The 71,606-nt window shown below is 46.2% G+C and overlaps 1 protein-coding gene, 1 long non-coding RNA gene, 1 other non-coding gene and 1 pseudogene across 3 annotated transcripts; 3 read left to right on the top strand and 1 right to left on the bottom strand.

Annotated features, from left to right (window-relative positions):
- The first annotated feature begins 1,755 nt into the window (after nt 1-1,755).
- Zfp783 (zinc finger protein 783) lies at nt 1,756-13,130 on the top strand. The gene is made up of 6 exons (NR_027963.1): nt 1,756-1,958; nt 4,010-4,332; nt 4,464-4,543; nt 7,475-7,600; nt 8,462-8,572; nt 9,559-13,130. It is a non-coding gene; the product is annotated as a zinc finger protein 783 (long non-coding RNA).
- Zfp956 (zinc finger protein 956) lies at nt 11,971-23,881 on the top strand. The gene is made up of 5 exons (NM_178898.4): nt 11,971-12,163; nt 14,398-14,751; nt 16,057-16,183; nt 21,106-21,213; nt 21,903-23,881. Exons 1-5 carry the CDS (start codon nt 12,140-12,142, stop codon nt 23,006-23,008), a joined length of 1,719 nt encoding a protein of 572 aa, NP_849229.2. The 5' UTR covers nt 11,971-12,139; the 3' UTR covers nt 23,009-23,881.
- On the bottom strand, nt 35,572-36,477 carry Gm6443 (predicted gene 6443; annotated as a pseudogene).
- Nucleotides 37,578-37,649, top strand: n-TCgca57. The gene has a single exon. It is a non-coding gene; the product is annotated as a tRNA-Cys (tRNA).
- Nucleotides 37,650-71,606: the final 33,957 nt, after the last annotated feature.

Here is a 71,606-nt window from a genome sequence, read left to right on the forward strand (position 1 = left end):
TGGACTATTATTTTGAAGGTCGCAATTTATTAGTGTTTCATAACCTTAAATGTCTTTTTTTTTTAATTGTTTTACGTATATGAATGCAATGCCACTGTCTTCAGACACAACAGAAGAGGGCATTGGATCCCATTAGAGATGGCTATGAGCCACCATCTGGAGGAGCAGTCAGTGCTCTCAACCGCTAAGCCATCTCTTGCCCACCTTAAATGTCTTAAACTGACCTTTAATGAGATCCACTGAGGTTCCTATTTTATGAGCACATACTTGCAGTTTTGTCTTTTAGGTGGTATTACTTAAGAATTTTCAAAATAAGGAGCTAGTTATGGTGACACAAGCCTGCAATCTTAGCATTAGGGAGACTGAGGCAGAGGGATCATGAGGCCAGTCTGTGCTATATAACAAGAACCTGTTTAATAATAAATCAAAACGAATAATGCTAAATGTTGATTTGGACCTTGATATAAAGAGTTAAATGTGATTTAACTATTTTATTTATTTATTTATTTATTTATTTATTTTGAGACAGGGTTTCTCTGTGTATCCCTGGCTGTCCTGGAGCTCACTCTGTAGACCAGGCTGGTCTCGAACTCAGTTAGCTTTTTATTTTGATTTAACTCAAAGTAGCACTGCCTGGTCTTGCCCTAAATGCCAAGGATTCAGTGATGCACCTTAGAGGTAGGTAGTTTGTGTCCTTACTATGTCAGCTGGCCCACACTTTGTTTAGAGATAATCCCCAACACACACACACACACACACACACACACACACACACACACACACACCAAAACAAACCCAAAGATTCAAAGCACAGTTGCCATCTGGAAGTTTATTGGCTTGTTGAATAACGACCATAGAATGGCTGTGAAATGCAGGAAATGAAGAGACCGGTTTTATTTTTATAAATAAATAAATAAAGGTTAATTATGGCTTTTCCGAGTAAAGCTTTCTAGTTTCAGAAGGAAACTGGTCTTAAATGGAATAATGTATTCAGGATAATTCAGGACATGAATTGGTTAGAAACCCTTAGAAATGAACCCAGTAGCTGTGGAGTTGTGGTCCTGTGTCCATTGTCTGTTTTGAAGCCTCCTGGCAGGGAGAGCAGGGCGCTCAATCCCAGCCAAGGCTAAGTAAGAAGATGTACAACTAAGTCCAGACTGGGTGTGGCGGGAAGAAGGAGGAGCTCTGTAGGGGGTAAGCAGAGGCTCTGAGCCTCAAAGGTGAGTGCACATGGAGAGAATACTCCGAAAGTACATCCCTCGGGTTCTACCAAGCGCTCTACCACTAAGGTACACCCCAGTCCTGGACTTGTTTTTTTGTTTGTTTGTTTTGTTTTTTGAGACACGGTTTCTTGTAGACCAGGCTGGCCTCGAACTCAGAAATCCGCCTGCCTCCCGAGTGCTGGGATTAAAGGCGTGCGCCACCACGCCTGGCTTGTATTTTTGTTTTAAACGCACCATTCCCCTTAGCGCTTCCTACTTGTTCTGAAAAACCCAAAATGGAATTTACCCTAGAAAAGGGAATCTGAACACCCTTGGGATGAGGGTGTCCCGCCCCAGCACGGAGTTCAGGGATTTCCTTAGCGTTTTCCTCACGGGCGTCTTTCTCGAATTTACCCGCCCGAAGGCTTGCCTGAGCCAGCTGCCTGCTCGCCCGGGGCCCTGGGGGTAGGGTTGACGCCGCAGGCCAGCGGCCACCGAGTGCGGGCCTTCTGGCTGCAGGGGGCGCCGTGCGCGCCGGGCCGCGGCTCCGGTAGATTAGGGCCAGCAGGGCACGTGGCTTGGGACCGTGTGGAGAGTGCGGGCGCTGGACAGCAGCTCCGGCCCCTCACCGACGCGCAGCCCGCGCCTGGGCCGACCTGTTGACTGAAAATCAGCCGGCGCTTGGCCAGATGCGTCGATGGAGGCCCGCAGCCCAGCGACGACGTGGTAGTCATGGCTGAAGCGGCGCCTGCCCCGGTAAGCGCCCCGGTCCATGGCCGCTGTGTGCGAGGGTCTCGGCCTACCCGGCTCGGAGCACCCCCTGCCCTGGCCCCGGCCCTGGCCTGGAGGCCACGCAGGCCACGGAAGCCATCAGCCTACACATGGCCGCAGGCGGCCTGGTGGGCTGGGCCCTAAGATCGGTGCGCGCGACATGGCCTCCGTAGCCCGGCCAGGCCGGGCGCTACCTTTTCTCCGGAAGGCCTGGAAGGACCCTGCAGATCACAAAGTCCCTGTGTTCTTCTGAGACCTGCGCCCGAGCAGTCAGACAGGAGCCAGGGTCGCCTTCCTGCCACATCTGCAAGGTTGAGGCTGCGAAGGGGGCCTCAGGTCAACACCTTAGGATGAGCCTACCACTAAAATACCTAGCGACTCTACTTTCTCGTAGGAAACAATACTTAACCCAATTTGCAACAGGTTTCTAAATTTTGTGACTGGGTTGGTTTGCCAAGATATAATGGCCCTCGGATCTAGACCAGCCTGTTTACAGAGTGAGTTCCAAAAAGAAGCTGGGGGAGGGGTTAGCTTGGTAATGTTCAGTGTGCCAATTTAGAGGACATGCTAGAAGATTTTCACCAGTAAAAAAAATCTCTCAGTAAGTGGTATCTATTATTACCAATACATCTCAGACAACTCTCTGAAACCTTAGTCTCTTGGAAGCTTTTAGAAAAGAACCTCTCTTTCTCTATTTTGCTGTGTGTCCTTCTAGGTTCCCTGACTACAAGGAATAGAAAGTCAACTGGGAATTGTGGAGGTTGTGGGAGTAGGACTAGAAACCCTTCAGTTCCTTCCCACCTACTCCTGCCCCTTAGTTGTCTTGCAGTACCTAACATCCCAGAAAGCTTACCAACAGGATAGATTTCAACACTATGATAATAACTACAGCTGATACCACGGATGCTCAAGTCCCTTACATAAAATTGTGTAGTGTTTGCATATAACCTATTCATATGCTTTAAAATACATTACATCGATGTCTAGATTTCCAATACAGTGGAAGGCTAATAGTTGCATCGAGGAGGAAATGACGACAAGAAAAATGTGTACATGTTCAGAATAGACAGAGTTTTTTCTTTCCAAATTTTTTTAGGGGGACATTGGGGTAGGGTTGGGGACAGAGTTTCTGTGTAGTCCTGGCTGTCCTGGAACTCACTCTGTATGTAGACCAGGCTGGCCTTAAACTCAACAGAGATCTGCCTGCCTCTGCCTCTAGAGTGCTGTGATTAAAGACATGTGCCCTCCCCCACCACCACTGGGCTCCAGATATTTTAATCCCATGTCGGGTGTATTTTTGATTGTAGACCTGCAGGTACATGGGACAAAATGCCTTTTAAAAAAGAACAGCCAGGCATGGTGGTGCACGCCTTTAATCCCAGCACTTGGAAGGCAGAGGCAGGCGGATTTCTGAGTTCAAGGCCAGTCTGGTCTACAGAGTGAGTTCCAGGACAGCCAGGGCTACACAGAGAAACCCTGTCTCGAAAAACCTAAATAAATAAATAAATAAATAAATAAATAAATAAATAAATAGAACAACAACAAAACCCACAAACAGGTGTTATACTCTGCAGCCCTGGCTGGTCTGAAACAGGGCTACACAGAGAAACCCTGTCTCGAAAAACCTAAATAAATAAATAAATAAATAAATAGAACAACAACAAAACCCACAAACAGGTGTTATACTCTGCAGCCCTGGCTGGTCTGAAACTTGCCATTTAAATGATCAGGCTGGCCTCGAGCTCACAGAGATCTACCTGCCTTTAGCTCCCGAATGCTGAGATTAAAGACATGTGCCACTCTGTCTGTCTGCCTGCTCTCAGCTCTTCATTCTAAGCTAGCCTGGAACTCACTTTTTAGTTCAAACTGCCCTTGAATCTGAGGCAGTCTCCCTGCCTCAATTTGTGAATACTACCATGCCTGGTTTACGATGTGGATACTTTGATTATATGATTCTCTTGTCTCTTGAGCAGCTTTCTGAGAGGTACAGTCAGATGTGTCATAAGAGGCCACCTACCCCTTCTTTTTCACTCCAGCCAAATGCAGAGAAGAGCTCATACCTCTATTCCATAGAAATCACACTGTGGACCGTGGTGCCTGCTGTTCAGGCCTTGGAGAAGAAAAGTGGATTCTTGCCTGGCCCGCTTGCTGACTCTGGAGGGATGCTCAGGGACAGCAGAGAAGAAGCTGGCTGACTGTGAGAAGACAGCTGTGGAGTTCAGCAGCCAGCTGGAGGGCAAGTTGGCCGTGCTGGGGACCCTGCCTCAGGAGTCTAGGCTGCTGCATGAAGAACCTCATGGGCAACTGGAACTTCTGGGTCCAGCGGCTTCCCCCTGGCAACAAGGGGGAGGTCCCCAAGGTAGCCTTTGGATACCCTGACTAGGAAGCTTAAGGGCCTGTGCCTGTAAGCATGTAGGTGAACAAGTGGGACATTGTGGTTTCAGGTGCCCCTGACCTTTGATGACATGGCTGTATATTTCTCTGAATTAGAGTGGGCCAAGCTGGAGGACTGGCAGAAGAGGCTCGACAAGCATGTGATGGGGGCAGCTATGAGATGCTCGTTTCCCTGGGTGAGGCTGTGTAAGACCCCCTTTCGGGGATCCCCACTCTAGTATCAGGAGTGAGAGAGCACCCAAAGAAACACGAGGACCCATCTTGCTGTAATCACATGAGGCAGTTTAATGACGGAGCTCCGGACCGACATGCATCTCACATAGGAGATAATGGATGTCGGCCACGAGGCTCGAAAGCTAGGGTTTTTTATGGGGTGAGGGGCTTAGGGGTGTGGGATTCAGCATAGCGACACACTATTGGCTTATTCAAACATTAACAGAAAGATTACATGTCAGCAAAAGGGCATCAGGACTTTGTTCCTGTGGGCTGGGGGCTTATCTTTGTTCACATAGCAACCAGTTGATGTATGACTTTACCCAGCGTCAAGGGGCAGTAGACAGAGGGGAGGTTCTGGCCAGGTGGTGTTGACCCAGAAGATAGCCCTGCTTGTCCTTGCATTTTTTTCATTTTTACAGTCAAGCTGTTCTTAGGAATGTCTTAACAACAGCCCTGTCTGTTCTGCTTTGTTCTCAGCCCCAGGCTGCGGGCTCATAGACAACTCTTTTACATGAATCACAGGTTACAAAATCTCATTTTCCTTCAGCTGCAGAGGAATACCTGGGCTTTCATCCTACAATGGCTTCCTGCTGTCTTTGCTTTTGCTTTAGGCAGCCAGACTCAGATTTTTCTCCATGCCCTCCCCATTGTGTATGCAGATTATGCCATCTCCAAACCGGTCATTCTCACCCAGATAGAGAGGGGAGAAGAGCCTTGTCCTGCAGGCCCCTGGGGCCAGGAGAAGGGGGGTGAGGAGAAGACAATATGTCAAAGGAAACCAAACACCAGTAAGTATTGGTACATCCTGAGACTGCTGGGGCAAAGTGAACAACAAACTGCTTTCCTGGGTAGACTGGACCATTTTGGAGCTGGAAAAAGCCCCTTACCCAGAGCTGGCTACACTTTGTCTGCGGCTTCTCTGAGCAGGAGTAAAGAGAAGGCTTCTCCTTAGAACTGTAAGGATTCTCCTCTGTATAGGAGGCACCAGCACAAAAGGGATGGCTGTGAGGTCAGAGGTGGCAAATGGAGATCAAGGATATAATAGGCATCTTCTGAGTGAGTGGATGGTCAGTTATGGCAAAGCATCTACTTTGTGCCACCTGCAGTGGTACCCATGCCATCTGCCATCACTGTTGTTCAGCTGACAGCAGCAGGAGACTGCAGATGCTCTTCTGCTTCTCTCTGGGATGGATCCTTGGGGGACAAGGCTAGGACTGCTCTGCAGCCAGTGTTTAACAATGACTCCTCTGGGGGTTGGTGAGGAGGCTCGGTGGTTAAGAGCACTGACTGTTGTAGCAGGGATCATGTTCAGTTCCCAGCACACACATGGCAACTTAGAGCTGGCCTTAACTCCAGTTTAGGTAATCTGGTGCCCTCTTCTGGCCTCTGTGGGCAGGAGTCATGGATACATGAAAGCAAAACACTCATATTCTCCCTTTCCCACACACATACAAAATTATTTACTTATTTTATTTTTGGTTATTTAATTCAGAGTCTCACTATTAGGGAGCTCTGACTATCCTGGAATTCACTATGTAGGCCAGGCTGGCCTTGAACTCATGGAGATCTGCCTGTTTCTTTCTCCCAAGTGCTAGAATTAAAGACCTGTGCCACCATGTTGGCAATAAAATAACTATATCTTTAAAAATATTTAGGGCTGGTAAGATCGCTCAGTGGTTAAGAGCACTGACTACTCTTTCGAAGGTCCTGAGTTCAAATCCCAGCAACCACATGGTGGCTCACAACCATCTGTAACGAGATCTGACGCCCTCCTCTGGAATGTCTGAAGACAGCTACAGTGAACTTATATATAACAAAGTAAATAAATCTTTATATAAAAAAATATTTAAACATAACCCAAAGTAGAACAGGACAGTAATCATTGTCACTGATCTTCAGGGGTGAGCTTTTGGCAAGCCTAGGTTATAAGGTGAGACCTTGTATCAAAGAGAGAAGAAAGGAAAAAAAAATCAGTAATAGAAATGTACTACCCGTCTCTTTCTAGACATAACCACAATATCATCACCCACCCACAGAAAATTATCTAACACCTGGTCCTTATTTCTGTTTTCAGTAGGAACATGGATCTTAACTTTAATAACCCAAAGTCCACATACTGCACTTGGTTTATGTCTTTTAAATCTATATAAAAAAAAAAAAACTCCATCCAAGTCCACCCACATTTTCAACAGTTTTACTGAGGTGTAATTTATGTACCATAGAATCCACCTATTAAAGTATGACCCTAACTCCTCAAGATCTGAGATGGGAGGATTGTGATCTAAAAAAACCCCAGACAAATAGGAAAGAATCAAGAGTTCATGTTTAAGCAGGGTCTATAGAACAGGCTGTAATCCAAGCTATTCTGGGCACAGGAGACTCATGGGTCAGAGCCTGCTTAGTCTACAGAATGAGTTCAAGGCCAGCCTGGGCAACTTAGTGAGAACTTGTATCAAAATTTAAAAGTGAGCCGGCCATGGTGGCACACGCCTTTAATCCCAGCACTCAGGAGGCAGAGGCAGGCGGATTTCTGAAGCCAGCCTGGACTACAAAGTGAGTTCCAGGACAGCCAAGGCTACATAGAGAAACCATGTCTCGAAAAGACAAAAAACCAAAAAACCAAAAAAAAAATAATAATAATAATAAAGTGAAATTAGAGCTGGTGAGATGGCTTAGCAGGGAACAAGGACATGTGAGAGACACAAACACACAAAAATAGGCTTTAGACAAGAATTGAGCTGCAGGCAGTGGGCATGGCCACTGTATCTGTATATTCTGTCTTTGGTCTATAGCCTAGAATCCCAGAGACTCTTACTGTGGTCCTGGAGTCACTGGCCTCCTGTCTGCGAGACCTTGGTATTGTGCTCAATGGCATTGCTTTGTGTTTCTAGGTATTTCTCTGAGTCCAGAGCAGGCCCCAAGTCCAGCTAGCCCTGCCCAGGAGGAACTGAATCAAAGGCAGACACCTGAGCAGCAGCAAGAGGAAGCAACCATGATTCCACCTGAGCCAGGCACTGGTAAGTGAGAACAGCTGGACAGCAGCAACAAGCCAGATGTTGAACTGTGCGGAGTAGGCTCTTGGGAGCTGAACCTTGAACAGGTAGGTTTAGTCTTTTCAGTGCTCAGATGTCTGAATAGCACTGTGGGGGCCTGGACACACCCATCTGCCTGGAGTAAGGGGAAGAGTGTGAATGAGCTTTCTACCGTGGCCATGTCTCTGTCTCACCTCCCAGTGTGGCACTAGGTTGGCACACTATAGTTTCTCAGGATTCTTTCTGAAAACTTGAGAACTCTGACTTTTCTCTTTCATCCAGGATCTGTGTCTGCTTCTGTTTACAGGTGATTCCTGCTGGTCCTTTTCTGAGACTGACTCAGAGAATATGAGTGTCATACACAGAACTGGGCTTACTATATTCTCTTATTCTTCTCTTACTGATGACCTCACTCCTAACCCTTGTTGCCTTCCTTCCGGGGGTTTCTCTGCATTTCCCCCACAGCACATGACTTCTCCTCTGGTGTTCCATCCAACCAGTATAAACTCAAGCTGTATGCATGAAATTTGTGAGATGAGACCTGGGGCGGGAGGAGAATGCCTCCACCCATTGAAAAACTGGGACTCTGTTCTGGGACCTTCCCTAACCTTCTGTTATTTTGAGACTGATGAAGGTGACAGATGTAGAGGGGCGGCCTGGGCCTACATGGGATTGGCAATGTGGCCTTTATAGCTCTATTCTCATCTCAGAAGCCCTCCAGATGGAGCCTGAGGATCTGTTCTTCCTGCCAGACCCTTGAGTATGTCTAGGGCTTGCTGAGGAAATGGCCATACTCCGTGATACTTGTGTCAAGAATGGCGCTCATCAGATTTTTCCCTCTCACAGGGATTCCAGCAAGCACCAGCCCTTTATCACTTAAACAGGAGGAAGAATCTGCAGAGGGAGGAGAGTTGCCACCCTCCCCTTCCACAGATAGCCTGCTTTCTGTGGAGCCAGGTGAGTGAAAAGAGAAAACACTAGTGACTGTGCCAGAGCCTCATCGAAGCTCAGAGGGCCTTTGGTAGTAACAGTCAGCCCGTGGTCAACTGGCCTGAATGGAAAATTACTGCTTGAAGACATGCTGCAGATAGAAGACTCTATCTGCTAGTGATAGAAAGGCTGTTCATATATGATCTGCTCCAGTCCTACGGTAACCCTGTGAGGTGGCCTACCGAGATTCACAGCCTCAGGCATCTTGCAGTTTGCATGTTGACCTAGACTTTCAGTGTAGGTCCTTCACCTGGATTCTGGTTTGTTTGGTTTTTTTTGTTTTTGTTTTGTTTTGTTTTTCAGTTTTTCGAGTTTTTCGAGACAGACTTTCTCTGTGTAGCCCTGGCTGTCCTGGAACTCACTCTGTAAACCAGGCTGGCCTCAAACTCAGAAATCCACCTGCCTCTGCCTCCCAAGTGCTGGGAGTAAAGGCATGCGCCACTGCTGCCTGGCTAATTCTATATTTTTTTTTGATAGGGCTCAATGCCAAGACCTTCTATTTTCTGTCTCTGGGGACCACTATCCTCACCTCAGCCTGTGCTTTTCATGGCTCTGTCCCTGCAGTTATTACACTATCACAGTTACACTCTTGCATCAGGTGAGACCTTCACTGAGACCCCACAGGAATCATAGGCTGATTGGGCAGCACACACCTTGGTGGATTTGTTTGGGATGAGTGACATACAGGCAAGTCACTCCCCTCCCTCATCTAGGCCACAGCCTCCCCTCACCCCTTTTTTTGAGGTGGGGTATATGTAGCTGGCTGGCTTTAAACTCACTATGTAACTAAGGCTTGTCTTAAATTTGTGGCAGTTCTCCCATCTCACTTCCTGAGTGCTAGGATCATAGCTACATGTGACACACAAAGCCTCTTAATTTTGGTCTGGAAGCAGTTGGCACTCATGGGCTCCTGATCCTTTTTAGATTGTGACTATTCTCATTATAACATTTAGGATCTTGCCATCTGTCTCAGAATGAACTCATGGACCTAGATGAGGGAGGGGAGTGACTTGCCTGTATGTCACCCATCCCAAACAAATCCACCAAGGTGTGTGCTGCAGGACTCTATGCAGGGTCCCTGGCCCCTGGCTTTTGCAGCTTGCTTCCTTCTCTGGTGTTCTTAGCTCAGCTTCCAGGAATGAGGCATAAGACAGCAAGCAAAGTTGAACAATACATGAGACACTCCTGCCCCGTGGTGTCTATGACTAGGACCCCTGGCCTGATCTAATGGCACTCACAAAGACTGGGGAAGGGAGGGGAGGCCTGAACCTGGAGTAAGGCCTGGATCGAATGGCAGGGGAAGCCATGAGGTCCCCTTGGAACCAGCAATGATTCCTATGACCATCAAGACAGAAGCCCCATCTGAGGATCAACCTGAGCAGAACCTTCTGCAGTCCTGCAGCCAGTCCGTATTTAGAGTCCACAGAAGGACCAGGATTAAGACCAGGGGCCACAGATGGCATCACACGGATTGGGGAACCTCAGGCAGCAGAGGATATGGGAGAGCCACCCTGTATCCTTCCTCAGCCACAGAAGCAGGCATTCCTGTGCCCTGACTGTGGGCAGAGCTTCTGCTTGAAGATTAATCTGACAATCCATTAGCAGACCCATGTAGAAAAGAAACACAAGGAGGCTTGGAGTGGCTTGCCTATTAGGTCAGGGAAAAGCCACTCCACACTGGAACCAGAGAAAGTGGTGGTGCCAGGCCCTGTCATCCACTGGCCACCTGAGGAGCCCACAAGCCACCGGTCTCCAACAAGCCATGCCTTCATGAGACAAAGGCCAGCAACTACAGTTTACCACTGTAGTGAATGTCTTCACTCCTTTCAGCAACAGAAGAGCCTGGTATTACACCAGCATCAGCACACAGGCAAGAGGCAGAGCTGGCCTGCCTGTCCCTACTGTGGCAAGGCCTCCCGCCGGCCCTCAGACCTCTTTTGTCACCAGTGTATCCATACTGGTGAGCGTTCCTATCAGTGCCCCCAGTGTGGCAAGGAGCCACCACCTGGCTGTCCACATGCAGACTCATTCCTGAGGCTAAACAATCCTGCATTTCCTCTTGCTTTCTGTCCTCCAGGGAAGTCCAGCCCTGCAAGGGCCCAGCTCTGAACAGGACAGGACCTGCACTGTCTCAGGGCCTTTCCCTTGTGCCTGCCAAGTGGTGGAAGTTCCTTCACTTTCCAGCTGAGTTGGTACTTTAGGGGCCCTTCAAAAGCACAAGCTCCAGACCAGGAATTTGAGGTGATAGTGTCATGCCTCAAAGTCATGAGAGCGGGTGCTTCATGTGCCTCTTTGTCACAGCACCTTGGGGACAGCCTTGTGGAGCTTCTGGAGCTGGGTGATGGATTCCAATTCTGATAGTTTGCTCTCTTGTTTGGCACTCAGACACCAGAGCACATGAAGGCTCCCAGGTGCCTTCATCCCTGGCTGTGCTATTGCTAAAGTCCTGCAGACTCTGTAGCCACTCAGAAGTCCTGCACAGACGAGGCAGAGGGTGACACTGCCGTCATTCCCAGGGTAGGGGTATGACTGGCAAGACTGTGGCATGCAGCCATGGTTCTGGACGTTACTTGCCTGCACACCCAACCGTTGTTTAGGCCCTGCAAGCAAGACAGCAGTTGTCAGTAAGCGCTCAGACTGAACGTGGACAGTATAGCTGCCCCAAACTTAATCCTCCGCTGCAAGCACTCATGTTGCTGTTCTGGGGGTTCCTAGGCCTCTCTTCTAATGCTTTAGATGTTCTCTGGAAAACAAGTATTCATATTTGAAGCACAAATCCAAGTGCTGGGGTGGGGGAAGAGGCGCTGTATAATCCTGGCTCGCCTTGGGCTTGCAGTGAATTTTTTTCCCCTACCTCTATCTACCTACTAGGATTTCCTTGCTTGTGCCATTATGCACAACTGGGCTTACTGCATTTAACCTGAAATTCAATAGGACAGGTTAAAGAGTATTTTGAGTTAAGAATGAACAAAGGCTGCATGGTTGCCTGAGCTCAAAGACGTTGGATCCCAGATTCTGATGACTTATTTTGTAAAACAAAGATATGGTTGGGTTGGTTACAAGGCCCTAAGAACCATGGAGGTGGAAATATTAACTTAATCGGTGCTCTATAAATACACTGGAAAATGTAGCTGCGTGTTTGTGGCCTAGTTTGTTCTGGGGAGTCTCAACATGTGACCCTAGTGGTTGGCGTGGCTCTACAGCTCAAAGGTGAACGGAGCTCAACACCTAGTGCTCACACCTGCGGGGCTGAGACGAAACGCTAGCGAACGCTATGCAGCTTGTGCTCCCAGCTAGCCAATAGAGTCTGGCTTCTCTACCGTCAGGGGCGGAACCTCCAGGGCTAGCCAATGGGGAGCCGCCTTGTGGAGGGTGTGGCCTGCGTTTCTGCCGCGGGAGCAGCGAGGACGTCTAGGTCTCAAACTGCCAACTGCGTCCAAGACGACCATCCTGATTCTGTATCGTGAGGCCAGGAAGGGCCGCCTGTAGGGGACACAGCGGCTACAACAAGACGAAGCAGAATCGCGCGCAGCCATGACTGAGGCGGCCGCTGCACCGGTAAGGGTGGCCCTTACCGATCATGTGGGGGATGTGAAGCGGTTCCTGAATTCGCCGGGAGGACATCTTACCACCTCCTAAAATTGGGTAGAGCTCAGCCAGGTAGTCAGGGAGGAGGACTAGGAGGTCTGTTGCCACATGATTAAGTCCTTGTCTCCTTTGCCACGGGTTTGATCATTTGTAATATACGGCCGTTGAGCTTCACCAGGAAATATCTGGGCCCGGTGCACCGGCTGCGGTCGTTTTTACTCCACGACTCCTTTTTTCCAGGACCTCTTTGCTCCATCTCGCAAGTATTAGCCATCTCCGATCAAATCCCGAGCTAAGGCCCCCTCCAGTTAGCCCTCTTGGTCCTGGGACCTAGAATCTAGCTCCTGCCTAGGAGGGAGGGTTCCACGGCCTTTCGGGCCTGAATTCGATTCTATTAAGAGTAGATACATACTTCCTCGCTTGTTGTTTTTTGATGAACACCGGGAAGACTTTCCTACTGCAACTAGTTAGGGAATCAGTGTTATAGAAAACGTTGGGTAGGCGTGTTTTAGGTTCAGGTGAGTGAACTACTGAGATGAGATTTACAGTCCCTGAAGGTAGGAGGCATCTCCTGCTAGCAATAGCTTTGCAGTGACTTCAAAGACATTTCTTGGTGTTAGATTTGTGGCAAAGGATCCCAGAGAGACGAAGATATTTGACCTTTATGTGTGAAGACTGCCTCCTCCCAACCACATTTTGTTGTATGGGTCAGTGGTCACAGACCTCAGGATGGAGTGAGGAAGAGAGAAGTTTCTAGTGACAAGTATCTTACTGTGTGGGACACTTTGCTGTGTCTTTTTTATGGAAGATATCTTGGGGGAAGTTTAATGTCACAAAATTGTATTCGTTACAGTCTTTGGTTTAGAACATATAACACATTCTGACCAATAGTCAGGAACCTTCATGTTTATTGGTAATACAATATATAATAAATGTCATACACCCTGAGTGCTTTTTCTGTTTGACCACCTTAGAGATAGAGGGAAGTTCCAGGATTTATCTGTAGTCCCCACAGCTCCGCATTTTATTTACAGTTATGCATGGTGACATTACCCCCCTTCTTTTGACTAAGATGCTGGCTTTCAGCTTTCTCTGCCACTGCCTACTGGCATCTAAGATCTAGCTTCCAGTAAAGTGACTGTTCAGGGCACTGTAGTGACTGTTCGGGGCTGTTTGTTGAGGTGTCTCAGTCACAGAGACCTAGTGTCCAACTTGAAACAAGCTGAGGTTACCTGAGAGGAATGAATCTCAATTGAGAAAATGCTTCCATAAGATCTAGCTGTATGGCAAGCTCGTAGGGCATTCTCTTAATTAGTATTTGGTGTGAGAGAACCCAGTTCATTGTGGGTGACCCACACCTTGGCTGGTGGTCCTGGGGTAAGAAAGCAAACTGAGAAAGCCATGAGGATCAAGCCAGTAAGCAGCACTCCTCCATGGCCTCTGTATCAGCAACTGCCTCCAGGTTCCTGGCCTGTTAGGTTCCTGCTCTGACTTCCTTTAGTGATACATAGTGATCTGTGTCGTGTAAGTGTGAATATAAACCCTTTCCTCCCCAAGTTGTTTTTGGTCATAGTGATTCATCAAAGCAATAGAAACTCTAAGGCACCTAGTAGCGGGTTAGGAATTCTTGCAGTGCTAGTTGAGTCTCTGGGCCCTTAAGAGACCACCAAAGAAGGAAAAGCTGGTCTCATTTTAGGGGAAGCTGCTCTAAGAGGTAGTGAAGGTGCAGGTGGTGGCCTTTAATCCCAGCACTCAGAGGCTGGTGGGTCTCTGAGATTGATGCCACCCCAGTCTACAGTACAGTTAGTGTTCCAAGACTATACAGAGACCCTGGTGGGGGGTGAGGAGTGAGAGTTGAGTTTGCCACTGGATAGGCAGGTCTATGGCCTTGCTGTTGGGCTATGTCCCCAGAGGAAGAAAATGTGGTCAAATAACTGATGAAACTAATATAATCCAGCACACTTTGGATACTTTTTTTTTTCCATTGTAATGGATCTAGGTTCAAGATTATTTCCATGAGGGTTCGGGGGGGGGGGGTCTTTGTGCCTGTGTATTTGGTCTTTGTGTCTGTGTATTGGGTCTTGACTGGGATCTGATAAGTGAGGAACCTGAATGCATTCCAGAAGATACCGGTCTTCCTGTATTTGAGAACAGTTCTGGAAGTACTACTGGAAGCCAACATATCTCCTTGTCTCTGGTTCCAGGACTGGCATATGGGGACTGACCTCCAACAACAGACCCAGATCCAGTCTGCAGAGATCTCCCTTCTAGCTATCCTATCTGCTGTTCAGGCAGTGGAAAAGAAAACAGAGTCCCAGGCTGTCCACCTTCAAAACTTGGAAGTAAGAACAGGGTCAGCTGAGAAGAAGTTGGCTGACTTCGAGAAGACGGCCATGGAGCTCAGCAGCCAGCTGGAGGGCAAGTGGGCTGTTCTGGGGACCCTGCTGCAGGAGTACGGGCTGCTGCAACGGCGGCTGGAGAACCTGGAGAATCAGATGCAAAACCGGAACCCCTGGGTCCTGAGGCTCCCCCCCAGCAGCAGGGATGAAGCCCCCAAGGTATTCATAGAGTGAGGAAAGGCCTCCAATCTGAATTCTAGTGCTTAATACAGTCACTATGGACTTTAAGGAGCTTTTAAAATTGTCAGAAGTACAGTGTGACATTGGGAAGGTAACAGTAGAATGGGTTGTTGGGAAGGGTATGTTTGGGCAGCAACAGTTGTCTTCTTCCAAAATGAGCTTTTTTTTTCCTTATTGAAAAAGATTATTTTGCTAGCACACACCTTTAATCCCAGCACTTGGGAGGCCGAAGCAGTCATATATCTGAGTTTGAGGCTAGCCTGGTCTATAGAGTGAATTCCAGGACAGCCAGGGCTACACAGAGAAATTCTGCCTTGAAAAACCAAAAAAATGTTTTCACCAAGTGTGGGTGGTGCATGCCTTCAGAGGTAGGCAGATCTCTGTGAGTTGGTGGTCAGCCTAGTTTATATAGAGAGCTCTAGGACAGCCAGGACTAGAGAGAGAGACCCTGTCTCAAAAAAAGAAAAGAAAAGAAAAAGAAAAGAGAAAAAGAAGGGCTGGATAGATGGCTCAGTGGTTAAGAGCACTGACTGCTCTTTTGGAGGATGTAGGTTTAATTCCCAGCATCTAATGGCAGCTCACAACTGTCTGTAACTCCCAAGGTCTGAAACCCTCACATAGACGTACATGCAGGCAAAACAAGACAAAGTCTACAAAAATACCACTGAGTCTGTTTGATGATGGCCAATTACACCTGAAGCATGTTATTGATTGCAGATAGCTTTTTAGTTAGAGATAGGAGCCCATGACTACTTCACTTTCTCAGTACTGGGACTCCCATTTCCCTTTCTTCCTCCTTTCCCATAGATCCCTGAGCCTTCTGTGACGAAGACATTCCATTTAAGAATGAGTGCCCCAAAGTCTCTCACTCTCTCTACATTTTCCATTGTGGGTCTCTGTTAGTTCCCACATACTACAGGGAGAAGCCTCTCTGATGGCTGAGCGGGCACTGATCGGAGGCTCAGCCTGGTGTGGCCCTGGGGGTCCCCCGTGGAGAGTGCTTCTGAGGATGAGCAGCTGGCCTACAGGAATGGAGGTGGGCTAGAAGGGAAGGCCCAGGAAGACTGCTGAGAGTGAGAGCTGGTTTAAGTAGAGGAAGTCAACAGAAAGCATCTCCATTCAGGTCCCAAGGGAAGATACAAGTGTGCAGTGGAGCTAGAAGGACCCTGTGCACTTGTCTGTTTTTCTATAACAAATGTGGGCAGAAGCTAGCATTTAGTCAGAGGTGCCCTCAGTTTTGAAGGCTGGTTTCTGAAGGGGTGGTGGGGACTTGTATTCCTCCAGGTTTCTGTGACTACTGAAGAGGTGGCTGGGTGTTTCCCTGAGCAACAGGAAGGTAGCCCAGAAGACTGGCAGAAGGAACTCTGCAAGCGCGTAGCAAAGGAAAGGCGTGAGGTGCTAGGCTCTCTAGGTAAGAGACATCCCCAGGGGCTTCCAAATGTGCGTTCATTCTTTTCCTCCATGTATTTCCTCAGTGACTCTTGGATCTAAGAACCAGAGCAAATTGATCCTCTGCCTTCAAGCTGGTAGAAGGTATGATTCCCATCTTTAGAGTTAAGTGTAGACATGCTTCTGATTTGTGTGTATGAGTTGTTTTGCCTGCATGTATTTCTGTACATCCATCATATGCTTGTCTGGTTCCTGCAGAGGCCAGAAGAGAACATCAGATCCCCTGGATCCAGTTACAGGTAGTTGGTTGTGAGCTGCCATGAATGTACTCAAAATAGAACCTGGATCCTACCAGTCAGTGTTCTTAACCACTGAGCCATCTGTCTAGCCCCATGGACATGATTTATAAAGGTGACTCAGGTCTGAGAAGTGAGGGCTGCAGTAAGCACTGGATCCTCTAGCCAAGTGTGCAGGAGTGTGTTTGTGTGGAACTTGATTAAATCTAGAATTTCATAGCTATATCCCCAGCTCTTGCATCATCCTGGAGCTTGCAGAGAGGTTAAATGGATTATCCAGAGCTTCCAGTAAAGACCCTCAGGTTAGAATCTGCTCCCCACTGTCCAGTTCTTCCCAGTCCATTTCTATAGAGTAGAGGCTTCCTCTACTTACATGTGTTCCTCTAGGTGTGTAGTGGGGCAGATAGTTTTTCACCTTATTACACTTTTGATGCCCATGGCCCAGCTCTTTACCCTGTTTCCACCATGCTGTGCTCTCTTCAGGGAAGTAACTAAGTCTTAGTGTGATGTTTCTCTTCCCCTGTGCCTGGCACACTCTAGGATGATAAACAATGAATGGGTCGATGTGAGAGCTCAGTTTTCATTCTCTGTTAGCTAATAGCATCGAGTTGGAATGCAGATTGTAAAGCCATTTGCGTTGATAAGGGAAATTCTAAGGCAAGCCCCTCCCTCTGAGTTACAGCTCTAGTCTTTTGTTTCTCTGACAGGATCTTGCTATAACTCAGGCTAGCTGGGAAGTTACAGGGTTGCTCAGGCTGGCCTTGAATTTGTGCCTGTACCTCAGCCTTTGGATTATGGGATTATAAGATTATATTATATTGCATTTTGAAACTTTGTAAAGGTAAAGAAACCCTTAGTTCAAATGACAGAAACAGTAGAAGGGATCACTCTTACTGAAAGAGGATAGATTCCTGTTTGCTCAGAACACAAAGGTGCCACCCCCCCCACACACACACACACACTGTGTGTGGGTAGAATTAGTATTCTATTACCATTGATTCACAAAATTAGTATGACAGCAATTATCCTTAATCAACTAATTCCCAAATAACCACACAGAGTAAGATTTTTAAAAATTGCCTTGAGCCAAATACTGAGCAATCATTACTTGTTCTAACCCTCCACGCTAGTCTGGCTTCCTTCCAGAATATATTCCCATCTTCCTTGCATTTTGTCATCCTTCATCCAGCTCTCTTCTGATTTTTTTTTTTTCTCGCCCTGTCCTCCTGGCTCCCTCCTTCACTTCTGTCCCTTTCTCCATCACTTTTTTAGAATTGGAAGTCCTTCCTTATTCCCTCTAAAGCTCTTGGCTTTTATTGGCAAGGCAGAATGAATGAGGAGCAATGTTTATACAAACTTGAAACAGATGCTTCTAAGAATAAACATAACACAGCCATATCCATATTAAAACAAGATATGAGGGCACTAACCTTTACACATTGAATGAAAAAAGGCATACCTGCTTGTCTATATGTGCCTGTTGAGGTACTGCACATGTAATGTTAGATCCCTTCGTAATGGAATTAGTCGGTGTTGAGCATCCCAGTGTGGGTGCTGGGAACTGAACCTAGGTCCTCTGTAAGAGCTCTCCCTCAAGCCCCTTTCCTTGGTTTTAGATTTTACTATATTTAAGAAGAAAAGTGGGGGCTGGAGAGATGGCTCAGTGGTTAAGAGCACTGACTGTTCTTCCAGAGGTCCTGAGTTTAATTCCCAGAGTCCACATGGTGGCTCACAACCATCTGTAATGGGATCCAATGCCCTCTTCTGGTGTGTCTGAAAACATCTACAGTGTACTCATATACATAAAATAAATAAAATCCTTAAAAAAAAGAAGAAAGCTGGGCATGGAGGTGCATGCCTTTAATCCCAGGGAGGCAGAGGCAGGTGGATTTCTGAGTTTGAGGCCAGCCTGGTCTACAAAGTGAGCTCCAGGACAGCCAGCAGCCAGGGCTATACAGAGAAACCCTGTCTTGAAAAAAACAAAACAAAACAAAAAAAGCTGTCATTTGAAGGAGTCTCTGGTAGGTAAACTAAGGAAGAACTCACTGAGTGGTTGGCAAGCTGCACTAAGATTAAAAGTTTTTGGGGGTCCCTGCAGGCAGAGGGACCTCAGAGAGAGACCATACAGAAGTCAGTAAGTGGTGCGTGGAAGATATAGAGGATCATGAGGGCACACTTGGTAGGTGGTGGTACTTGTTGGCTCACTGAGGGCTCCTCTACAAGAGCCAGATGGCAACCCCTTCCCGTTGTACAGAAAGGCCTAGGACACCATGGTAGTTGGTGTCAGGAAGCAGATGCAGAGTAGGCTGGCATGTCCCTGGAGGTACCTAGAACTTTCTTGCAGAGTTTTGGTATGCCGTGGAATGTGGTGACTTCAGGGGCTCTGGACTGCCTATCCTTTGATAGTCCTGGCTGTTACTCCACCCTCTGTTAACTTCTCCACTGTCATTTGAATAATCTTGCTTAATTTTCTAGAAGTTTCCAAGGAAAGCCTAATTGAGACTCTTCAGTCAGTAAGCATGAGCATTACAGTTTCAACGTGTGCAAGTGATGTGGATACCTCAGAGTTTTAGAGGTTGGTTATAGGGAGCCCCTGGACAGGGACTGCTGAGCTTCTGGCCTTTTGACTATGCAAGTACATTCTTACATTAATATGTTTTTGCTCAGTAGTGCAGAGGTCAAGCATTTCTCTCACTGGATAGGGTCTTGCTTGTAGCCTGGTTGACCTAGAACTTACTATATAGACCAGGTGGGCCCTAAGCTTATAGCTGTCATTCTGCCTCTGCCTTCTTATTGCTGGGATTACAGTTGTGTCCAATTTAAAAGGCTTCTCATGAGCTGGAGAGATGGCTCTGAAGCTCAGAGCACATGCTGCTATCTATCCATCCAGAGGGCCTAAACTGGATTCCCAGCACCTATATTGGGCACCCACATCAGGCAGCTGTCAGCTGCTGGTCACTCTAGCCCCAGGGGATCCAGCACCTTCTGTCTTTGAGCACACTGCACTCGTGCACAGATACATATATACAACCTTTTTTTTTTTTCTGGCCACCTCCCCCATCCCAAGCCCCTCCCAGTGTAGCTGCTAATCTTATTATAGTCTGTACTCAGAACTCACAACTCACAAAGTGTATCTGGAAGTCAGAGGACAACTTACAGGCACCACTTTTCTCCTTCTATGTTGTGGGTTCCAGGAATCCAGCTCCGGCCATCAGACTGTGGCAAGTGCTTACCCAGGTGGTGTGTTACTGACTGTTGACGTCTTTCTCCAGAGCTTGAAAGTGCCACTTGCAAAAAACTTGGTTTCCCGACTGTTTGGTTAACATTACAGAAGCAGCCTGTGTAGGGGAGGTGGGCACACATGGCTGGGCAGCACCTTCTCAGTATGACTGGACCACAGGGACCTTTGGAACCATGGAGAGCTGACCTTGTATTTCGGGTCAAAACTTAGCACGGTGTTGAAGCACATGTTTGGTAGCTAGATAGTTGTGGCTTGAAATTGAAATTTATTTTTTTTTTAGCTTTTAACATAAATTATTTAATATAAATGCACTGGTTGCTGGCTCCCTCTGGAGGCGGGGGGATGCATGATTTGCTGTGGTGTGGGTGTAGACTTTAAGAGATTGGCACAGATTAGTGACGTCACTTGTCCCTTGAAAGGACACTTACCCTAGGGTACTGGGCTACTTAGGCTTCTGGAGAGAGATTGATGGGAATCCCAGCTGTTTGGTTAAAATTACAGAAGCAGCCTGGGTAATGCATAGCAACTTAGACAAGATGGCTTTTCTTACTCCTGCCAGGAGCTCAAGGTGTCAGAGACCCAGGTGCCTTTCAACTTGCTGCTTTCCCTTTCCTACAGAGTTGCCACTGCAGTTCAAGGTGACCTTTGGGAAGCAACTGGAAGCTGGGCCTGGTAGCAGACACCTAAACCCAGTACTGAGGAGACAGAAGCAGGTGGAACTTTGTGAGTTAGAGGCTAGCCTGGTCTACATAGTGAGACCCTGTCACCAAAAAGAACCAACCAAGCCAAAAATCTAGTAGGAGCTGGGTGTGGCAAGTTCAGGATAGCCAGGGCCACTTAGAGAAACTCTGTCTTGAAAAACAAAACAAAAAGCTATCAGGAGGGAAAGAAGAATTGCCCTTTTCTCTTAGGATGAGGCATTTATTTCCAATTTAACAAGCAAAGTTAGTACTTATGCACTATAAATATTAATCCATTTACATCTCTTGTAGGTTTTTTGTCTTTTTCTGTATATAGGTGAAGAAACTAAGGCACGGAGAAGCTAGGGAAATTATAGTGGAAAAGTCTGAGCCTTTACATTCTACTGGTTATGTGCTTGAAGGAGTATTTTGGAAACATAGCTTATATTCTGGAGGGATCTGTGGGCCCAGCCTAAGGGGTGCTAGTGATGGAAGGCTATGGACCCTTAGGCATAGGCTACTGCTGGTCATTCAGAAGCCACGATTCCCTGCTCTCCCGGCTCCCTAGCACACCTCATGTTATTACCAGAAATCCCAGTATCTGTTCTGTCTTTGCTGCCTCTGTGGTTCTTCTGAGAGTGCGTGGGGGTCACTGGTCCTGGCCAGAGATGGTGATAGGAAAGACCATGACATCTGATACCCTCAGAGCTTCTTCTGTTTTCTTCAGAAACAGGCCAGCTGGAATCTGCCCCGAGTGTTCTTCCCTGGATCAAGCAAGAGGAAGAGGTATGTGAGAAGAGCCTGCAGGAGACAGCCAGTGCATCCCTGTGCTCAGGTGAGGCCCAGGGCGGGCTGCATTTCTGGGTCTCTGAACAATATGAAGCCTTCTGTATGAGTGTCTGGAAGTGGCATCGAGCAGGTTTCCTGTGGTGTCCTGTGGTCCCTGTGTGTGTTTGCTGTGGTCATCTTCCCACAGAGTTGCATGAAATTGTCATTTTGTCCCCAGTCTCCTGTCTTTGCTTTATGACCTATAGTTTGCATGGTACTAGGGCACTGTAAGGACTGACTGCATGGGACACAATCCCCCATCCCCAGGAGGGCTTTTCAGTTAGGAGAAAGATTACCAGAAATTAGCACTACAACATAAGAACAAGAAGCTATGTCTGAGCCAGAGAGCCCTTTGAGAATGGTAAAAATTGTGGACAGCATACACAGAAGACACATATACTCTGTGTTTACACTTCTGTAATCAGGTTGTTAGAGGCAGCCTATCTATCTCATTCATAGTCTTGATGGCACAGATCAGTGCTTGTCAGAGAGCAGCATCTGATAGTATAAATGAGAAGAAGCCTTAAGCGAGGCACATGGCTTAGCTTAAAGGACATCTGGGTGTCATGTAGATGACTCAGAGTGGGCCTCTGGCAGAAGACAGATGGGAGATAGGTTAGTGCAGAGCGAGCGTCAGTAACAGGCTCGAGTGAGCCTGTGGCCGAGATGACTCATGTTTGTGTCTCATCCCACCAGAAACATGGCTGGCTAACAAGAAAAGGACCCTGGAGGGGATGTCCATGGCACCAGAGCCATCCTGGGCAACTGAAGGAGGACCTGGCAAGGAAGATTTCGAGCAGGGAAGCTGTGTCGATCTGCTCCCTGTTTGCAGAGAGAGAGAGGCAGCTCCCCTCCCTCGAGGCTCTCAGAGTCAGCCTGTGCCAGCTGCTGAGGCCACTGAGGATGACCAGAACTTCAGTGTCAGAGAGCTCAGCACACAGCCTGAGTACTCCCACCATGGATCTCAGCCCTTTGCCAGTCTCCAGTGTCCCCAAAGTGCTACACAGCAGGTCACTCTCACCAGGAATCGCCGTGCACCCACAGCCCAGCGTGCCTACACCTGTGTCCAATGTGGCAAGAGCTTTGTCCACCAGTCAACACTTACCACACACTACCGCACACACACCGGGGAAAAGCCTTACAAATGTGCCGAGTGTGAGAAGCGGTTTGGCCGTCTGTCCACGTTGCTGGAGCATCAGCGTACCCACACTGGAGAGCGACCCTTCCCATGTGCACAGTGTGGTCGTCGTTTTGGGCGCCTGTCTACTCTAGTGGAACATAGGCGCACACACACGGGTGAGAAGCCATTTCCATGTACCCAGTGTGACAAACGTTTCACACGCCTGGCCAACCTGACAGTGCACCAGAGTGTGCACTCTGGCGAGCACGCCTTCCAGTGCACCCAGTGTGGCTCATGCTTCACGCACAAGCCCAGTTTCCTGCGACATCTGCGCAGCCACTCTCAGGAGAAGCGCTTTAGCTGTGGCCAGTGTGGCAAGAGCTTCACCTGTCGCTCCTGGCTGGTACGCCATCAGAGCAGTCATGCACACTTGGCATCCTCTGCTTATGTGGCCTGTGAGAGGAGCTCACCAAGTCATGTGTCACCTACAGGTCTGTTTAAAGGCGCAGCCAGGGGAAAGTTCTCCAGTGACCCTCCTGTCTCACCCATATCCAAGGACACTGTGGTCAGTCAGGACCACAAGGCATATGGTGGAGGTCAGCAGCTCAGCGACCATGGTCAGGAAAGTCTAGTGGGGTCTCTGCATAGTTGTCTGTCTGTAAAGATGGAGAATGCAGGGTAGCACCCAGGGAGCTCCATAACGAGGCCACTAGGACACGGGCCTCCTGGGTCCCCTCAAATCCAAGCCATCTGCTAGGCTTCCCAGGGCTAGGTTCTCCCATGGACTGCTGGTGCTAAGTGCCCCTGGGATTCCTGCTGCAGGGAAGTTTCATGAACACAGAAAAGGTGGCAGAAACAAGCAGTTCAACAGTCCCCTGAGATCTTGGTGGCTCCCATCACTGTCTTAGCAATGTAGGCAGCAACAAAAGGCCGGCTAGGAAGGTTGCAATTTTGAAGTTGTTCAGCTTCTGGTTGAGCAGCTCAAAACTCAAACTAGTTTCCAAGATTTCTCTAGGGCAGAGCTGGGGATGTGACTCAATAGAGTGTTTATCGAGCATGTGTGGATGGAGCCATGGTTAGATCCCCAGCATTAGATTAAACCGGCCTTGGTGGTACGTGTCTGTAATCCTTGTATTTGTGTAGAGGCAGGAGGTGCAGAAGTGTAAGGACATGCTTGGCTATATGAGCCCCTGTTTCAAGGAACCAAAACTTAGGAGTTCAAAGTCGGAGTTGTCAGATTGTCTCTCTCACCAGTGGCCACATGCTTATATAACAGCTTGTGTGTTTCCAGGGAGCCCCACTGGAGGGGATGGGACTGTTAGTGTCATTGTCACCACTTTGGAGGAATGTGGGAAAACAGGCCTGTGCTGTTTGCATCTGGGGCTGGGGTTACTGAAGGTCTGATTTCCCTTACTTTGTTGTTGTTCTTTTAAGACAGGGCTGCCCTGGAACTTGCTCTGTAGGCTGACCTTGAATTCACTGAAATCCACCCGCCTCTGCCCCATACTCACTTTAAAAACCTGTGAAAATAAAGGTATTTGTGAAGACGTGTAAAGTCCCTGTCTTGCCTTGACCCTACCAAGGTTGGTAATTGTTTGAGATACAGTAATGTTATTCTGCTCCAGATTGTGGCGATGGTGGTGATTACTTATTTTCAATTTTGTGTATTTATTGAAGTTCTGAAAGAAAAAGATTGTTGGAGACGGGCTTGGGCAGGGCCAGCTGGATTTGCATGGAGGACACTGGGCCATCGAAAGCCCAACCTCCTCCTACTCTAGCCCTCTTTGGCCATGAGGAGCACATAAACACGTGACATATACATACACTGACACATGCACATACATATAAAATCTTAAGAAAGCACTCTGTGGAATGGATGGTAAGTATGTTTCCATAAGGTGGTGACCGAGTAAACCACTTCCCATCTACAATGTTTACACATTAATTTTCATAAATCCTAAGGTTCATTGATTGTAAGTCATACCTTTATTTTCTACTTCTCTAAGGGAGAAAAAGCTGCAGCCCTGTCCTCATGCTCCATACCAATGCAGGGTGTTAAGTGCTGTAGTCATGTTACCAAATTGAGCAAAAGTGTCAGGCTCTCCTGGGTAGGTCCTGACCAGCAGATGTCTCCCCTCCCCAGGTACTGGTGGCAGTTTGTATTATTTATTCTCCCTCGCTGCTATTCTGTACCAGACATGAGCCCTTTCCATCACACACACACCCTACACACTCAGCATGGACTCTGCAGGCCCCCAGCTGCTCTGCTTCACACTAGAGGGACAAGGACTTTGAAACAAGGCCTTTTGTGCAGTGCTTTCATCATGGAAGCATAGTTCTCAAACATTACGGTGAAGACATCGTGGGTCTAGCCTGTGCTACTACACAGCCTCACAAAGGGCCTGCATTTGGTAGCATAATCTCAAAGAAAGAGCAAGTGTCTTGGGATAAAACTGAGGGCTGGGAGTGGAGCCTGGTAGAACATTTGCCTAGCATGCATGAAATTGTGGGTTTGATCCTCAGAACCATAGAAACTGGCACACACACATAACCCCAGCGTGTGGCTTGTGGAGGCAGAATGAGCAGTTCAAGGTCATCCTTGGCTACATAGGGAATTCAAGGCCAGCCTGGGCTACATGCAACCTGGTCTTAAAGATCTGAAACCATCCTGGGCCACATAGGCCATCTCAAAGGAAAAAGTCTTATGTGACAAGGACTGAATATTTGGAATCCAGAAGTGGAAGTGTCTGGGGGCCAGAAGGAAAATCCGGTTCTGTGCAGAGCATGCTGGAGTTCGACTGTGAAGCCAGTCAGGATGTTGGGCTCTGGGGCCATCTATGAAGAGAACAAGGCTTGTGCCTGAAACCATGGGGCTGGTGCTGAAATCCTTTCCCTCTCTCTACTTCTCGACCTGCTCAGAAATAAAGTCCTGGGCAGCCTGCTCTCACTACCCCAGACGGAGGCCATCCCCGATGCCATGCTTTCCTCCCCGTAATGGATCATGGGGTATTACCCTGCGATCTAAAGTCCCTCCATGAGATGGCTCCTGTAGATGTTCTGCCAGAGTACTACAAAAACCACCACTGTAGTCCCCTTCTCTCTCTCATTACTCTGGTACTCTAGCCTGTTGGAGGCACCATGCTTGGCTTCCCGTTTCCTGTATTCTGCCTGTGTTTCTTCATAGCTCTCCATCTGACTCAATCATTTGATTAGTATCTTTGTCCATGATGAAATCTACAAGGCTGGGACTTTCTGTACCTGAACCAGACTATCTGGCATGTCTTAGATGGTTACCAAGTATTTCAGTGAGTGACTAGATAATTTAGTTTGTATTAAAGTGTAAAAGCACTGAGCATGGTGGTGCACACTTTTAATCCCAGCACTCCAGACACTGAGGCAGGCAGATCTCTGTGAGTTTGAGACTAGCCTGCTCTACAATTCCAGGCCAACCAGACCTACAGTGTAAGACCCTGCCTCAAAAAAGCATGCAAGTTGTCAAAGCCAAGATTTGGGATGATTGTAAACAGAAAAATATTTCAAAAGAAAACTATAGCATACCTTTATTCAATTATAGACCTTCATCATTCTCAAGTTATTTTGTTTTTTCAATATAGGGTTTCTTTGTGTAGCCTTGGCTGTCCTGGAACTAGCTCTGAGGGTCATGCTGGCCTTCAGCTCACAGAGATCCACCTGCCTCTGCAGGGATTAAAGGTGTGCGCCACCACTGGGCAGCATTCTCAAGTTACTTTAACTCACCTCGCTTCTTCTGATAACCTGTTTATAAGTCTCACCCTCTGTGGTCATCTGGTTGATTTAGTTGGTTAACTTCAGGCTTGGGTTCACAACTGAAGACCATTATACAAACCAGGATTGTCTGTATGCTGTTTCTTTGTCCCTGTATTTGTCCTTTTTAAGCTGTGTACCTGTCAACTTTCTACAAAAATACAATTAACAGAATAATGTTGTCCCAGTGCTTTGAGATGATGCCAGCACCTACAGAGACATGAAACTGGACTTAATAAGCTTTAGGCAGCCACAGATGGACCCATTTCTTCTAAACCTTGTTGCTCAAAAAGGGCTAAAAGAGCCATGACAGGGACTGGAGAGATGGCTCAGTTATTAAAAGCTCTTCCAGATGGACCTGGGTTTGATTCTCAGCAACCCCATGGCTGCTCTTGTCTATGATTCCAGTTCCAGGGGATCTGATGCTATTGCTTCCTCACTAGGTACCAGGCTCACTAGTGCACAGACATACATGCAGACAAAACATCCATACACATAAAAATATTCTTTTAAAAAGGGTCTTGCAGCTGATGTACACCTTTAATCCCAGCACTCTGGAGGCAGAGACAGGCGTGGCCCTGAGTACAAGGCCAGCCTGGTCTACAGACAGCCAGGGCTACACAGAGAAACCCCCTGTCAACAAGACAAAACAAAACAAAAATGGGTTTTGACAGTTGGTATGTAATTGTTATGATCCGACACCCACCCCACCCCCAGCATAGCTGTAGCCATTTGTTCCATGCCTGCCAGCTATTTCATATTGTTGCTGTAACATGCCTGCCAGTCATTGACACAGAGAAGTGACTTGGCTCAGAGTGAGGAGAGTGAGGACATCCTGAACACATAGGCTCTGTGTATGTGTGTGTGTGTGTGTGTGTGTGTGTGTGTGTGTGTGTGTGTGTGTGTGTGTGTGTGTAGAGAAAATAAACTATAGCTATCTTCAGACATAACAGATCCCATTACAGATGGTTGTGAGCCACCATGTGGTTGCTAGGAATTATTGAACTCAGGCCTCCAGAAGAGCTGTCAGTGCTCTTAACCACTGAGCCATCTCTCCGCTCCCTGTTATATAAGTTCTATATGAGGTTTGCTAATCTTAAGAAATTCCACAAAGCTTTATGTAGGACCCATCAAATCAAAAGTCAATATAAATTGCTATGTCTGAAATATCTTGAGTTAGAGCTGACCACCAAGCTGCTCTTCCTGCACCTACATATGAACTCATTGTGATTTTTTTTTTCCTTTATAAATTGACAGAGGGGGCTGGTGAGATGGCTCAGTGGGTAAGAGCACCGGACTGCTCTTCCGAAGGTCCAGAGTTCAAATCCCAGCAACCACATGGTGGCTCACAACCATCTGTAACGAGATCTGACACCCTCTTCTGGTGTGTCTGAAGACAGCTACAGTGTACTTACATGTAATAAATAAATAAATCTTTAAAAAAAAAAAGTTGACAGAGAAAGATAACCATTGTCATAGTTCAGATAATTCTGAGCTACGTAACGAGATCAGTGGTCATGTGGTTTGTGTGGTGACTCCTGAACCCCAACAGTAATTACTACTCATTCTCCCAACATGCAATCAAACCAACTGGAGTAATTCCACTGAGTAGTGGGTGGTGGCACACTTCTTTAATCCCAGTTCTCAGGAGGCAGAAGCAGGTGGATCTCTGTGAGTTCAAGGCCAGCCTAGTCTATACAATGAGTTTGAGAACAGTCAGGACTACACAGTGAGACACTGTCTACGTTATGTGTAGATCCAGGACTACACATACTGCCCTGTAAAATGCATTATGGGAAGGTCTCAGGGTGTGTGTGTGGGGGGGGGAGCAAAACAAAAAACAAAACCAGCAGTTGACTGAGACAGACACAGATACTTACAGCCAGCCATTGGGCTGATGTCGGGGACCCCTATGGCTGAATTAGGGGAAGGATGGAAGAAGCCGAAGAGGAGGATGACCCCATAGAAAGGCCAGCAGTCTCAACTAACCCGGACCCTTGGGAGCTCCCAGACACTGAGCACTAACCAGCATACAGGAGCTGGTCTGAGGCCCCCAATACATATATAGCAGAGGACTGCCTGGTCTGGCCTCAGTGGGAGAAGATGTCCCTAATCCTCGAGAAACTTGAGGCTACAGGGAGAGGGGAAGCCTGGTGGTAGGAAACATGCTCTCAGAGAGGTGGAGTGTGTGTGTGTGTGTGTGGGGGGGGGGGGTTGGGGGGATGGGATGAGGAATTGTGGAAGTGGGGACTGGGAGGGGGAACAATGGCTGGATTATAAATAACAACAGCAACAAAAGCCCACTTAACTGTAAGTAACAGGATTAGCAATATTTGGGGGACAAAATCTTGTTCAAAACAGAAGACTTTACCAGGCATGTCACATACACCTATAATCCCAAAGGCAAGATCAGGAGTTCAAGGCCAGTTTCAGCTGTAGAGTGAGGTGAAGATCACTTGACTATATGAAACCTTGTTTTAAAAAAAGCAGGAAAACTCGATAGACACCTTTAATCCTAGCACTGGATTGGAGAGAGGACTCAGCGGCTAAGAGCACTGACTGCTCTTCCAGAGGTCCTGACTTCAATTCCCAGCAACCACATGATGGCTCACAACGACCTGTAATGGGGATCCGATGCCCTCTTCTGGTGTGTCTGAAGACAGTTACAGTGTACTCACATACATTAAATAAATAAATCTTTAAAAAAAAAATCCTAGCACTAAGGAGCCAGACACAGGGGAGTTTCTTGAGTTCAAGGCCATTCTGGTCTACATAGTGAATTCCAGACCAACTAGGACAACATACTAAGACTCAGTATTTAAAAAAACAAAAGTAGGGCAGTAACACAAAAGCCTGGAGGTCATGGGTAACAGGGTCTCATGTTTATGTCAAGGACAAGAACAACTACAGAGTTTGTCCAGAAGGTCCTTCTACGTATGTGCAATGGTACAGCAGCACACCAGCATGAGAACCCTTCAATTGCTTGCCATCTGTTTGGTTTGTTTATGTCCACCCCGTCCCTTGTGATAACACACTGGGCAGTTTAGCTCCTTCATCTGAAGGTATTTATGTACACACACACACACACCCTTCCGAACAATACACCTAGCAACTTCAGAATTCCTCAGGGCCCTGCCCACATCAGGCTATACCCCTCTTAACAGTAATATGCCTCTCCACACCAAACAGCAATCAAATGTGCTCCCAGCATATCTGGGTAGAAAGAATATGTAGGTTCATCCAACCTAAACTGGTTTTGAGTGTATGTCAGCTAAAAAAACCCTCCATTGTATGTTAGGCATCCATCTTGGTAGCCATTTCTCTAACTCCAGTCCCTGGAAGTGCCCAGTAACCCTGATTCAGTGACCTACTCAGAAATGTACAACAGTGACCACCTACTTTTGACTAACTGCTGTTTTTTGGCTTTTGTAACTTGCTTATGCAGACACCCAAGGACTGTTTGGGGCCTTTGAGTAGGGAAGCTTCCGATGGCTGGGAGACTGCATGGGCAGAGTGAACTCTGTAGCTGGCAGGAACAGGCTGCACCATCCTCAGCTGTAGTGAGCATCCCTGTGGACATTCCCGAGAATTTGCTGAACGCTGCAGATGCTGACAAGGACTGCTCAGTTTTCTATCAGGATTCTGGATTGTCCTCCCTTGTTACTTTAGAAATATTGCTGATCTGGAGTGCTGTGCCAAGCTCTGCGCTTGGTAATGGAGCAACACAGGTAACTGGGACATGTCCAGATATACAATGCCCGACTCTGACGTGGTCTGGTGGGGCATTCTGTAAATAACAACAGACCACACTAGTATTAGAAACAGTATGTCTACAAATTTAACTCACTATGCCTGGATATTGTAAATAGGAATCCCTTCTTTTTTCTCTCAGTGTTCAGGATTAAAACCTAGGTCTCACACATGTAAGGCAGGTTGACTACCACTGAGCTAGACTACCAGCACAAATAAACTTGTTTTTCTGTTTTGTTTTTTGTTTTTTTTTTTTCAGTGCTGGGAATCAAACCTAGAGCCTTAGGTATATCTGGCAAGCACTACTACTGTGTACATCGGTGGCTCCTGTATTTTTACCTGTATTTTATAATAGCTCACAAGTAACTGGATTTGAAAACTTTATTAGTCATATTTCTTTTAGAACATACATATTTTTGCTATTGCAATAATTCAATGATTAAGGCAATTGCCACTTTGCAACGCAAGCCTAATGACTCAAGATGGATTCCTGGAATCCACCATTGAGATGGTTTGTGTATGCTTGGGCCAGAGAGTGGCACTATCAGGAGGTGTGGTCTTGTTGGAGTAGGTGTGTCACAGTGGGTGTGGGCTTTAATACCCTAGTCCCAGCTCCCTGGAAGTGAGTATTCTGCTAGCATTCTTCAGATGAAGATGTAGAGTTCTCAGCTCTGCTGCACCATGCCTGCCTGCATGCTGCCATGTTCCTGCCTTGATGATAATGGACTGAACCTCTGAACCTGTAAGCCAGCCCCAATTAGATCTTGTCTTTATAAGAGTTGCCTTGGTCATGGTGTCTGTTCACAGCAGTAAAACCTTAACTAAGACAACCATAAAAGTGGATAGTGAAAACTGACTCCAGAGGTGTTTTCTGCACACATGCCACGGCATGCAGGGCCCCCGTCACACTCACACATACGTGTGTGTGTGTGTGTGTGTTGCATGTATTCGAGTGTGTAGATAAATGTGCCTGAATATAGTGGCCTGAGCAGGACATAGGACATAGCCTCTCTGCCTTGCCTTGCTAGAGAGTTGCTTTTTAAAGCAGAAACTTGCTGTCTCCTCTAGGTTCTTGAGATCCCTGTCTCTACCCCTTTAGGTTGGGTTGCAGGCACACGCAGCGATTCCTAGCTTTTTGTGTGGTTTCTGGGGATTCCAAGTGCTAGGGATCATGAACTTAGGTCTTCGTGATTGTCCTCTTATCCACTGAACCATCTCCTCAGCCCCAGTTTTAATCTGATCCTCCGGTCTTGGCCTCCAATGTGGGCATCACCACAGGAATGTGCTACTGCCACATTTTGTTGTCTGTTTTGAGACAGGGTCCAAAGTAGCTGAGGCTGGCCTTGAATTCACTATGTATCTAAAGATGACCTTGAATTCTTGATCTACCCAGTGCTGGGATGATAGGCATGTATCACCTAGAGCTTCATACATACTAGGCAATCACTCTACCAACTGAGCTACACCCACCATTATTTATATTTTACGTTAAGAGAATGTACATGTTTATGTGGGAACACAAATGGCCAATGGGGAAAGAACAGAGGACAAAGGGACAAGGTATTTATTACCATAGCACACAAAAGGCCATTCCTGGACTATGTTGGAGCTTTGCTCTTTTAATACTTTCTTCCTTTTAAGATGGGTTATAAGGAGCTGGGAAGACAGTCTGGTGATTGAGAGCGCTTGCTGCTCTTCCAGAGGACTTGGGTTTGATTCCCAGCATCGAGATGGCAGCTCACAACCATATATAACTCCTATTCCTGAATATCCCATGATCTCTTCTAGCTTCTTCACACAATAGTATATGTGTGCACACACGGGGTGCATATACATACACGCAAAATGTCATGCACATAAAACATTTTAAAGTTAAAAATTAATTATTGTTAATTTTTTGAGACAGAGTTTCTCTGTGTAGCCTTAACTGTTCTGGACCTCATTCTGCAGACTATGCTGGCCTTGAACTCAGAGATTCGTCTGCCTTTGCCTCCCATGTGAAAATAATAGACTTTAAAAATGATAAGATATATGTGATTATATATATATATATTTTCAAATGGTACAAGAATATACAAGGAAGCCAGGCATGGTGGGCACATCCTTTAATCCCAGCACTGAGGAGGCAGAGGGTCTCTGAGTTTGAGGCTCAGCCTGGTCTATGTAGTGAGTTCCAGGAGAGCCAGGACTTTGTAGGAGACCCTATCTCTAAAAGCAAACAGTATATACTAAGAGATCCCTCTAGCTCTAGTTCAGCCCCTGAAAGGGCCAATCTTGCCAGATTCTATATGTCTCTTCAGACCTTTTTCACACATACGTAAGTCACTCTTTCCCCCTGACTGTCAGTTGCACACTATGAGGGACTCACATTGTCCTACAGAGTTCTTTCTTGTTTTGTTAACATTTTCACTGCAATATAATGCTTTTGTTTTTGCAGTGTTAAGGATCAAACCCAGCAACTTGTCCATGCTAGGCAAGCACTCTGCCACTGAGCAATACCCTCAGCGCCAGAAGATTCAGACTTGCCTTTATAAACTTTCTCCTCTCAATGCAACCACTCAGTTCTGTCCTCACATAGGAAAGCAGCCACAGGTCATAAGGAGGCATTGCTTGGGTTCCAGTGAAACAACTCAGGACTTTGAATTTTGGATTCATTTTATTTTTTTTACTTTTATGTGACATGGAGTTCTTTGGATTCTTTTGGTATGGTTTTTGTTTTTTTGTTTGTTTGTTTGTTTTTCAAGACAATCTCATTATGTAATTCTGGCTGTCCTGGAACTTACTATGTAGACCAGGTTTGCCTCGAACAGAGATCCTACTGCCTCTGCCTCTGCCTCTGCCTCTGCCTCTGCCTCTGCCTCTGCCTCTGCCTCTGCCTCTGCCTCTGCCTCTGCCTCTCTGCCTCTCTGCCTCTCTGCCTCTCTGCCTCTCTGCCTCTCTGCCTCTCTCTCTGCCTCTCTGCCTCTCTGCCTCTCTGCCTCTCTGCCTCTCTCTCTGCCTCTCTCTCTGCCTCTCTCTCTGCCTCTCTCTCTGCCTCTCTCTCTGCCTCTCTGCCTCTCTGCCTCTCTGCCTCTCTGCCTCTCTCTCTGCCTCTCTCTCTGCCTCTCTCTCTGCCTCTCTCTCTGCCTCTCTCTCTGCCTCTCTCTCTGCCTCTCTCTCTGCCTCTCTGCCTCTCTGCCTCTCTGCCTCTCTGCCTCTCTGCCTCTCTGCCTCTCTGCCTCTCTGCCTCTCTGCCTCTCTGCCTCTCTGCCTCTGCCTCTGCCTCCACCTTCTGAATGTTGGGATTAATGTATGTGCCACTACACTCATCTGACACAGAGTATTTTTATAAAGTGACATTTAATATTTATGTAGCACTTATCTCCATTATTAAAACATTCTCTCTAAGGGCTGGAGAGATTTCTCAGAGGTTAAGAGCACTGAGAGGTTTTGAGTTTAATTCTCAGCACTCATATGATAGCTAACAACCACCTATAACTCCATTTCCTAGGAGAATCTACCACCCTCTTCTGGCCTCCACAGGCACTGCATGTGTGTGGTATAAAGACATACATGTGGGGAAAATATTCATACATGTAACCCCCCCCCCCAAATTGGTCAGGATTGGTAGTGCACACCTTTAATCCCAGCAGCCAGGACGGAGGCAGAAGGCAGAAGCAGGTGGATCTGGGAGACTAGCCTGGTCTACAGAGTGAATTCTGGTACAACCAGGGCTACACAGAGAAACCCTGTCTTGGGAAAAATCTCCTGCTGGGGAGCTAGTGAGCCCAGTTATGTGAGCGACTAAGACCACACTCCAGCTCACCACCACCTTCCACCACCAGCACAGAGTACTGTGGCTTCCTGCTCTCTTTCTGGGGTAGGCTGGCTGGAAGAAAGCCTGAGGGCTCCTGGTTCACATTCCTGCCTGCAGATGTGAGAATGGGTTTTGCACAGGGTGTGAACACTCCAGCCTGCCAAGGCTTTGCTTAGCATCACATATTGTTGATGCTATTTGCTTTCCTCCAATCGGAGTGGAATTGTTTCTGTAGTACCACTTACTTAGCCTTCTGCCTGTTTTGAGAGTAAGGCTCCAGGGAAAGCTATTTTCTGGCCAGATAAGGTGCCACCCCAGAGACCCATACATCTGAGTAGCTCAGTGAAGCTGAAGAAACTGATACTTAGCATCTAGGAGGCACTAGGTCTGCATCACTGTTCTCGTCACAGGTCAAGGCTCTGGTCAGAGAACCCCTACCTGGGCCCAAGTTTCCTAAGGTTGCTGTAGCAAAGTATCACAAATTAGGTGGCCTCAACAGTAAACGTTTAATCTCCCATTTCTTGAGAACAGAGGTGTTGCATCAAGGTGAAGGCTCAGTTTCTTTCCTTACCACCTCTTCCTCACGCCTGGGGATGGCTAGCAATTCTTGGAATTTCTTGCCTTAGAGACTAGATCAGCCCTGTATCTACTATCTTCTTCATGTGTTATTCTTTCTATGACTGAGTCTGTGTCTCTCCTCCCCTCACAAAGATACCAGTTGGCCTATTGACTTCGTCTTGACTTTATCAAGTGCAGTTGTACATTGCTATTTCCAAAGAAGAGCACAGTCAGATTAGAACCAGATTAGAACGTCGACATGTTTTGTTGTTTTTGGAGACAGTCACAGGTAACCCAGAGGACCTTGAACTCTCAATCCTCCTAAGTGCTGGGAGCAGGGGCATGCCCCACCACACATGGCTTCAACAAATCCTTTTAGGCAACACAATTCAAAGTGTAACAGTGATCTTACCCCATGGTGAACACAAATGTAGACACTGCCTGATTGCCCAGAAGGTTGTAGTGTGACTGAAACACAAGGACACTAAAGTGGGAAACCCAGGATGGAGTGGAACATCTGGACTTCAGAACATGTGGACTCTAGCCCCAGTTTCTGAACTTGTAGTTCAGGACCCCAAACCACTGGCCGGTCTGGTGGCCCTTTTTCTCCCCAGAATTTCAGTGAAAATTCAGATACTTATTAATTCTGTCTTTGGGGGGGAGTCCCCACTGTACCACAAACACTATGCCTGGGCATCTCTCTTCTAGGTTCCTCTCCTACCTCTCAGAAGTGCACAGCTATTCCAAGCCTCTTATACGGCACTGTTTCCCCCTGTTCTTATAGCCATCTACCCCCTAATCCACCCCCCCACCTTCCTATCTATTAGGTAATCTTTCCAAAGAACGAAGAGAATAGCCTGGTCTCCAGCCATGCTCACCGCTAAAGAGCATTCCCTCTTCTGTGTTCTCCACAGCATCTAACTCACGACTACTTTTGCTTTTGCCTCACATCAGGCATTCCCCCCTTGGCTGTTAGCTCAAACATCCACAGGATTCCTGACACCAGACTAAATAATCTATTGTTCTGTTTCATGGAGGCACCCAAAGCCTATTGCCACAGTCATTGGCAGTCATTTTTTATTTACCCAGCAAACACTCAGTGTTTAGGTTTTTTGTTTGTTTGGTTTGTTTTGTTTTTAGCGGACTTAATTCATTTATTTTTTTTCTTGTATAAAAACCTTTATGTGGCTGGGAGTGGTGGCACATGCCTTTAATCCCAGCACTCGGGAGGCAGAAGCAGGCAGATTTCTGAGTTCGAGGCCAGCCTGGTCTACAAAGTGAGTTCCAGGACAGCCAGGCCTATACAGAGAAACCCTGTCTCGAAAAACCAAAAAAAAAAAAAAAAAAAAAAGAAAAAGAAAAACCCTTATGTGGTAGCCACAGCTGGAGCCTGGGTCCTCTGAACAGAGACTGGTGTGGGTTTTCACTAGATGATCAGTGAATTCCTGATAAGGAGACTTGGTGAAGACAGTCTATTTCCAGAGGTCGGGGGTCAGGTAGCTGCAAGTCTTGGAGACGGCATCAAAGGTGGCCTTGGCAAAGTTGCCCAGGGTGGTAGTGCAGCCTCTGGCTGAAGTGTAGCAGTCATCTATACCGGCCATCATCAGGAACTTCTTGGGCACAGGAGTAGAGACAATGCCAGTGCCTCTGGGGGCAGGGATGGGACGCACCAGCACAGAGCCACAAGCGGCCTGTCACCTTGCATGGAACAGTGAGGGGCTTGCCAATTTTGTTCCCCCAGTAGCCTCTCCTCACAGGGACAATGGAAAGTTTGGCCAAGATGATGGCCTCTCGGATGGCAGTGGCAACCTCCTTGGAGCACTTAACACCAAGACCAACGTGACCATTGTAGTCCCCAATAGGGACGAATGCCTTCAACCTGGTCCGCTGGCCAGCCGGAGTCTGCTTCTGCACTGGCATGATTTTCAGAACGTCATTCTTTAGGGATGCATCCAGGAAAGAGCCAATGATCTCAGATTCCTTAATGGGCAGGGAGAACAAGTAGATCTCCAAGGACTTGATCTTCATGTCCTTAACCACGCGGCCCAGCTTGGTGACAGGGATCCACTCCTTGTCTTCAGCTTTACCTCCACGAGCCCCGCGGCCTCGACCACGGCCACGGCCTAGACCACGACCGCGGCCCCAAGACCGCTGCGGAATCCTCTGCAGAAGCCGGCGATGGACTCCTAATCCTGGGCCCCCGGGTCCTCCGGACCCTCCCGCTGCATCGGTGTCATTCGACATTTGGTGTTTTCCTGAAGAAGTGTTTAGTCTTCTTTAACGTAGTAATCTCAAGTGAGTTTTTGGGATGGCCTGCTCTAGTCTCATTTTAGCTACCCCTGACTTCTCTTCACTCCGTGAACTCATATTCTAAGTGCAACTGTGTCCAGGCTAGTTTTTTGTCAACTTGACAATGTACTAGGGAAGAAGGAATCTCAGCTGAGAACTGCCTCCATCAGATTGCCCTGTAGGCAAGTCTCTGGAACATTTTCTTAATTAACGATTGATGTGGGTAGTGCCATCCCTGGGGAGGTGGTACTGGGCTGTAAAAGAAAGGAAACCGAGCAAGGCAGTGAGCCGCATTGCCCCTCTCTGCTCCAGTTCCTGCCACCATGTTTCTGTCCCTACCTGTTCACGCGATGACTTCCCTCGAACGACGGGCTGTGATTGGGACAGAGAAGCCAAGGTTTCTTCTCCAAGCTGCTTTTGGTTATAGTATTTTATCACTGTGATTGAAACCCAAGGCCTTTCACGCCACTTTTGTGTCCCGTGCCTGCATTTGTGCAGCATGGATAGGAGCAGAAACCACACCAGACCAACCAAAGTCAGGTACAAGCCTCATTTCTGGAGATTTAAGTATGAGGTGTGAGCTTACAGGTTATTTACCGCATGGAGAGACGCCTGTGAAACATTGAAGCTGACTTACTAAGGAACCAAAGCTGGGTTCAGTGGCATATTCCTATAACCCCAGCACTCAGGCAGCAGGAGGAAAACAGTTAAGTCCAACCTGGGCTGTATAGTAGGACCCTGTCTCAATATCTCACCCTGCCATAAAAAACAAAACAAAACAAACAAACTCCAAAAAAAAAAACCAAAAAACAACAACAACAACAACAAAAAAAAACAAACCCAAACCAAACCAAACAAACAAACAAAAAAAGGCAGGGAAGCAAAGCTAAAGAGATAGAGTTCTAGTGTTTGAATTCCTGATATTCATTGGCTTCTCTGATAGTTCCACTGTTGTGGCCCAGTAAATTCCTTTTATTTTGTATCTATTAAAATTTAATGTGAATCATTCGCAGCTAGTGTGGCCATAACAGCAAAGAGAAGGTAAATTGGTTCAGAGAGGCTCTTTCTGCCAGCAGGGGGTATAGCTCAGTGGTAGAGCATTTGACTGCAGATCAAGAGGTCCCCGGTTCAAATCCGGGTGCCCCCTTACAGGCCCATAGTCGAGGGGCACTCTTTTGAGTGTGTGGTAAGTACCATTTAGGAGAAAAAAATAATGATGTGGAAAAAGAAGGACATTTCCTAAGATATTTCTTAAGAGGTGAAGAAATCAGAATCGGTAGTAGGTGTCCACCAGAGGGAGAGAGAGAGCAAGCTGAAACTGGGAAAACAAAACCACTGATAGAGTATTTGCTTGGAAGCATAGCTACACAGATGACCTGGCTCATTGACATTTCACTTCCCTTGCGCAGGGCTTAGTCTCATTTCCTTTGAGCTTTTTCTTTTCCCCCACAGCTGACAAAAGCATCGACCAAAATAGTTTCTCCTTGTTGATCTACACACTGGGCTTAAGCTCAAAGACCCCTTGGCCTTGGGGTTTGGTAAGAGAGCACAATTGAGGTGAAGGACAAGAAACCCAGCATAGGTTTACTGTGGTGTTTATTCACAGTAGCAGGAATACAAAAGCAACATGGGCAGCAGTGATAATGGGCAAGCAAAATGTAGTGTACATATATGACAAAAATTTAATTCAAGTTTTTTTTTGTTTTTTAAAGAAGGCACTGAGGGGTGGTGGTTTGTATGAGAATAGCCCCCATAAGCTCAAAAATTTGAATGCTTGGTTCCCAGTTTGGTGGAACTGTTTGTGAAGGATTAGGAGGTGTGGCTTTGTTGAAAGAGGTGTATCACTGAGAGGGTGGGAGGGAGAGGGGAAAGGCTTCAAGGTTTTAAAAGCTCATGCCAGGCCCAGTCTCTTTCACTGCCTTCAACTTTTGAATAATATGTAAGCTCTTAGTGTGCCTTTAATCCCAACAGTGGTTAAAGCAGGCAAATTTCTGCAAGTTCAGAGTTCCAGGCCATCCTGGACTACATAGAGAGTTCAAGGACAGCAAAAGCTACAAAGAGAAACCCTGTCTCAAACACGCACGCGCACACGTAAGCTCTTAGCTACTGCTCCAGCATCATGCCTGCCAGCCTGCTGCTATGTTCCCCATCATGACGATCAGGGACTGTAACCCTCTAAAACTGTAAACTGTAAACTGGTTAGTAAGCAGCACTCCTTGATGGCCTCTGCATCAACTCTTGCCTCTAGGTTCCAGCCCTGTTTGAGTTGACTTCCCTACTGTTATTGATGATGAATGAAATGTGGAAGTGCGAGTGAAATAAACCCCTTCTTCCTCAAGTTACTTTTTATCGGTGTTTCATCACAGCTATAGAAACCCAATGAAGACACATTGTAGTACACACCAAAGCCAACCTGATCAACTAGGCCAGTCAGGGATACACAGCAAGACCCTGTTCAAAACAACAACATAAAGGAGGACATTCAAATGTATGCCACAGCAAGGGCACTATGCTAAGTGAAGACAATTTAATGACATAATGACAAGTGTGGGTGCTAGGAAGACTGCCCAGTTGGTAAAGCGCTATAAGTACTTAGTTCAAACCTCTGCACCACATTAAGGATTTAAAAAAAGGGGGGGGGCAGGCTTTCCAAAGGTCCTGAGTTCAAATCCCAGCAACCACATGGTGGCTCACAACTATCTGTACAGCTACAGTGTACTCATATACATAAAATAAATTAAAATAAAAATAAAAAGGCCAGGTGGTGCTGGGGCACACACCTTTAATCTCAGCTCTCAGGAGGCAGAGAGAGGCAGATTTCTGTGAGTTCAAGGTCAGCTTGGTCTACAGAGCAAGTTCTAGACAGGATAGTCAAGTCTACACAGAGAACCCTATCTCAAAAAGATAAATAAATAAATAAAAACAAAATTAAAGGCTAAGTGAGAACAGACTCCCATTTAAGTCGTCTTCTGGCCTCCATGTTATGCTGTGGCTGGTGCACACGCACACACCCCAAATAAATGAGAAAATAAAAGGTGTACTGTGCAGTGCACACACAAACTGTATGGTTCTGTTTATAGGAAGTACTTAAAGTCATCAAATCATCCAGAGACAGAAGAGAACACTGGCTTTCAGGAGCAGGGAAGAGGGAGGCTGGAGACTTGGAGGTTAATAAATGTTTCAATTTTGAAGGATGAGTTATGGAAAGAGATACACAGTGATGGTGCTGTTAGCTACAGAACATTCTGGGTTTTTACTTATGTGTGTACTCCAACTCACATTATTGGTTTTTAATTTTTATTTATTTATTTATTTATTTATTTATTTATTTAATGTATATGTGTATGAAGAGGGCATCGGATCCCATTACAGATGGTTGTGAGCCACCATGTGGTTGCTGGGATTTGAACTCAGGACCTTTAGAAGAGCATTCAGTGCTCTTAACCGCTGAGCCATCTCTCCTGCTCCGATTTTTTTTATTTTTAAACATGTATTTTTATTTTATGTGTATGAGTGTTTCTATGCTTATATGTGTACTAAGTGTGTGCATGATGCCCTCAGAGGTCCTGGAACCAGAGTTACTAGTGTTTGTGAGCCAACACATATGTGGGTGCTGTAAACTGAGCCTGGGTCCTCTGCGAGAGCAGGAGGTACTCTTGATCACTTCACCTCTCCTCCAACGTTATGGAGGTTTTAAAAATATCACTGAACTGTGCATGTTCACTTGGTAATGACGGTAAATTATATGTTCTATGAATTTCATCATAGTAATGACAACTGAGGAAAAAAAATCTCATTTGTCAATTTCTATATTTCAGGCACAATAGAAAACAATTGTATAAAATTACATTTATTATAGAATAAAATATGAAGCATTAGAAGTAACTCAATCAAAATACTGACAGAATTTCCTCCACCTGGGAAAGTCTAAAACCCCAAGGGATATTGTACACTAAATAGATAAAATAAAGTAGTCTGTATTCCATTTATAAAATGCTTTAAACCTCATAGAATTAACTTAAGAGATTCTTTGAATTCCAACTAAATTATTGACAAGCTTTGCCTGGGTAGGGGAAATAAACAGATTTAATTCTAAGGTTCCTTTAAAAATATTTTGTTATATATGTTAAATATATATTGTTATGGAATTCACACACACACACACACACACACACATTCATTCTAGCACTCAGGAGCAGAGGCAGGTAGATCTCTGGCTTTGAGGTCCACATCTTAGGCTGCATTTTCCCATCCACTGATGGTGCTTCCTACGAGCCCAGCACTGGATGGCAGCACAGGGTGAATGCAGTCTAGCTTTCCTGATTCATCTGCCTGATGGAGTTCCCACACCCCAGGAGCAAGGCAGAATGGGGAACCAAAATTGAGGCACTTGGAATTTCAAATTTTGTTTTAGCTTTTCATAGTTTGACAAAGCAGGCTCTTTGAGCATTGGTTACCACTTGGACACCCTAGGGCACGTTCTGTGTCTAAGATTCCAGTGGCTGGAATGTGGGGAAGACTTACCTTGGTTCTGAATTCTCATGAGGGTACAGGCAGCTGTTCCAGGAGGAGCCTTCCAAGATGTCCCTCTGCCATGGCTGTTGGAAAAAAAACTTAGTGCCTTGCTGGTACGGGAAGGAGGTCTCCCTTTTTGCTACGTGGGGCTCTTCACAGAGCAGCTCCATGTGTCCCCATGGCACTCCCTTGACTTCTCCCAGAGATCCAAGGAATAGCAGATGTCATCAGTGTGTTCAGTGACCAGGTTCAGAAGTGACTATTTCACTTCTGTTACATCCTACTCATTAGAATGGTGTTACCAAGGCATCTCTCATTCAAAAGAAGGTCAATTGAGCTTCATAGCCTTCAAAGAGGCATATCAAAGACTTGTGAGCAAACCCACAACAGTTCACTCAAAGTTGAAGGAGCTGAACTTTCCCAAATGGACTCTGAGCTGAGATTTTCCAGCCTGATGAGTTAGCTTCAGAGGCTAAAATGGCTTCAGAAAGATTCATTCAAAGATGGCATCTGGATTTAAACCAGGGGTCCCTTAGTAATTATTGGCATATATTTATATATTTATATATTGGCATATAATTATAGAATAATAGTTTTATGATGACATGTTCACACAGGTATATAATAATATATTTTCGTCATTTTCACCCCATCAGCATCCTCAGTCCCTCCCCTCCCTTTCCTTTCTACTTTATATTTATATTTCCTTTCTACTTTATATTTTTTAAACAATTTCTTTTTGTTGGTTTTGTTTTTTGAGACAGGGTTTCTTTGAGTAGCCCTGGCTGTCCTGGAACTTGCTCTGTAGACCAGATCTGGCCTTGAACTCTGAAATCTGCCAGCCTCTGCCTTCTGAGTGCTGGGATTTTTTTTTTTTTTTTACAGATTTACTTATTATTATATCTGAGTACACTGTAACTGTCTTCAGACGCACCAGAATGGATGGTTGTGAGCCACCATGTGGTTGCTGGGCTTTGAACTCAGGACCTTCAGAAGAGCAGTCGGTGCTCTTAACCACTAAGCCATCTCTCCAGCCCCTACGGTTTTGTTGTTGTTGTTTTGTTTGTTTGTTTTTGTTTTTTTCGAGATAGGGTTTCTCTGTATAGCATAGCCCTGGCTGTCCTGGAACTCACTTTGTAGACCAGGCTGGCCTCGAACTCAGAAATCCGCCTGCCTCTGCCTCCCAAGGGCTGGAATTAAAGGTGTGTGCCACCACACCCGGGACCCCTACAGTTTCTTAAATTGTTTACTTTCTTATTGTGTGTGAATACTATGTGTTCATATGTGTGTGTCACAGCACATGTCGTAGAGCAGAGGCAACTTTAGGGAGTCAATTCCTACAACTGAGAATTCTGAGAGAGGCACTCAGATCCAAGATTTTATCTGTTAAGCCACCTCACACCCCAACATACTTTGGTTGCAGGACACAGAAAAAAAATCAAGCTGGAGAACTGAACTGGCAGCTTCTTCAAAGATCAAGAAGGTGCTATGTAGATTTCGTGTGTGTGTGTGTGTGTGTGTGTGTGTGTGTGTGTGTGTAGTGACTTGTCACTACAGTCTTGCTCAGCTGTAGACCATAAAAGCAGGAGCAACTGTACGAGGAAGTGGCCTGAGGACAGTCAAAAGTCTCCCAGGAGGAGGTGCTCCAAACTGGTGTGGCTGGCTCTAAGTACCTCAGGAGGCAGAAGCTGTGGCAGTTGCCACCTGCTGAGGCAGGCAAACAGAATAGCTTAGCAACCTGGACTCCATTCAGCTTGGACTAAGCACACCCCCCTCTTGGAATAAAGCACCTAGCAATCTGTTAGCAGCCTGTGACCTCCGTTTGTACAGAGCTGCAGCCTGTGACCTGTTTGTACAGAGCTGCAGCAGGCCTGCTCTAGAATCCCCTGCTTTATACCTAGCTCTCCTTAGCAACCTTTGTTTGCGTTCTACTGCTTTGATAAAGACCATGACCAAAAGCAAGTTCGGGAGGAGCAGGCTTATTTCGCCTTACAGCTTAAAGTCCATTATGAAGGGAAATCAGAACAGGAGCTCAGCGCAGGAACTTGGAGGCAGGGACTGAAGCAGAAGGCCAGTCTTGCAGAGGCATTTCTCAGTTGCAAGTCCTCTTCCCAGACACTCTAATTTTTGTCAGGTTGACAAAAACAAAACAAACAAACCAAATACCTAACCAAGAAGCCAAGGATGATCTTGAACTCCTGTTCCTACTTGTACTGGGATTAGAGGAGAGTGTCACACACCCAGATTAATAGTGGAACATTTGCTAAAGTAGATGCTCTTCAAGACCCTGGGTAAGCACTCGCCATGACCATCCTAGGCTCTCCAGTTCTGTTAACATCTGGCTCTACTCTTACATACCTGCTTTCCCTCAAATATGAAGCTATAACTTAATGGGCCTCAGATGCCTCTCCTGGCACCCAGGACAGCTTTTCTATGGCCTAGTCCCCTGTGAAAGGAAATGGAAACAAGTGGAAGGTAGAGAAAGATGCAAAAGAATAAAAAGCACAGTAGAGATCTTCTTGTATCCAGTAGTGGTGAGAGTCGGGGAGTGAGGAAGCATCCAGGACAGGGGTGTGTGGGTACCAGCCGGTGGGAAGACTCAGGAAAGGAAGCAGATCTGACCTTGGTAGAGGTGTGTCACTGATCTGTGCTACTTTGTTGCAAAAGAAAGTTTCCACCCTCCCTCCCCCTTCCACCCCTTATCCTTAGGTAAGAGAGAAAGAAGGATAGAGGGGGAGAGAAAGAGATCCCTGAATTTCTTTCTTCTTGTTTTTTTTTTGAGCACAAAACCAACCCTCCTGAACAACCAACAATGCCCGCCTATGGGAGCTCTAGCATTGATATACCCTCTGAAAAGTGTCCAAAATTCCAAATGTCACACAGTTGCAGAAACTACCTGCAGCTGGCAAAACCATGCTTCTGCTAGAGCAGGAAGTAAATCATAGTCAGCCAGAAGCAGCCCCACATCTCTACACCTGGGATTAAAACAAAAATATACTCTTATAATATTTTTGTTTTGTTTTGTTTTAAGAAACCAAAATTCTAGAATTCTCACTACAGGTGTGAGCAGAAGACCATCTTGGATAGTCTCCAGAGGACACTGACGCCAAAGCTCTGCTGGAGAGGTGAGTGATCATGAAGATGGTATTACTAGACAATGCCCCACAGCTGGGGATATAGCTCAGAGGTAGAGGAGTTGGGCTGCAGACCAAGAGATCCCTGGTTTAAATCCAGGTGCTGCCTTTTTTCCCCTCCGTGTGGTCCCTTTTGTCTGGTACATTGACTTGTGAAATTCTTTAACTAGCATCAAAGATTAACAGGACAAGTTATTATTGTGACATTTTTTATGCTTCATCTTTATCACTTTGGTTACAGTAATTTTTTGAAGGACTTGAGAAAATCCATCCCAGGCTTTGTCAGTGTTCCTTGTGTCTAATAATTACTGTCCTGACTTTATTTGTTGATATCAAGCTCGCTTTTAAGGGAAATGGGATCTGAAGCTTACAATAACATACTAACCTGTTTAACAGGTACATAAAGACAAGAGCAGACGTTCTAGATGAGCTAATAGACAATGCTCTAGAAGTCTGGGTTAGAAGTTACCACGGTGAAATACAAAGCATCTTGAAGCTTCCTGGTCATAAAAACAAAATGAAAATATGCCATTCATCCACTACGAAATAGCTGTGATTAGCATGAAGAACAGTAGGAATTCACATATTAGATCTTTGCCAGGGAGATGATGTTACTGCCAGGGTAGCCATGTACAGCACACAGGTGGACATTACACATTTCCCCAAGTGCATAGCATTCTAGGGCTCTACAACACTGTGACTCCAAATACTTGCCATATCTTATTGGGTTTTTTTTTTTAAAGGGGGGTGTGGCTCAATATGTAAAGGTGCTTGCCACTAAGTCTGACCATCTAAATTCAATCCTCAAGACACACATGGTGGAAGGTGGGAACTGACTTCAAAAGCCATCCTCTGACTGCCACACATGCACCATGGGCTAACCCACACTTCTTAAAAAGCAGAAATAACAGCACAGGTGAGGGTGGGATAGACCCTGAGCCCACCACTTCATTAGACATATTTGTAGACATTCACTAGACAACCTATACTCTGTTCTAGTTTGTTTTCTGTTTGCTGTGATAGAGACCATGACCAAAAGTGACGTGGAGAGGCGAGGCTTACATGTTGATCACAGTCCACTGTAGAGGGAAGTCAGGGCAGAAACTAAATCAGAGACCATGATGAAAGAACTTTTGTTTTGTTTGACTTGGGGTCTCTTTATGAGGCCTAGGCTGTCCTGGAACTTGTTCTGTAGATCTGTCTGCCTCTGCCTCTCCTCTGCCTGTAAGTGCTGTGATTAAAGGCTTGCACCAACTATCCCCCCACTCCCAGCTTAGTCAGTTTCTTAACCACTTTCTGTCCAGTTTCTTCTCCCCTCCTGCATCAATCACTAATCAAGAAAATGTCTCACAGACTTGCCACATGACATCTTGATGGAGGCTTTTCCCAGTTCAGGAAGGAAGTCATTCCTTCCAGATGACTCTAGCCATGACAAGGTTGCAAAATAAAGAACCATACACACAAAAAAGCACAGTCTGACTCAGAGAAATAATTATCTTCTACCACTTATCCTTTTTAGTTTTATAATTCTGATTTCACCCCTTCTTCCTACTTGAGATACAGACCGGATGGCTGGAGTCCCTGCTGCTGACTTTCAGAATGGGATCCATATTTTAAGGAAAGCTGACAGAGAGATAAAAGAAGGCTGTGTTCCCAAAATACACTGAACTCACCATGCCAGCTCTGGCTACAACTCCAAAGTTCTTTACTCAAAGAAGATTTCTATCCTGTTAAAACCCCAGGGGAGAGACCAGCCCAGGGAACTCTAAAGGGGCAATGCTTCCTTTACAGGACAGTTCCTTGGGTGAATACGTTCCCATTGCTACACTGGAAACTCCTGTGGCCTCCTCAGCTCCCTTGAAATGTGAGACAGTGTAGGCAGACCTGTTACTGCAACATGCGTGGTCACTGACTGGTGTCTGTGCCCCCCACACAACAGAAAGCTATTGCTTCTTGTGGCTTCCTACAGCATCACAAGCAGGTGGTTCCCATCTTCAAGTGATAGAGATGGGCATGATGGTACAAGGCTGCAATCCCTCCACACTTGTGGGGTGGAGTCAGGAGGATCATAAGCTTGGTCAAGGTCATCTTTGGCTATATAAGTTTAAGGCCATTGTCCTCTGGTATCAGCAGCTTCGAGACAACATCAGATCTGCATAAGATCAGGTCCATCAACATTTTGTCCTGGTGGGGTGGGGCCTCAAGAGGTTCTACTTAAGGATGCTGCTGCTAAGGTGACTGTTCCTGTTAACAGTCACTCACCCAGGCACCAGTAAGCAACTCTAATGAAATGAATTGGCTCATAAAAGGGAGAATACTCAACAGACAGAAGACTGATTTACAGGGGGAAGTTGGATAAAGATCAAACTTGCCCCAAGGAATGGGACACACCTAATCAGCAGGAATTAGTCTAACAATAACATTGCCCCCTTTCCTTTCTATCCACTTTTTCTCTATCTAGTATTAGGGTGTTGAAAAGGTCAAAAAGGGTGGAGGAGGGTAGAAGAAAGAAGAACACACAAAATAGAAAATGCCAGCTGTAAATGGTGTCCAAATATGGGGCTTGAAAATTAAGGATAAAAATGGGAAATTTTATTTCAAATGTCATAGTGAAAATGGCAGAGGACAAAGAAATGGGTATTTCTTTACAAGATGCCAGCAAACACTGTATTGAACCTGCTGCCTCTGTGATAGATATACCCTGCTCTGCTTCCAGGGGGGATTTTTCTTTTTCTTTTTCTTTTTCTTTTTTTTTTTTTTTCTTCTGTTTCAAAAAAGGTTAGAGAATGGCTGTGCAGTTGGAAAAATTGCAGGCAGAAATGAAAGGACCTGAATGTACTGGCTGGTTTTCTGTGTCAACCTGACACAAGCTGGAGAAAGGAAATGTCTCCATGAGATCCAGCTGTAAGGCATTTTCTCAGTTAGTGCTCTAGTAGTGGAGGACCTAACCCATTGAAGTAGTACCATCCCTGGGCTAGTAATCTTGGACTCTATATGCCAAGAAGTCAGGAGAAGCAACCCAGTAAGCAGCACCCCTGTGGCCTCTGCATCAGCTCTTGAGCTCCAGGTTCCTGCCCTGTGTGAGTTCCAGTTCTGACTTCCTTTGGTGAATGAGTGTGGAAGTGTAAGATGAATAAACCCTTTCCTTTCCAACTTGCTTCTTGGTCATGGTGTTTTTATTTTGGGGGTGGGGGGAGTTGAGACAGGGTTTCTCTGTGTAGCCCTGGCTGTCCTGGAACTCAATTTGTAGACCAGGCTGGCCTTGAACTCAGAAATCCGCCTGCCTCTGCCTTCCGAATGCTGGGATTAAAGGCATGCGCCACCACACCCGGCTTGGTCATGGTGTTTCATTGCAGCAACAGAAACCCTAACTAAGACACTAAGAAACAAAAAAGTGGCTGAAATGGGAAAACAAAAGGGCTCACTCTGCCCTTCTTTTCTGAAAGGGTTGCAGAATTGGCCGTGCAACTAGAATGTGGAAGTAGAAGTGTGGAAAGGCAAGGAGTACCGGAAGAGGGAGAAAAAAAGTTCAGTCCCAGCGAGTGAGCAAGATAATCCGAGTTTCTGGCAGAAGGGAAGAGGGAAACTGTAGCAGTCAGTCACCGTCTTCCCTCCATGTTAACCATTATAACTGCAGACCAGACTCTAGTACAGCTGTTACCAATCAAGCCCTTTCAGCTTCAGAGAATAATTCTATTTTGAGTAGCCCAGTTATTTAGAATTTGTTTCACATAAAGTGAGTAGATCATGAAGGATGGTCAAGTCAGAGAAAAGCTGAAAAGGCTGGAGGACAATCCCATGAAACAGCCAGTTCAGAGAGAAAGGGTTAATTTCAAACTAGCTACAACAATGAAGTGAGAGGAGCAGCCTGGGCTACTCAGCTTTCCCAGTGGTCAGGCAGCAAATGCCTGCTATATGGTGTGGAACAAGGTTATGACAAGACAGGATGGCATCCTACAGAAATGATAGATCTGAGATGTTTCAGCGAGGCTGTGACTTCATATAGGATTCACTCACTTTATGTGAAACAAATTCTAAATAACTGGGCTACTGAAAATAGAATTATTCCCCAAGACCAGAAGGCATTGAATAGTAACAGCTGTACTAGAGTCCAGTGTGCAGTTGCAATGGTTAACATGGTGGAGGGAAGAAGCTGCAAACATTGAACAGTGAAATGAATGATGGGAATGAATATAGTAAAAGACCAGTTGCTGGGTAAAGAGCGGTATTCTGATATACAGAAACAGAATCAGTTTGACATTTTGTGGTACAGTGTCACTTCGTGGCTTTAAGAGGTTGGGACCAAGTGGAGGAGTCTGGGAAAAGGTCTACCTCATTTACAAAGATTATACAAGGCTCTGGAGAAGCCTTCACGGGTTTTTTGTTTGTTTGTTTGTTTGTTTGTTTGTTTTTCACAAAGATAAGTCTCAACTGTAAATAAAGCCATATCAGACCTCAACACTAGACATTAATAGAGACTTTGGTGTTTGAAAATGCAAATACTAAATGTAAAAACATTATTAGACCATTAAAGGTGTGGCCAGCACCTATGGACAAATAAATAAGGGATACTACTGATATTGCTTCTAACATGTACCATGCTAATATAAAATGGGTCAAGCTATATAGCTAAAGGTCTCTGATACCAAACTTCCTGGTACTTCAATTGTGGGACTTATGCTCATTTGGAAAGAAACTGTGACTAAACTGCTAAAGATCTCAGTTCTCAAAATGCCCAGTGCTGCACCAGTTGCAGCATGGAAAACCAGGAAAGAAAAATGGTCCAATACAGCAGCCATCCAGACGCCAAGGAAGATACCTTGCTAGATGTAGAGCCCCTGTACAGCTGGAACACAGCTAAGCCACCTTCATGGGCTTAAAATGAGACAACAGTTAAGCAGCTGTTATCAACTGAACTGTGGTATCAAAACTGGTGTGTGCAAGTTCTAACCTTAAGACCCCAGAACATAACTGTTTGGGGGGTAGGGGCTGGAGAAATGGTTCACTGATAAAAGCACTTGCTGCTCTTATACAGAGTCTTTATTTGGATGCCAGCACTCACACGGACAACTCACAATGACCTAGAACTCTAGTTCCAGGGGTCTGATATCCTCTTTTGGCCCCTATAAGCAGCAGGCATGCATGTGGTACACAGACATGATTATGTGGAAAACAGACATATACCATTTTTAAAAGGTTGAAAACTGATCATGTGAAGACTCAGAGGCAGAGAATAGAGAGGGGCCTCAGAAGTCACCAGTTAGGCTGATACCTGTTCTGTCCTCAGGCTTTTTGAATTCAAAGAAAATATATTTCCGTTGATCAAACCACCCAGTTTGGGGATTGTGTTGGTCTGAATGAAAATGGTCCCCATAGACTCTGGGAGTGGTGTTATTGGAGGTGTGGCTTTGTTGGAGTAGGTGTGTTCATGTTGGAGGAAGTATGACACTAGGGGTGGGCTTTGAGATTTCAGGAGCTCAAGCCAGGCCCAGTGTTGTTCTCTCTTCTTGCTGCCTGCCAAGACTTGGCTACCTCTCCTGCACCACATCTGCCTGAATGCTATCATGTTTCCCTGTAACTTTAATTTTTTCAAATCCTATTTTTAATGATGGTTCTTAAACACTTTAGTCTCTCTTGTAACCCATCACCCACCAGAGATAGTGGAAAAAAAAGGATGGGGGTTAGGGGTAAGTGGACCAGTTTAGAAAGGTTCTTTGGAGCAATTCCCATCTGTATTGTCTGAAAATCAGCAGTTCAGTTCACAGGTTAGCAGTGGTAGCTGGATCCACTTGCAAACACTTCACAGATACAACAGCAGTCCAGTTTGGTAGAATAGGATTAGCAACAGCTATGATACAACCTAGCATAAACAGCCAGGCCGCAGCCTTGGCTTGAGTCAGCAGGAGGGATCAGGAAGAATACCAGGAGAAGTTCTCAGCTGTGCCTCTCTCAGGGAAGCAAAAAATCAGTGAAGACTCGAGACCAATAAGTGTTGCACAGCTAGCTGTACCAGCAAGCCAAGCTCTAGCAAGCCAAGCTCTGTCTCTATCACTCCATGGAGTCCTATTTATACCCCCCAAGCATCATGTGTCCTCCACGTGCTTTACCTCAGCACTGGTCTTGCCGCAGCACGCACATCCACGCCTGAGTCTTTGGAAGTGGCAACTGCAGCACACCACCAGATGTTTTTTGGTGCGTTTCTCTCTATGGCATCCCAACAAATGCAGCTCAACTACACAATGTAAGGCAGACCAATACATGCGTGTTGTTGGCAAAGAATCCATCATCACATATCCTTTCATATGCCTGCTTTAGGAGAACATACTCTTTCCTGTGTCTGCTTCAGTAATATATTCCTTCACAAGTCTGCCTTAGCCTTTCACACCTGTGTCCACTTTAATGAAAAATTCCTTCACGTGTTTGCCCCAGCAAAACACCATCTGTCTTTCCACAGAATCCTCACGTTTCCACTTCGTTTCCCTTCATGACAATAATGGGCCAGCCTTCTGAGCTGTCTTCCTTTATAAGCTTTGCTATGGTCATGGTATCTCTTACAGCAATGGAAACCCTAAGACAAGATCCTTCTTGTAGCAGTCCTGGGGAACTAATATACCACAGCCACATTTTTTTCCTCTAGCAACATGGATATCCATGATTAAGCATTCTAGGTAAGTGAGCGTTTATCCCAGGTTCAGTTTTGCCTTACAAGGGCAAGGAGGAAGAGAGGGACAAGGGAACAAAGAGTAGAGTCCTAACAGGGGCTGGAGAGTTGGCTTGCTTCCTGCTTTCCCAAGGGACACAAGTTCACTTCAAGTTCAGTTCCTAGCACTGCCATGAGGTTCCTCACAAGCATAGTGATTCCAGCTCCAGGGGATCTGAGCCTTCTTCTGGTCTCCATAGGTACTGCACTCAGACAGGCACATAATTAAAAAGAGTAAATACAGGACTACAGAGGACTCGGAGGCTAAGAACACACCTTGCTCTACCAGAGGACCTAAGTTAGACGCCTGGAACCCACATCATACGGCTCATGACCATCTGTAACTCCATCTCTAGGGGAACCAATGACTCTGGTGTCCACCCCCATGGTCACCTGTACTCACACGCACATAAGCCCCATATACACAAAAAGAATGCTATCAAGTGGATTATCTTTGCAATATTATGAGCATCACTTTAATGAATTTGAACATACCTCTTTATAGGCTCTATATCAGGCTGTATCCAAGGATTGACTGCTTTCCCTTTCTGGGTTTTTTGAGACGAGGTTTCCCTGCATAGCATGGACTGTCCTGGAACTCCCTCTGTAGACCAGGCTGGCCTATAACTCAGAAATCTGCCTGCCTCTGCCTCCAGAGTGCTGGGATCAAAGGTGTGTGCCACCGCCACCTGGCTCAGGATTTATTTCTTACTGTGAGAATTTCAGGGTCCAAGGCTGCTCTTATTAATGTGTCTTACAAGTAAGTCTCAGGATTAACTCTTAGAGTTCCTGGCAGTCCTCTTTCTCCCTCACCAGTGTCTCCTGACTCTCGCATTCACTCTGCCCTTTCCCCTCATGAGAGTGCTAACAATTAGCTTAGAAAAAGACACAGAAATCCTGATCTGGCAGACCTTCTGCACAGCCATCCAGGAATGGATTTAGGACCTTGGATTTGCAGCCAGATTTCTTGACTTGTACAAGAACCTGATTTGATTTTGTTCTCAAGACCTCCTTAATTACAATCTCAAAGACTGATACATAATAAGCCAGAATGTCCTTCAGGTTACCTGGGAAACCAAATTAGCCAACAGAAGGTTGCTTAGTGAAGCTGCCATCAGAGCAAATGGAATTGAATGCTCTTGAGACTATTTTCTCAGGCTGTGGAAAATTAATATGAACCATTTCTGTTGCAAAATACTTGCCCCTCTCTAGAGGCCAGAATGTATTCTCACACCCACAAATTCAAACCCCCAGCTGATCACCGCTTTCTCAGCTCTGTGATCTGCTATGCAGGTCTAAATCTTCTGGCACAAGCTCAGGGATAGATAGTTAACTTTATTCTTTTATAGTAAACAGAACCCCAAACTAGGCTTGATGGCACACATGGGCACTAGGACGCAGAGGCAGGAGGCTGTCAGTGAGTAGGTCCCCTTGCTTTACATAGTGAGTTCCAGAATAGACAGGGCTACACAGTCAGTCAGACCCTGTCTCAAATAAAACAATACAAAATAAAACAACTTGATATAAAGCTTGGGTTTAGAAGAAACTGAATGGTCCAAATTTAGTGGCTTCACTCTGGATTCCCTCACGCTTCTCTCACGTCTGTAAATTCTGAAGTGGCACTCTGTGCACGCACGACAGTGGTGAGGTAGTGATGGAGCTCTGGCCTCCCAGGTCTTACCAATCTCATATGGACATGAGTGCCTCTGGTCTCCTCCTGCCCGGGTTTAGGTTTTTTCCAGTGTCTCTTCGTTTTATTCTTGAAAATGCTTAGCCGTGCCAGTTGTTTCTGCCACTGGTTGGTCTCATGTCAATGTCAATTTCCTGAATCCCCCACACTCAGTGTGTTAGGGTTTCTATTGCTGCAAAGAATATGACATAAAATCAAGCTGGAGAAAAAGAGGGTTTGTTAGGCTGACACTTCCACATGCTGTTCATCACTGTTGGGGTCCAGGAATTGCCTCACAAACCACACAAAACACCAATCTCAGACAGGGATAGCGTATTGAGCATATGCCCCAGGACTGGTTAACCAGGGTCATGGTCCAGTTTCAGAAAATGAACCATGACCCTGCAGTAAGATCCTACAGTGTTTTTAAGTCCCAAGTCCACAAACATTTGGGTCAAACTATTTTACCAATCAGGATGTAGGGATGGGGGCTTCCTTAGGAACATGTCTTTGTTGTACACTTATCCTGCCCTCATTGGTTGGGGTATTCAACTGTGGCAATGGACTTACCTTGTCTAATATTCATGTCCTAACTTGTCTACAAGGATGGGACTTGTGTAACATTCATGTCTTAACTTGCCAACTAGGTGTCGGTTTCCAGGGAGGTTTTGGGAACTTAAAATAGAAGTCTTATTCCAAATAGTTTATTATGTTGGTACAGGTGTCTCCCTTATGTTGGGGTCTATCCCAGGGGCAACTAATTCCATAAAAGTAAGAAATGCTGTTGGGTGGTTGGCTTGGTTCCAGCTTATTGTGGGTAACTATACAAAAGAGTTCTACTGACTTTTATCATGTTTGGTTTCCAAAGGCACAGAACAGAACAGAATATGTAATCAATCTTGGAATCAGAAAGTTTCCTAGTAACAGCAGAAACATATGAGAAAGTTTCCTTATAATGGCAAGTAATTGTTACCTAGGCCTTGACATCTTACCTAAACCTTAACATTTTACCTAGGTCTCAACAATCACCAAAGGGAGTCAGGACAGGAAATTAAACAGGCTAGGATCTGGAGGCAGGAGCTGATGCAGAGGCCATGGAGGGGTGCTGCTTACTCAGCCTGGTCTGTCTGTCTGTCTGTCTCTCTTCCTCTCTCTCTTGTTCTTTAATTCTTTCACTCTTTCAGCTTTTGAGACAGGGTTTTGTAACTGTGAGGTTTCCTATACATGCATAAGTTCCCCAAATAACAACTCTTGAGACCTTATATATGAAGAGAGGAAGCAGGAGAGAATCAGGCCTTTTTTGGATGGGGCTAGCATGAGGAGAAGATGCAGTTACGAGTGTCTCCTTGTTTCAGTGGCGGGATCCACCACCAGATGATTTAGATTTAATAAGACTTACAAGATTAGGATTTTAGTTGTTACGCCAAGTGATTGAGTTACCATTGTTTCTGAACTAAGTCTGTGTGGCATTTTCCTTCACACCGTGACTCAACTGGGTTCAAGAGAGAAAGGTACAGCAGCAAAGCTTAGGTTTGCCAGATGTGCACCACAAAGGCTGCTGGGGATTTGAAGCATGGGGCTGGTGTGGTAGCAACCTGCTAGTGGGAACTTATTGAGCTGGGTGGAGAGATTGTGGAGTTCTGAGTCAGAGTCTTCAGGAGATAAGAACATGTCAGCTGTTGCCCACCAGGGTATGGCTGACCAGGCCCCATGGGGCAGAGAGTTGATCGTGCCCAGCAGTAGTTCAGGAAGCTTGAAGGTAGTTTTTTAATATTTCCCACAACAGAAAAGTTAATAGGAAACAGGGTTGTGGACATGTTTAGAAATAATTCTTTGGGTTGATTCCAATCTTTATTGTCAGCAGTCCAGTCCTCGAGCCAAACGCCAACTCGGTTCAGCAGCGGCAGTCCAGTCCACTCAGCAAACACCATTGACAAACTATCATCAGCAGTTCAATTTGATCCAGAAGAAACTGAGAGGCTCTGCCAAACTGCCCGGATATCACAAGTTCTTTGGTGAGTTACTCTCCTCGAAGTCACGACAAGGTGAACCAATACAAGAGTGCCATCAGTGAAGACTAGCAAGGCAGAGCAAAGCGAACCAATGGCAGAGCCTCTTCCCATGAGGTTATATTTATAGTCTTTCTAAACATCACATGTCCTCTCACGAATCTGCTTTATCAAAACATCCTCTCACTTTCACAAAACATCGTATGACATAACTGAGTCCCCAAAGAAACCAGAAATTTCTATTTCAAACCTGAGTACTCTGCAAGAACAGCAAGTGCTCTTAACCACTGAGCATGTCTTTAGCATTTTGAGCTCCTGGGTTCAATCCCGAGTACTGTCAGGGAGTATGGAATGTGGACTACTAACACTTCTGATTCTATTCTGTAACCTTTTCCTCCCCCTCTTGCCTTAGGGGTAAAACAGGTCAGAGGTCCTGATCTCCGGGCTCCTCTGCTGTCCCTTACACCCAGGTTCTCCCTCATACCCAGGTGCTCTCCGTTGTTCCACGCACAGCTTCTGTGAGGGCTTAAGGACTGCGATGCACTCACCTCATTGGATCGCCTCCCTTAGTCTTCACATCATGATATATAATGGCCGCCCCTAACTTACAGCTGAGAGTGATTGAATCTAACACTAGAACCAAAATCTGTGATCATACTGTAAAAAACCTTCCTAAAATACAGCCTGGAGCTGAGAAATTAGCCTAGCATGTACAAGGCCCTGGGTTTGATACACAGTAGTGGAAGTGGAGGAGAGAATTCCTGAGTGTAAATCGCTTAATGAATTACTATTATTATTATTTTTTTTTTTTGAGACAGGGTTTCTCTGTATAGCCCTGGCTGTCCTGGAACTCATTCTGTAGACCAGGCTGGCCTCGAACTCAGAAATCCACCTGTCTCTGCCTCCCAAGTGCTGGGATTAAAGGCATGTGCCACCACTGCCCAGCCTAATTATTTTTAATATAAATGTGAACAATTAGTCAGGCAGCTGAATTCCTTTACTTTATGCAATTCTCCAATAAACACACAGGAAAATTAAGATATAGTTAAAACTGCACCTTAATAGCTGAGCATTAAATGATCTACCTTACCTCCTATGCTAATCTGGCTCCCTTCCAGCCCCATCCCACGATGCTTGCATAGTATTATTGATCTGGCTCTTTGGACTCATTCTTTATGGCTCCAATTCCTCCATCCATTAAGCTTATTTGAATCTCCCTCTGTCCCTCTCTCCCAGTGACCCTCTCTTCCTCTCTCCTCTCTTTCCTCTGGCTGGTGTTCATCTCACCCTATTCTCCCTTCTGCCCAGCCATTGGTGGATCAGCATTTATTGACAAGGCAGAGAATAAATGGTAAGAACTATTTAAACAAACTTGAGCCAGGAGATTCTTGGTATAAATGCTGTGTCGGGATTGAAACAAGGTATGAGAGCAGAGATATCAGCATTTGAATAACCCAAGGGTAAACTTTACACAGCGTACAAAAACATTGTTTACATAAATCCTCTCTGGTTATAAAGAGATCCTTCCTGTTGTCTTAAGGGTGGATAGTACTTAGAGCCTAGCATGCTTGGAATCCCAGCCCTTGTGAGATGGGGGTAGGGGGACTCAAGATGATCCTCAGCTATCCTGTGAATTCATGAGTAGTCGGGGATAAATGAGACCCTGCCTAAACAAACAACAATAAAAACAAATCAAAAGTCCTGTAGGTGGCAGAGGGTGTAGGTCTTTTCAGTGGGGACAGGGAGACATTTGTCCATCCCTCTTTTTTCTGTAGATTACAGCTAAGCAGAGTGAGTTCCATCTGAATTAGTCACCTTGGTTGCTCATAGATGCACACCTCTGGATCATTTCTGTAACCTCCTGCATGCTGGCTGACTCTCTTTCTCAGGCTGACAATTATCTCTCAGTGACTTAATCCTCAGACTCTGAGAGTATGTCCTAGTTTTATTTCTATCATTGTGACAACATACTCTGACAAAACGTTAACAGGAAAGGGGCTGTTTAGCTTAACATTCCACAGTATGGTCCGTCATTTGGGGGAAGTCAAGGCAGGAACTCAAAAGTGGCTAGTCATATTCACAGCCAAAACCAGAGTGGTAATGAATGCATGTTTAGTGCTCGGCTTTCTTTCTCCATTTCTCTACAATTTAGAATCCAAACTCAGGAAATGGTATCACCCTCTTTCAGACTGGGTCTTCTCACATCAATGAGCATAATTGAGATAATCCCTCATAGATGTACCCACAGATGTGTACCTGTAACTTCAGTTCCATGGAATCTAACACCCTCTGACTCCTGTACATGTGGTGCACATAAACTCATGCAGGCTCAACTCACATACACATAATAAATAAATCTAAAACAACCAAGAGTATCACCATTTAAAATCTAAATGAGAGTGGGCAAACATTTCTGCTATATAGCTCAGGCAGGTAATGAACTCACGAGTCACCTGCCTTTGCCCCACAAGGCTGGGATTACAGGTGTGTGGCACATTTGTAAATTTTGAAAATTGTTTGAGGCAATGGGAATTAAACATAGGGGCTGGGTCAGCACACTACTACCTGAGCTTAACCCCCCAGCTCTCTTTGTTCTCTGGGACAGGGTCTTGTTGGGGTATTCACCAGAGAAGTCAGTTCAGACAGGGGTTTAAGCCAGTAGAAGTCCTTTATTAGCTGACCAACACTGTGTGTTGGGGATCCCAGTGTAGCACTTTCTCAGGGTGAGCTTTTAAGCATAAAAACCATGAAGCATGTTATACTGCAGTTAATAAGAACAGATAGCCAGAAGCAGAACTACAGAAGCCAACAAGCAAGTTAGTACATTTAGACTTTCCCAGAGCTAAGAACTTGATGGACTAGGCTTTAGTTTTAGTTTTGGCAGATGGCACTGTCGGCATGCTGAGTTTTACAACTTGAATGGCACTGGCACTTCTATCATGGATTCAGTTGTGCTAAGGTTTGGCTTGTTATAGTCTCACTAAGTTGCCTAATCTGGGTGTGGACATTATAATTAGCCTGTCTTACCATGTCCAGCTTTAAACATTTAACATTGTACTTACTATTATCATTTCTGAGCATGTGATGGAGAGGGGATGTGAGCTACCATGCATGTGTAGGTTATAGGACAGCTATGGAATTAGCTCTATAAACTCAGGCTTGTTGCAGCAAGCACTGTAACCCACTAAACTATTCTGCTGGCTCCATACCCAACTTTAAATTGTACCTTTTAAGACTTTTACTTTTTTATTATTTATTTATTTATTTATTTATTTATTTTTGTTTTTTGAGACAGGTCTCACTATGTAGTGAGAACTCCTCACTATGTAGATCAGGTGGCCTCAACTCACAGAGATCGATCTGCTTCTGCCTCCTGAGTGCTGGGATTAAAGGTGTGTGCCACCATGCCCAACTAAATTGTACGTTTAAAACATAAACACTGGATTCACAAAGTTCACATTCAAAAGGAACATATCAAGCACTAAAGATCCTCCTCTAGTTGGTTCATTTACCCAGTTTCTGAGCCTACGTGTGATGGTTAGTTTAAACTGTTAACTTGCTATAACTTAGAATCACAAGGAAGAGTTTCAGTGAGGGACTGTACACTGGATTGATATATAGGTCTATGGGGGGGTGTCTTAATCAACTTAACTGATAGAAGAAGATCCAGCCTGCTGTGGGTAGCACCATTCTCTAGGCAATGGGTTCTGAACTTTGTAAGAGTGGAGAAACAGAGCTGACCACAAACAAACAAGAGATAGAGTAAGCTTCCATTTCTCTGCTCTTGACTGAATATGATGTTGGTTGTAGTGAGATTTCTGGAATTTTGGTTTCTTTAAAAACAAAGAAATATTTATGTTTTCATTTTAATCCCAGGTATGGGATGTGGGCTGCCTCACAGCAGCTGACTATTGAAGAATAAAAATTTTTACTGAACTCTTCTTCACCCCAGAGCCCGACCCCTCCCATCTGGAGATTGTTCCCGGAACACTCCTAAACTCTTCACCCCAGAATGCATTCCTGAACTCCTCACCCTAGAGTTCGAACCCTCCCAACTAAAAACTGTTCCAAGAACATTTTTGAGATAGGGGCCTCCTGGAACAACCTCAAAATGAACCAGGTACATTGCCAACTGATAGGACATGACCCCTTAGTTATGTAGATTCCCTTGGCAGAACCCCTTGTCCCTTGGCAGAACCCCCTAGTGACGTAAACTTGTACTTTCCCTGCCCAGCTCTCCCCGCCTTGAGTTTTACTATATAAGCCTGTGAAAAATTTTGGCTGGTCGTCGATTCTCCTCTACACCACTAGGTGCATGAGTTTCGACCCCAGAGCTCTGGTCTATGTTCCATGTGCTTTCTTGCTGTTGTTCTATTAAATCTTGCCTTCTACATTTTGAGTACGGTCTCAGTGTCTTCTTGGGTCCGCGGCTGTCCCGGGGCTTGAGTGCTTGAGTGAGGGTCTCCCTTCGGGGGTCTTTCATTTTGGTGCGTTGGCCGGGAATCAGCGCGACCACCCAGAGGTCCTAGACCCACTTAGAGGTAAGATTCTTTGTTCTGTTTTGGTCTGATGTCTGTGTTCTGTTTCTAAGTTTGGTGCGATCGCAGTTTCGGTTTTGCGGACGCTCAGTGAGACCGCGCTCCGAGAGGGAACGCGGGGTGGATAAGGATAGACGTGTCCAGGTGTCCACCGTCCGTTCACCCTGGGAGACGTCCCAGGAGGAACAGGGGAGGACCAGGGACGCCTGGTGGACCCCTTTGGAGGCCAAGAGACCATTTGGGGTTGCGAGATCGTGGGTTTGAGTCCCACCTCGTGCCCAGTTGCGAGATCGTGGGTTCGAGTCCCACCTCGCGTTTTGTTGCGAGATCGTGGGTTTGAGTCCCACCTCGCGTCTTGTTGCGAGACCGTGTGTTCGAGTCCCACCTCGTGCAGAGGGTCTCAATCGGCCGGCCTTAAAGAGGCCATCTGATTCTTTGAGTTGCTTGTGGTCGACGCAGAGTCGCCGCCGTTTCTGGTTTCTTTTTTGTCTTAGTCTCGTGTCCGCTCTTGTTGTGACTACTGTTTTTCTAGAAATGGGACAATCTGTGTCCACTCCCCTTTCTCTGACTCTGGAGCATTGGAAGGAGGTGCGGGTCAGAGCCCACAACCAGTCGGTGGAGGTCAGAAAGGGTCCGTGGCAGACCTTTTGCGCCTCCGAGTGGCCAACGTTTGGAGTGGGCTGGCCACCTGAGGGTGCTTTTGACTTGTCACTAATCGCCGCCGTCAGGCGAATTGTTTTTCAGGAAGAAGGGGGTCACCCTGATCAGATCCCCTATATTGTGACCTGGCAGAATCTCGTCCAATTCCCACCTCCATGGGTCAAGCCTTGGACCCCAAACTCTTCGAAGCTGACGGTAGCGGTTGCCCAGTCTGATGCAGCCGGAAAGTCTGGCCCATCAGCACCCCCCAAGATCTATCCAGAGATTGACAACCTCCTCTGGATGGACTCCCAACCTCCCCCTTACCCCTTGCCCCTACAGCCACCTGCAGCTGCCCCACCACAGGGACCAGTAGCGAGAGGGGCTCAGGGACCGGCGGGGGGGACTCGGAGTCGCCGAGGCCGAAGCCCCGGGGAGGAAGGGGGGCCAGACTCAACAGTTGCCTTGCCACTCAGAGCACATGTAGGAGGGCCAGCACCAGGACCTAATGATCTCATTCCTTTACAGTATTGGCCTTTTTCCTCTTCTGATTTATACAATTGGAAAACTAACCACCCTCCCTTCTCAGAGAACCCCTCTGGACTTACTGGGCTCCTTGAGTCACTTATGTTCTCCCATCAACCCACTTGGGATGATTGTCAGCAGCTTTTGCAGGTTCTTTTTACCACAGAAGAAAGAGAAAGAATCCTGATGGAGGCGAGAAAAAATGTTCTGGGAGAAGATGGCACACCCACTGCCCTCCCTAACCTCGTGGACGAGGCTTTTCCCTTGAACCGCCCCAACTGGGACTACAACACCGCGGAAGGTAGGGGTCGCTTCCTTGTCTATCGCCGGACTCTAGTGGCAGGTCTCAGAGGAGCCGCTAGACGGCCCACCAATTTGGCTAAGGTAAGAGAGGTCTTGCAGGGGCAGACTGAACCACCCTCAGTCTTCCTTGAGCGTCTAATGGAGGCATATAGGAGATACACCCCTTTTGACCCCTTGTCAGAGGGACAGAGAGCCGCTGTAGCCATGGCCTTCATTGGTCAGTCCGCTCCCGACATTAAGAAAAAGCTGCAAAGGCTGGAGGGGCTCCAAGATCATACGCTCCAAGATTTAGTAAAAGAAGCAGAGAAAGTCTATCATAAGAGGGAAACAGAAGAAGAGAGGCAGGAGAGAGAGAAGAAAGAAATAGAGGAGAGGGAAAATAGACGGGACCGCCGTTAGGAGAGAAATCTGAGTAAAATTTTGGCCACAGTTGTGAATGATAGACAGTCAGGAAAAGGTAAAATAGGGCTCCTGGGCAACAGGGAAGTGAAACCGCCAGGTGGCAGAAAGATACCACTGGAAAAAGACCAATGCGCCTATTGCAAAGAGAAGGGACACTGGGCTAGAGATTGCCCTAAAAAGCGGGAGCGATCCAAGGTCCTGACCCTAGAAGATGATTAGGGAAGTCGGGGCTCAGACCCCCTCCCTGAGCCTAGGGTAACTTTGTCCGTGGAGGGGACCCCTGTCAACTTCCTGATAGACACCGGAGCAGAGCATTCAGTACTCACTAACCCCCTAGGCAAGCTGGGCTCCAAAAAGACCATGGTAATTGGAGCCACTGGTAGTAAATTTTACCCCTGGACGACCAAACGAGCTCTTCAGATAGACAAGAATATAGTGACCCACTCCTTTCTGGTGATACCTGAGTGCCCTGCTCCCCTCTTGGGGCGCGATCTGCTAACCAAACTAAAGGCTCAAGTCCAATTTACTTCAGAAGGCCCACAAGTAAGCTGGGGAAAGGCCCCTGTTGCCTGCCTTGTCCTCAACACAGAGGAAGAGTACCGGTTGCATGAAGAACAACCCAAAAATGCAGTCTCTTCAGGTTGGCTAACTGCGTTCCCCAATGTCTGGGCAGAACAAGCAGGAATGGGGTTGGCTAAACAAGTGCCTCCGGTTGTGGTAGAACTTAAAGCTGATGCCACCCCCATTTCGGTAAAACAATACCCCATGAGCAAGGAAGCTAGAGAAGGCATCCGGCCTCATATCCAGAGGTTGCTAGGCCAAGGAGTTTTAGTGGCCTGTCAGTCCCCCTGGAATATACCACTTCTGCCGGTTCGAAAACCAGGGGCAACCGAATGGCAGACTCAGTAGCAAAACAAGTTGCACAAGGGGCCATGATCTTAACTGAAAAAGGTGATCCGCCCAAAAGCACTGAGGACGAGAGGTATAACATAAAAGAGCTATGGTGGACCAGAGATCCCCTCCCATATTTTTTTGAAGGAAAAATAGAATTAACTCCCGAAGAAGGAATAAAATTTGTGAAAGGACTACACCAATTCACCCACCTGGGAGTTGAAAAAATGATGAGACTAATTAAAAATTCCCGATACCAAGTCCCCAACCTGAAGTCAGTGGCTCAAAAGATTATAGACTCCTGCAAACCATGTGCATTCACTAATGCAACTAAAGCCTACAGAGAACCTGGAAAGAGACAACGGGGAGACCATCCTGGAGTGTATTGGGAGGTAGACTTTACTGAAGTTAAACCTGGAATGTATGGTAACAAGTATCTGTTAGTATTTGTAGACACCTTTTCAGGATGGGTAGAGGCATTTCTCACTAAAACAGAGACTGCCCAGATTGTGGCCAAGAAGATCCTTGAAGAAATCCTGCCAAGATTTGGAATCCCTAAGGTAATCGGGTCCGACAATGGACCAGCCTTCGTTGCCCAAGTAAGTCAGGGCTTGGCCACTCAGTTGGGCATCGATTGGAAATTACACTGTGCTTACCGCCCTCAAAGCTCAGGACAGGTAGAGAGGATGAATAGGACCTTAAAAGAGACCTTGACTAAATTAGCCATTGAGACCGGCGGAAAAGACTGGGTGGCTCTCCTTCCTCTTGCGCTCTTCCGAGCCCGAAACACCCCTGGTCGTTTCGGGCTCACTCCTTTTGAAGTTCTGTATGGAGGACCTCCCCACTTAATGGAAGCTGGTGGAACATTAGTTTCCGACTCTGACCCTGTCTTACCCTCCTCTTTGCTTATTCATTTAAAGGCCCTAGAAGTGATTAGGACCCAGATTTGGGACCAACTGAAAGCAGCCTATACCCCAGGGACCACCGCAGTACCCCACGGGTTCCGAGTTGGAGACAAAGTCTTGGTCAGGCGGCATCGAACCGGCAGCCTTGAGCCACGGTGGAAGGGACCCTATTTGGTGTTACTGACAACCCCTACTGCGGTAAAAGTTGACGGAATCGCCTCCTGGATCCACGCCTCCCACGTCAAGAGGGCCGCCAGTCAAGATGAAGAAAACCACGACGACAATTGGACAGTGGCAGCCACTGACAATCCTCTTAAGCTTCGTCTGCGCCGCAGGCGCCACTCTAGACCTAGGGAACCTTAACCCTCATGCTCCAATTCAACAGTCCTGGGAGGTGCTTAATGAAAAGGGAAACATTGTATGGGCAACCACTGCAGTCCATCCCCTCTGGACTTGGTGGCCTGATCTCACGCCTGACGTCTGTAAGTTAGTGGCAGGATCCCCCAATTGGGACCTCTCAGATCATACTGATCTTAGCAACCCACCCCCTGAGGAGCGGTGTGTCCCAAATGGGATAGGGAGCACATATGGGTGTTCGGGACAGTTCTACCGAGCTAATCTTAGAGCTGCCCATTTTTATGTTTGCCCTGGTCAGGGTCAGAGCAAAAGGCTTCAACAAGAATGCGGGGGGGGGGGGCATCAGATTACTTTTGTGGTAAATGGACATGTGAAACGACAGGGGATGCTTACTGGAAGCCCTCCTCTAAATGGGACCTAATCACGGTAAAACGAGGTAGTGGCTATGATAAGTCAAACGAAGGAGAAAGAAACCCCTATAAATATCAAGAGAGTGGGTGCGCTTTTAAAAACAGAGCACCCTCAGGACCATGCAAAGATAAATACTGCAACCCCCTACGTATAAGGTTCACCGAGAACGGAAAACAACACCGTCTAAATTGGCTTAAAGGAAATAGGTGGGGTTGGCGAGTATACATTCCACTAAGAGATCCTGGGTTCATTTTCACGATCAGACTGACAGTGAGAGACCCGGCAGTGACACTCGTAGGGCCCAACAAGGTCCTTATAGAACAGGGCCCCCCAGTCGTACTGGCTCCCCCAAAGGTCCCGACTGTACCAGCTCCACCAACTCCACAGCCCAACACAGTGGTACCCTCCCTAGGAACTAATACTCTCCTCATAAAGCCGACCTTGGCTTCCCCACCGCCCCTAGGAACAGAGGACCGTCTGGTCAGTCTAGTCCAAGGAGCTTTTTTAGTTCTAAATAGAACTAACCCTAATATGACTCAATCATGCTGGTTATGCTATGCCTCTAGCCCCCCTTATTATGAAGGAATAGCTCAGATCAGGACTTATAATACTACTTCAGATCATTCTCAATGCCTTTGGGGAGAAAACAGAAAGCTGACTCTAGCAGCAGTTTCAGGAAGAGGGCTTTGTCTGGGCCAGGTACCTCAGGATAAAGGGCACCTCTGTAATCAGTCCCAGAACATCCAGTCTAGCAAAAGTGGTCAGTATTTGGTACCTCCCCTAGACACAGTGTGGGCTTGCAATACCGGTCTCACTCCTTGTGTGTCTATGTCTGTTTTTAATAGTTCCAAAGATTTCTGCATTTTGGTTCAGCTTATTCCCAGACTCTTGTATCATGATGATAGCTCTTTTTTAGATAAATTTGAACATCGGGTCCGCTGGAAAAGAGAACCCGTTACCTTAACTTTGGCAGTTCTATTAGGATTGGGAGTAGCAGCTGGAGTAGGTACAGGAACCGCTGCCTTAATTAAGACCCCCCAATACTATGAAGAGCTACGTGCAGCTATGGATATTGATCTTAGAACTATAGAACAGTCTATAACCAAATTAGAAGAATCTTTAACTTCTCTGTCCGAAGTGGTGCTGCAAAATAGAAGGGGATTAGACTTATTATTCCTTAAAGAAGGAGGACTCTGTGCTGCCTTAAAAGAAGAATGTTGTTTTTATGTTGACCATTCAGGAGTAATCAAAGATTCTGTGGCTAAACTTAGAGAACGCCTAGATATACGTAAAAGAGAAAGAGAAAGCCAACAAGGATGGTTTGAAAGCTGGTTTAATAAGTCCCCTTGGCTCACCACTCTCCTCTCCACTATAGCAGGACCTTTAATTACACTTATGCTTTTGCTTACTTTTGGCCCATGCATCCTTAATAAGTTAGTAGCTTTTATTAGAGAAAGGATAAACGCAGTCCAAGTTATGGTACTAAGACAACAATATCGGGTCCTTCAGGAGGTTGAAAACTCGCTCTAAGATTAGAGCTATCTCCTAGAAGAAGTGGGGAATGAAGAATAAAAATTTTTACTGAACTCTTCTTCACCCCAGAGCCCGACCCCTCCCATCTGGAGATTGTTCCCGGAACACTCCTAAACTCTTCACCCCAGAATGCATTCCTGAACTCCTCACCCTAGAGTTCGAACCCTCCCAACTAAAAACTGTTCCAAGAACATTTTTGAGATAGGGGCCTCCTGGAACAACCTCAAAATGAACCGGGTACATTGCCAACTGATAGGACATGACCCCTTAGTTATGTAGATTCCCTTGGCAGAACCCCTTGTCCCTTGGCAGAACCCCCTAGTGACGTAAACTTGTACTTTCCCTGCCCAGCTCTCCCCGCCTTGAGTTTTACTATATAAGCCTGTGAAAAATTTTGGCTGGTCGTCGATTCTCCTCTACACCACTAGGTGCATGAGTTTCGACCCCAGAGCTCTGGTCTATGTTCCATGTGCTTTCTTGCTGTTGTTCTATTAAATCTTGCCTTCTACATTTTGAGTACGGTCTCAGTGTCTTCTTGGGTCCGCGGCTGTCCCGGGGCTTGAGTGCTTGAGTGAGGGTCTCCCTTCGGGGGTCTTTCACTATGAGTTGCCTTGTGCTCTAGCAGAAGCATGATTTTGCCAGCTGCAGATAGTTTCTGTGATTGTGCAAGCTTTGGCATTCTGGGAACTTTTCAGGGGGTATATATGAATGCTGGGTCTCAGAGGTGATTGGGAGGGGGGGGCGTTGGTTTTGGTTTGTTAGTAGTTGTCCTCAAAGAAGAAACAAGAAAAAGGGAATTAAATTCAGAGATCTCTCTTTTTTTTCCCCTCTATCTTTCTTTTCTATCTAATAATAGGAGGTGAAACTGGGGGCAGGGGTAAAGGGTGGGAAAATGAAGAACGCACAAAGCAGCAAAGGACAGCTAAAGTCAAGATGTGTCTTAAGCTCCTCACCACGATGAACTAGCTGTAACCTGGAACTGTGAGCTTAAATAAATGCTTTCTACCCTTTTGTCTTTTTTGTCTAGGTATTTTACTAAAGCCACAGGAATGAAGCTACAATAGCAAGTTAACAACTTCCTTTGTGTTCTTCCAAAGGTGGGTCATTATCAAACATTCCCCGCTTTCTATAAGTACAAATGTCAGAATAACACACACACACACACACACACACACACACACACACACACACACACACTGCACTGCATTTTCCTTTCTTTCTGTTTAATTTAATTTATTATTAATTTAGGTTTTTCTAGTGTAGCCCTGGCTATCCTGGAACTCACTCTGTAGACCTGGATGGCCTCAAACTTGGAGATCCAACTGTCTCTGCCTCCTAAGTCCTGTGATTAAAGTTGTATGCCACCATCCAGCATATCTGGTTTAAATTTATCTCACCAGTAGTGTATGTGAGCAACTCACTCCAAAGATAAGGGATGTAATTCCCAGTGTCTTGATGCTGTCATCATCTTTCCTGGTTTCAGGAGCTTTGCTAGAAGAGGGGCATCACTGGAGAACCCTGTAGGGCACAGAAGCACTTATGCTAACTAAGGGGTGAGAATACCTCCATTTGAACCACAGACCTTTATTCTGCCATCAGATGATCTACGCCTAAGCTACACCTGAAAAGCCACCACTGAGCACATTTCACTTTAATAGCTATAGCTAAGATTCATGCAGGTTTATGCCTATAGCTTTTCTTTTCTTGATTTGCATGTGTGTGTGTGCGCGCGTGTGTGTGTGTGTGTGTGTGTGCTTACCTTTTTTTGTTTTTAATCAAAAAAGATTTTAAAGATTTATTTATTTATCCCTGCATGAGTTTATATGTATGGTGTGTGGGAGAGTCTGTGAAGAACAGAGGGTGTTTGATCTCTGAGAGATGGAGTTAGAGGTGTTTGTGAGGTCTGATGTGGGTGCTGGGAACCTAACTCAGGTCCTTTGCAAGAGTGCTCTTCCCTGCTGAGACATCTCTCCAGCCCCCTTGCTATGATTAATTAATTAGTTAATTAATTAATAGTTTGTTGTTTGTTTGTCAAGACAGGATTTCACTGTGTAATCCTGACTGTCCTGGAACTCATAGAGATCTGCCAGCCTTTGCCTCCTGCTGAAATTAAGTGCGTGCCCATTACCTATGTGTTTGTTTTATTTTTAACACAAGAATTCCTGTAGTTAAGGTTGATGTAGTGGTGAGTTTTGGCTACACAGCTTTGTGTTCCTGGCAGGTTGAGAGTTTGCAGCCACCTGCCCAGGAACTCTTTGGATCCGAGAATGAAAGACACACATGTCAGGCAGTGATGGCACATGCTTTTAATCCCAGCACTCACTTGGGAGGCAGAGGCGGGTGGATTTCTGAGTTCGAAGCCACCCTGGTCTACAGAGTGAGTTCCAGGACAGACAGGGCTACACAGAGAAACCCTGTCTCCAAACACACACACACACACACACACACACACACACACACACACACACACACACAAGCTTATTTTTGAAATGCCTTGGCTAGCTCTAAGACTGCCTAGTTCTAATCCTCTGCCTGGCACTCATAGATTTCCCTCTGGTACTCCTGACTCAACACTCTCTAAAATCTATCATCTATCTTTCCTGTCCTGTTCCTTCTGGGTGGCCCCCTGGTCTTTGCTGCACAAATGCTTCTGGGCAGCCCTTCTGGGGACCACATTCCTTCTCACCTACATTTCGGATGATTTTCCTTCTGCAGCTCTAAATCCTCCAAAACCTGGCGCTTCTCTGTCTCCTCCTCTCTCCCTCGTCCTACCCAATGCAAATCTGAGGGTCCCACCACCCTGTTTCCCTTTGCCCAGCCATTGGCCACTGGCATCTTTATGATCGATCAGAAACCAATTGGGGACATGGACTTTCAGGGTTTGGACATGCAGATTCCTGATTAAATCAAAGCATTAGAACCAATCCCCAACAGGTTGACCTTCAGCACTCAATTCCCCCTAGACAGGGTTTCTCTGTGTAGCCCTTGCAGTCATGGAGCTCACTCTGTAGATCAGGCTGGCCTTGAACTCAGAAATCAGCCTGCCTCTGCGGATTAAAGGCCTGTGCCACAACTGCCCAGCCTTTTTCTTCTTTTTTTAAAAAAGATTTGTTTACTTATTATATCTAAGTATATGTAAGTACACTGTAGCTGTTTTCAGACCCTCCAGAAGAGGGCATCAGATCTTGTTAAGGATGGTTGTGAGCCACCATGTGGTTGCTGGGATTTGAACTCAGGACCTTCGAAAGAGCAGTCAGTGCTCTTAACCACTGAGCTCAACACTCAATTCCTATCTTTACCTTCCAAGAGCTGGGATTGCATGTGTGAGCTGCCACTCTCAGCTCTCTTTCAGTACTCACAAGGCTCCAGAGGTGCTGTGTAGGAGCTTCATACAGGCTAAAACATTGGTGGTGGTACTATTGATGACAGTGATATAGGACACTGAAGCCACTTGTTCAAATGATGATGAATGGACAGTGTTAGAGTTGAACAGTTGCCTCATTATCCTGAGGTCAGCTGCCCTAACTGATGCTGCTTCACAACCAATAACTCTTTGCTTTCTGATCAGTGCCACCCTCAGTCTTCCTCTGAGAAGGGGTTGCCTGAGGGCCAGAGATGCCACCTGGCCTAGAACCCTAGGAGGACTCAACAGACAGCGAATGTTTAATGTGAAATTTATTGTTTGGTTGGTTTTTGCTTCTTTTGAAACAGGGTCTATGTAGCCCCAGGATCCTGGAACACTATGTAGCCAAACTTGCCTTGAACTGGCCTTTATGTCTCAGTCTCCTGAGTGCTAGGACTACAGGCTAAACTGAACCCAGCTAAACTGAGCCCCCGTAAGGACCATGGTTTCACATGGATGAGAATGGAAAAGGCACTAAATGGCACATAGAAGTGTAAGACTCCATTCCAATCTGACACAGTCTCCCTGTCACTCTGTCACCCATTTCTGTACCTCCTTGAACAGGAACTGCTTCCTTGGCCTCCCAGGTTCAGTTTACCCTGATGCTTGTATTTATATACGAATAGGTGTACAGATGGAGACATAAATGCCCATGCTTCAATTCCATATATCAAGGCAGAATAATTTTAGAAATAAATACAAATGAAACTGAAAGTGGTGACTTGCACCTATAATCCCAGCATTTGGGAGACTGAGGCAGGAGGATCACCACAAGCATGAGGACAGCTATAGTGTAAGATCTGCCTCAAAAAAAAAACCAAAACACCCCAAAATCCAAAACCCAAAACCCATAAACCAAAAAACAAAACCCAGAATCATATCTCTCTGGACTTTCAAGTTAACAGCCATTCGGTGACACTGTTTTGCTAGGTCTGACAGGCTCTGCTCGAGACACTTACGAGGCTGCCAAGCCTATGACCACCCCATTGACCCCAGTGCTCCTCTGACAATACAGCCAGCTCTTGTCCTTCTGCTATCAAAGGTGTTAAAGTGCTCTGGAGTGAAGCCAAGCACGCAGGCACTCTAAAGCACCAAGTGTCTATAAGTAGCTCTTGATTATAAAGTGGCCAGTCAACCAATCCACAGCATGCTTGCGTGGAAATCGTCAAAGCTGTGGGACTGATGGATTGCCGGTGTGGTTTGTGTGCCTGTAGTCCCAGCACTTGAAATATGACAGTAGAAGGATCGGGGGTTTAATGTCATCCTTGCCTGTAACAGTGAATTTGAGGTCAGCATGGATTTTGTGACAGCCTGTCTCAAACACAACAAACAAATGCAAGCTAGCAAGCAAACATGCAAACAAACAAAACACCCTGAAAACAAAAGAAAAGAGGGCCAGCAGTTAAGAGAACCCGTGTTTAATTCCCAGCAACCACAACTGTCTGTAACTCTAGCCCCTTGTAATCTGACACAGGCATGTGATTCACATACACACAGGCAGAATACCCACATTCACATAAAAAATTGGGCTTACAGGCATGCTCCACTGTGTTATCCTTTGACCTCCACACATGTGCTGTGGCACACATGTACACACACACACACACACACACACACACACCAAGAGAGAGACAGAGAGAGAGAGAACACAGAAACATAAAACAAAAAGAGAAAATTATTTATAAACTCTTAAGAGACATGGAAAATTCCTTTGAGTTCTGTCTGAAAGAGGCTCCAGGTTGCCTGGCACCATGGGGATAGTGGTGACATTCAAGGCTGGGACTCTGGAGATCTGGCTTTTCTAGAGTCTAACCGGCAGACCTCCCAGGAGTGGGGCTTGCTTCTGATTCTCCCGCTCTACTTCCCTTCCAGCTGCAAGTTCATTCTCATGAGAGTCACCAGCAGGTGCTGCAGATACTCAGGAGCTACCCAGTCCTCTTTTCCTATGGGGAGCATGAGTCTGCCATCAGGGACAGTTATATTGTTAGGCCTGTTGTCCTTGCCTCTGTAGTGAGACTGTTGGTTGCTTTAAAAAACACAGAAATGCCGGGCAGTGGTGGTGCACGCCTTTAATCCCAGCACTTGGGAGGCAGAGCCAGGCAGATTTCTGAGTTCGAGGCCAGCCTGGTCTACAAAGTGAGTCCCAGGACAGCCAGAGCTACACAGAGAAACCCTGTCTCGAAAAAGAAAACAAACAAACAAACAAAAAACAAAAAAACCCCACAGAAATAATAATGAGCTTTCATTTAAATCCCAGGAGTGGGATATGGGGCTGCTTCAGCCTGTCCGAAGCAGCTGCTTATGATTTGCCTTGTACTCTAGCAGAGGTGTGATTTTGCTAGCTGCAGATAGTTCCTGCTGTTGTGTGAAGTTTCCTGGTTCCCACCCTTGAGGAGTGGCTTCTAGTGGAGGAAGGACAGGTAAACACACCACAGCCATTCAACATCACCTTAGTTATCACTGGTAAGTGCTGTGAGCCCAGTACAAGACAGAGAGACATTACTCTCAACTGAGTGGTTTCAAGAATTCCCGGAGTCAGTGAAATTTCCTAAAAATGGCAGGGATTGGATGGGGGAATTAAGTTGATTAAGATGTCAGTGATTAGAAAGATAGAGAAGATGAAGCATATGGTGAAGGCTGGGGTGACACCACAGGAGTCCTCCAGAGACAAGGTGAGGGACCACAGTCTGAGCCGCTTTGCTAATATTCTTTTTTTTTTTTTTTTTTTTTTAAGTTTTTCCAGACAGGGTTTCTCTGTATAGCCCTGGCTGTCCTGGAACTCACTTTGTAGACCAGGCTGGCCTTGAACTCAGAGATCCACCTGCCTCTGCCTCCAGAGTGCTGAGATTAAAGGCGTGTGCCACCACGCCCGGCTTTGCTAACATTCTTGTTTTAAGAACCTCTGAATGTGACTTAAACTGGAAAATAAAGTCACTGCTGATGTAACAAGTTAAAAACTGAGGCTCTCATCCTCCTAATAAGAGGGAACTGGGGGCAGGAAACGTGAAGTGATGCATGTCTGAGGCAGAATAAAAAGAGAAAAAAAAATGAAGCAATGTGGAAAGGGGAAGGAGTCCTGTCAGCCATGTGGTGGAGGATGACAAGAATCTTACTGGTTCAGCAAGGCTGTAATTCCACACTCAGAAGGCTAAAGCAGGACCATCATAATT

The sequence above is a fragment of the Mus musculus genome, chromosome 6, assembly GCF_000001635.26.
Source record: "Mus musculus strain C57BL/6J chromosome 6, GRCm38.p6 C57BL/6J".
Lineage (NCBI taxonomy): Eukaryota > Metazoa > Chordata > Mammalia > Rodentia > Muridae > Mus > Mus musculus.

Coding starts and splice junctions, on each gene's coding strand:
- Zfp956 (NM_178898.4), top strand. CDS start 12,140: ATGACTGAGGCGGCCGCTGCACCG. Junction 12,164..14,397: donor CTGAGGCGGCCGCTGCACCG/GTAAGGGTGGCC, acceptor CTCTGGTTCCAG/GACTGGCATATGGGGACTGA. Junction 21,214..21,902: donor CAGTGCATCCCTGTGCTCAG/GTGAGGCCCAGG, acceptor TCATCCCACCAG/AAACATGGCTGGCTAACAAG.